Source organism: Rattus norvegicus, chromosome 2, assembly GCF_021556685.1.
Source record: "Rattus norvegicus strain SHRSP/BbbUtx chromosome 2, alternate assembly SHRSP_T2T, whole genome shotgun sequence".
Lineage (NCBI taxonomy): Eukaryota > Metazoa > Chordata > Mammalia > Rodentia > Muridae > Rattus > Rattus norvegicus.
In genome coordinates this window covers 175085445-175154215 of record NC_141535.1, presented here as the reverse complement: position 1 = coordinate 175154215, position 68771 = coordinate 175085445, and the positions used below count along the sequence as shown (strand labels likewise).

The 68771-nt window shown below is 47.4% G+C and overlaps 6 protein-coding genes and 1 long non-coding RNA gene across 26 annotated transcripts in view; 3 read left to right on the top strand and 4 right to left on the bottom strand.

Annotated features, from left to right (window-relative positions):
• The window catches only part of Crabp2 (cellular retinoic acid binding protein 2), a 4344-nt gene extending 3710 nt beyond the window's left edge, over positions 1-634 (bottom strand). Inside the window, exon 1 of the mRNA NM_017244.2 lies at positions 463-634. Within this exon, the coding sequence (NP_058940.1) occupies positions 463-532 (70 nt within the window). The 5' untranslated portion in view covers positions 533-634. The remainder of the gene's footprint in view (positions 1-462) is intronic.
• A 10747-nt stretch (positions 635-11381) lies between these two features.
• Isg20l2 (interferon stimulated exonuclease gene 20-like 2) lies at positions 11382-20925 on the bottom strand. Of its 2 annotated transcripts, none has more exons than XM_087627217.1 (4): positions 20628-20925; positions 18944-19780; positions 12077-12277; positions 11382-11622 (listed from the first exon to the last, which is right to left on the bottom strand). In XM_087627217.1, exons 2-4 carry the CDS (start codon positions 19736-19738, stop codon positions 11509-11511), a joined length of 1110 nt encoding a protein of 369 aa, XP_087483343.1. In that variant the 5' UTR covers positions 19739-19780; positions 20628-20925; the 3' UTR covers positions 11382-11508. The 2 variants fall into 2 exon arrangements, with proteins under 2 accessions (XP_087483343.1, NP_001007742.1); NM_001007741.1 differs by having other exon boundaries at positions 11384-11622; positions 18944-19892; positions 20628-20869.
• Positions 20673-31721, top strand: Mettl25b (methyltransferase like 25B). 11 transcript variants are annotated; one of them, XR_015665538.1, is made up of 10 exons: positions 20673-20788; positions 21251-21373; positions 23008-23055; positions 24775-24899; positions 25112-25264; positions 25717-25779; positions 25994-26137; positions 26755-27244; positions 27677-27861; positions 28670-29022. XR_015665538.1 is itself a non-coding variant. In XM_087627190.1 (9 exons), the coding sequence occupies exons 2-9, from the start codon at positions 21263-21265 to the stop codon at positions 28789-28791; spliced, it is 1428 nt and encodes a 475-aa protein (XP_087483316.1). In that variant the 5' UTR covers positions 20673-20788; positions 21251-21262; the 3' UTR covers positions 28792-31721.
• Positions 28401-34464, bottom strand: Mrpl24 (mitochondrial ribosomal protein L24). 6 transcript variants are annotated; one of them, NM_001439757.1, is given in 6 exon segments: positions 28401-29419; positions 29581-29711; positions 29971-30074; positions 30251-30346; positions 30424-30656; positions 34297-34450. In NM_001439757.1, coding segments are annotated over 5 exon segments (651 nt in total). In that variant the 5' UTR covers positions 30607-30656; positions 34297-34450; the 3' UTR covers positions 28401-29282.
• A 3429-nt stretch (positions 34465-37893) lies between these two features.
• On the bottom strand, positions 37894-47303 carry Hdgf (heparin binding growth factor). 4 transcript variants are annotated; one of them, XM_087614282.1, is made up of 7 exons: positions 46863-47303; positions 40843-40919; positions 40556-40694; positions 40098-40167; positions 39771-39956; positions 39319-39536; positions 37894-39113 (listed from the first exon to the last, which is right to left on the bottom strand). In XM_087614282.1, exons 3-7 carry the CDS (start codon positions 40660-40662, stop codon positions 39107-39109), a joined length of 588 nt encoding a protein of 195 aa, XP_087470408.1. In that variant the 5' UTR covers positions 40663-40694; positions 40843-40919; positions 46863-47303; the 3' UTR covers positions 37894-39106.
• Positions 42749-47994, top strand: LOC147996341 (uncharacterized). Its single transcript, XR_015676219.1, has 2 exons — positions 42749-42865; positions 45407-47994. It is a non-coding gene; the product is annotated as an uncharacterized LOC147996341 (long non-coding RNA).
• A 17842-nt stretch (positions 47995-65836) lies between these two features.
• The window catches only part of Prcc (proline rich mitotic checkpoint control factor), a 25641-nt gene continuing 22706 nt past the window's right edge, over positions 65837-68771 (top strand). The window contains 1 exon segment of the mRNA NM_001107700.2: positions 65837-66540. Coding sequence (NP_001101170.1) covers positions 66079-66540 — 462 coding nt within the window. The 5' untranslated portion in view covers positions 65837-66078.

The following is a 68771-nucleotide window of genomic DNA, read 5'->3' as shown; positions in this document are numbered from 1 at the left end:
GACCACCTGGTGGGCGGAGCCAAGCGTTGAGGGTAATGGACCTGTCGCCCGGATTGGGTTACTGTTAGGGTACGTGGAAAGAGCTTGGAATGTCTCCTAAGGGCTCCCTGCCTGAATACTGGATTCTCAAAGCTCAGAGCCAGGTGTCCTGGTCAGCAGGTCCAGGCGCCGAGGCTAGTCAAACCCTCCTGAGACTAACCTCGTGCTCTTGGTTTTTACTTGATTCACAGGCTCTGAGTCACCGTTGAAGCTGGCACCGGTGGGAGCCCAGCCTCAGAAAGTAGGATTTAAGTCTTGGGCCTAGTGCCCTAGGACCCAGGGTATCCGGCACGCCCCTTTTCTGGGATGCAGACTCCCAGGCACCCACTCCCTGATTCGGCCTCCTTTCGTTTATTCGGCCTCAGTTCTAAAGACCCCAGCGCCCTTTTTGCCCCCCTTCCCAACTCATGAAAACCTCCTTACCCAGAGCTTTTAGCATTTCTTCAAAGTTTTCCGATCGGATGATCTTCCAGTTGCCAGAAAAGTTAGGCATAGTGGCAGCAAGGTGGCTTTCTCTTTAGATCTTCAACTAGAATACTGGACGCCGAGTCCTTTAGCCTAAAGGTACCTTGCTGTCCCCTTTGCAGAACAGATCCTTCCACCTGGGGACCAAGCCGCGTGGAGGACAATTGCACAGCCGCTGGGCGCCAGAGCTCTAGGCTTTTATACCCAGCTGGTGCATGAGACGGCCCCGCCCCCGCCCCGCCTTCCGCACCACCTGGGGGCCCTGCTCTGTGACCACTTCACCCCCATCCTTTCCGGAATCCCGCCTGTTTCTAGAACTGTGGGTGGGTCCAGGGTTCTCTAAGGGCCAAGATACCCTTCTCCCGCATCAGTAGGCGGATGGGGAAGCATCAGAAGACAAGAACGAGGTTTGTGCCTCTGGCAAGCCCAGGGCACAGTTAGCCTGCCTGGGTCATGGTTGCTCCGGTCTCTCGGCCTGCAGGGCGAACACAGGTCCCATTTCACCAGCCCTCTACTAGTCCTCTACCAGACTCGGTGCTCTGAACAGCTCGGCGCCAGACATCTGGAGACCCCACTCATGCAAGAATTGGGGCCCCCGGCAACCAGCAGTCGAAATGGACCCAATGGAACAGCACGGAAGTCAAGCGTTCCTTTGGGTGACTGGGAGGTGTCGCTCTGTTCTCTACCCCTTGACTCAGCCCTGGGTTCGAGCAGTGCCTGGGGACGCCTGAAGTGAGCACAAGGCAACTCATTCATTCCTCTCCAAGCATTGGACGGACAATGAAGGGTTAAGCAGGAGCCCCCGGCTCGAGGCTAGAAGGGCAGAGGTCACAGCCAATCACTTGACAAGACTCTTTATTAAGGCGCTTTCTCGGTGGCTACGCTTCCCTGGGCCCCCTGGGCCACGAGGGGGGAAAAGACGCCAATCGCTCCCCGCCCCGCCCCCGCCCCCCCCCCCCCCCACTCCGCATGCCGCGGTGCCACTGGCGTTGGGGGAAGGCTGGCTGTGCAGGGAAGGGGTGGGTCTGAGATGTCCCGGTTCAGAGTTTAAAGTGCGGCGGGCCAGCCTCTCCGAGGGTGATTTTTTTTAAGTGGGTGAGACCCTAGTGGAAAGGCGGAGAGACAGGAGCAGAAAGGACAGGCGAGACCTCGGAGGCATGCCGGTAACCCAAAGCCAGAAACCACGCCGCCGCTCTATGCTGCAGCTAGAAGCGATTGCCCTTGCTTGGGCGTTTGCCCCCAGCCTCCCGGGGCCCTCCCTGTAGTCCCCTCAGGATCTCAAATAGGATCCCCGCCTAGCCCCTCCTTGTCTAGGTGGCCAAGGTTGGAGCAGGCAGCCCTGACCTGTGAATTGGGGACTGACAGGCTTTGGTGGAGGGTCGAACTGAGCTGAGGACAGGGCCTGGAGGATTAACCTCAACCAGAGGCCAGTGTCATGCGAATCAGGCCTACATCGAGGCAATCCCAACAATGGAGTGTGGAAAACTTGAAAGGATGAGGGAGGAAGGCTACCTCTCAGAAGGGCTTCTGGATCGCTGCTCTCCCCACCCCCTACCCTGCTACCAACACTCAGAAGGGAGTGGGACATGTCAGCCTGAGTCTGGGACTCTAGATTTTAAAGGAACGCTCATTTAGGGATGAGGGGGCGTAGCAGGCATAGGCTTCTGGAAGAGGCACACGGGTCTAGCAGTTTCATCGTTGCAAACTGATGCTTAGGTGGGGAGAAAGGAATCCTGGGAGTGGTGAGTACAGGTTACAACCCTCCCCGCTTCAGTGTAGCTTTACTGTGGGCACAATGAGATGATTTTAGGTTCTGACTGTGAAATCCGGCTTCTAGATCAAGAAATGAGGTGTGGCCTGGGGAAAGAACAAGTCAAAATACAGGAGCCTGCGTCTCCCCACCCCCACCCCCAGTGTCCCTACCTCCCATACTGGTCATTGTGTCCCACTTCCACTTCTCCAGACCCCTGGAGCCCATAGTCCGCTCTCCTACTCAGGTAGCATTTTCCCTCTCACAAGAGAAAAGGGCAGGGCAAGCTCGCGCTTTTCCAAGAGCCTTGAGAACTTTACCCATGGTCGTCAGGATGACAAGACAGCCTAGGAAGGTCTGGGATGGTAGTTGAGAGGAACACAGGCCAGGTGGAGAGTCCCACAGAGGCTAGAGCCTGGGAGGAAATTCCCTCAGGTGGCAGTAGGAGCCCTGGGCCCACTCCTTCCCTTTCTCCCCACCACCTCCCTCCTCTAGCAACTAGCTAGGATTTCCAGAGACAGAAAAGACAAAGGGAAGTAAGTGGGACTGGGCGGGGAATTCTTTCCAGATGTGTTTGTGGTTTGGCAGTTCAGGGCCAGAGCTCCAAGCACCCCGACTTTGCTGAAGGAACAAGGGGGGTATGCTGACTGGCTAGGGCTGGGATTTCCAGCCTCCGGCAACTCTTTTATTCCAAGGGAACAGCAGACATGAGCAGCTGGAAAGAGACACTGAGGGATGACTCCTAGGGAGGGCTAGCAGCAGTGGATGGGGTATCCAACTAACAAAGGGGCAGGGGCTAGCTAGGGCCTCAGAGCTGTTCAATGGGAGGAGCTGCCACCATTAAGAGCCTCAAGCTAAACTACTGGCTTTAATTTCCCACTGGGATCAATAAGGAAAGGAATTTCCCGGTGCCTCTGGTCTTTTAATTATAACCAAATCTGCTGCAGATATGCCCCAAGTGACCCCATTCCTGTGACCATATAATACTGCCCTTGGGGCCCCCTCTCCCGACAGGAGTTGCAGACACAATAGGGAAGCAGAGGCAAGCAGAGGATGGAGTGAGGAACAGACCAGCGAAGAGTGCTTTGCTCCATTGTGTGGCTGGGAGGAAGGTGGTCTCAGGCTTCCAGCAGAGGAAGAGAAATGAGCTGAGATGGCAGCAAGGAACAAGAGGGTAGACTGCTGTAGGGCTGCAGTATGGGGCTTGGATCACTAGGGTTGACTGGGGATAGGAAGAGCAGGAAAGTTACAGGATACCCACCTCACCCCCAACTAGAAATAGAGACTCTTCGAGGTCAGTACTGTTGGAGGGTTTTGCTGAGTGTGGTATTATTGTCTCTACTGGGTCAGTATTGACCTGGACTTCCAAAGTAAAAGCCAGTGAGTTTGGGTCTGACATTTCTACAGGAGGTGAAGGTAGTGTTCTGAGCCAGAAGAAAGGCTGGCTGTCATGCAGGAGAGTTGTGTCTCCTGAGCCCTTGCACCCTCAGGACTACCATAGAGAGCCTAGAGCTACAGCCTATCTTTCACTGAGGTCCTCCAAGCAAAAGGGACTCTTTCTTGTACTCTGGGTCAGAGACCCAGGCTTTGTCATTATAGCAGGATGAAGGGCAGTAGACCCCCAAAGCTGTAAGACAGGCTCAGGGACTAGAATGGAAGCACCCCACCTTCCAGAAACATTCGGGTACAGAAGGGAACTTTATGAGAACCAGGAAAGGAGGACAGAGGACCCTGAGAACCCTAAGTTTCCAACCAAAGGCAGAAGATGCTGTGACCTGCAAGGGCAGCCTGGGGTCTGGCAAAGGGAGGCAAATAGGACCGGGAAGACAGCACAGGAGGCTGAAAAGAAACAATAGGAAAGGCTGAGGCAGAAGGAGGGGCTACCACAGGCCAGAAGAGGGTCTGTGCAGCACCCAGGCGGGGCCTCTGTTGTTCTTGGCTCTACCATGCTTTTCCCAGCTCCAGCTGCCAGTGCTCTCCTCAGGGCTGGGCTGGGCTGGGCTGGCTGAGCCAGGAAGGCAGGAGGGTGGGGTAGGGATGCACTAGCTGAGGACGTGTCCAGACTTAGTCTCAGTCCCCTGCTGGGAGACTGACCTGCAGTTACACTCTGGTTGGCTCTATGGTCTGGTTCCTAGAACTGTACCCATCTGCCAGTGTCTTGCATTCAACCTTAGCAGCCAGGGCAGAAGTGATGGGGCTGTGGCCACCAGCAAGTTCAACAGGCAGGACAGATGGCACCTGAGGAAAGGGGACTGTTTTGAAAGACACATGGCTCTAGATAGCCCAGCCTCCAACTCTGCTGCTTTGCCCAGGGCACTGGGCCTGGGGAACCCGCAATCCAGTCACCTCCCTGGTGCTGCCTTTCTTGCCCTAAGAGTAGGAACAAAGAGTTGGGATCTGAAACCTTCCTCTGATTTCCCATGCCACTGAGATGCTGAGGTTCAGAAGAGGTAAAGGCAAGCAGCCCAGAATCTGGGGTCTTCCCCCAACCCTTGGCATCTTCAGTCAGCAGATAAACGGGTTACAAGATTTTACTTTAGGGGTGGAGGGGGCTCAGTGGTTAAGAACACTAGTGCTGGGCTGGAGAGATGGCTTAGTGGTTAAGAGCACTGACAGCTCTTCCAGAGGTCCTGAGTTCAAATCCCAGCAACCACATGGTGGCTTGCAACCATCTGTAATGAGATCTGATGTCCTCTTCTGGTGTGTCTGAAGGCAGCTACAGTGTACTTATATATAATAAATAAATAAATCTTAAAAAAAAAAAAAAAAACACTAGTGCTGTTCTTCCAGATGACCTGGGTTTGATTCCTAGCACCCACATGGTGACATGGTGGCTCACAACCTTTTATAACTCTAGTTCCAGGAGATCTGATGCGCTTTTCGGGCCTTCCTGGGTACCAGGCATGCATTCAGGGTACAATATACATGCAGTCAAGCACATGCACATAAATAATGCTATAGTTTTTAAGAAAAAAAAAAAAAAAGAGTTCAAGTATCTGGTGCCTTAATCAGTCCAAGGTGATCTTCACCTGACCTGGAGCAAAGCCAGAGGGTGGATGAATGAGCAGGGTGGGGGAGGAGAGGACGCCCCGCCCCACCCCACCCCCCACAACCCTCACACACTCACCTAGATCTAATACTATGCTCTGGGCAATATGAACAAAATGAGTGAAAGATGTATGAAGTGGCAATTTCTGATTTTCCTTCCTCTGGGCGCCAGTTCTGGAAAATGTTAGCTGTCAAAGCAAAACTAAATTGCTCCACAACCACTCCAAACCCCTACTTCGTCTGGTCTGTCAGGGTTCCAGGCTGCCTCACTCCCAGTGGGCACTGAACTTGTTAGCCTAGCAGAGTATGTATGCTATCCAAATGGTGTCCCTAACTCTCCTGCCTGCCACTCCTCTACTAACTTGAGCCAAGCCATCTAAGTAGGAGCTTTGGAATTGAGAATTAACAAGAACATTTCCCTGGGGAATCAAAGAGGCTCGTTTTTCCTGAATTTTATAGCTGCCAACCATGCTGTTACTGTCCGTCTTGGTCTCACACCTCCCAAGCCTTGAGCACACAGGTCTCCCAGTGATCTGGGTTGTCACTGGTAGCTGGCACAGAGCCAGAGATGTTCAAGGACAGGACTCCTAACAACACCTTCCTACCTACTCTTGCCAGCCAAGGGCAGCCAGGCTGGATTCTCTGGGTGCGGGCTCCCAGAGCCATGGCATAGCACTCCTGCCCTCTTCCTCTTGAGTTAGTCTAGGGTCTCTCAGACTCTTTAAGATAAGTAACCAACTGTGCAGGCTAATTTTATGTCATCCTGACACAGACTAGGGGTGTCTGAGAAAAATCTCAATTGAGAAAATGCCACCATAGGATTGGGCTGTAGGCAAGCCTGTAGAACCTTTTCTTAATTAATGATTGATGTGGGAGGGCCCAGCCCACTGTGGGTTGGGCCACCGCTGGGCAGGAGGTCCTGGGTTCTATATGAAAACAGGCTGAACAAGCTCTCGGGAGGAAGCCAGTAAGCAGCATCCTCCATGGCCTCTATGTCAGCTCCCACCTCCAGGTTGCTGCCATGATTGAGTTCCTGTCCTAACTTCCTTCAGAGATGGACAATAAATGTGGAAACATAAATCAAATGAACCCTTTCCTCCCCAATTTGTTCCTGTCAGTGATCTCATCATAGCAGTAACCCAAACCAAGTCACTTAGCTGAGCAGGATTCCACAGGGTGTAATCATTGGGCATGGCCCTTGGGGAACCAGCTGCTCTGGCACTCAGTGTACAGCTTGCTACTCAGAAAGCTCGGGCCAGGATCCCAAGCCCTGGCCTGAGAAACCTTACTCTAGGCTAACATTATACATACGTCTTCTGGTCAGTGCCATGGATCTGTCTACCCTAGAGTCTCGCTAAACACTACACTTCTATTCAGTTCGTGTGCATGAGTGTTCATGGTGCACATGTATGTGCCTGTGCAAACATGCGGAGGCCAGAGGTAGATAGTGGGTGTTTTGTTTGAGACAAGATAGCTTTGGCTATCCTGGAACTCACTATGTAGACCAGGCTGGCCTTGAACTCAGAGATCTGCCTGCCTCTGCTCCTGAGTACTGGGATTAAAGGCATGCAGCACCACACCCAGCTTCATATTAAGACAGGATCTCTCACTGAACCTGGCATTGCTTCAGCTAAGCAGTTTGGCTGGTCACTGAGCTCCAGGTAGCCTGTCTGCCAGTGCTGTTTTCAGGCATGTGCTGCCACACCTACCCTATACATCCATGCAGGGGATCCGAATAGCATGCACTTTACCAACTGGGCCATGTCCCTGGACCCCAGAATTCCTCACAATATCATTCATGTACATTCCCTGGAAATCCTGGGCATTCTTTGCCCCTTCTCAAAGGGGGATAGGGTTGATAATGTCCCTAGTAAGACTAGAAGTCATATATAAAAAGAGAAACTTGGAAGACCCCAGCATGGCTAAGTGATGGGAGATTAGGGGCTGAGGTTGCTGCAAACCCATGCAGAAGTTCTTCAGGCCTGGTTCACTATGGCAATGAGTCAGCACTCATGTAAAAGCTAAGCTTTTCCTGGCAGTGCCACTAGGTGCCACTTGCCCTGATAACTGCACAGAGGGCCTGCAGCCAGGCTCTATCCTGGACCACAGCTGCCTGGGTGCACCACTCTCTGGGCACAGACACCAGCTCAGAGTTCTTTGGCAGAACAGGTACAGGGGCCTGCAAAAGCCAGTAAGCCTGGGGATTAAATAGCTGCTTACCATTCTGAACAAGTACAACCACGTGCCTGAAGTAGAACTTATCCTCCCTCACAGCAGCTAGAGGCAATACTACACTGGTGTGCATCCTTTCTCTGCTCTAGATCCTACGGTGGTTTCCCATTCGATGCAGTGTATAACCTCAAATCCTTCTAACGTACAGCCAGGCCTGTTACCTGCCTATGTCTCCCTTCCCTTCTGACCTCACCTACCCTTTCCTTCCTGACTTACTCTGCTCCAGCCATGCAGACCCTCTTGCCTGTTCCTTAAACACACAAGCACACTTCTGCTCCAAGGCCTCTGCAGCTGCCATGTAGCTGGCGGTCTTCCTCTGGATATTTACACAATTTGCTTCCTCTTACCTTTCAGTTCTCTGCAGAAATGCTGCCATATCAAAGAGCGCCTCCTAAGGCAGGCATACGCACCATTGTGTGTAATGCACACACACGCACACACACCCCTTCTTCGTACCATTTATCACCTTCAACTGCAAGCACCTCAGCATCTCCTGACTCAAACAAGATCCATGCACTCACCTTGACTGCAGTCTTGGGTTTCTCTCCTTCCTCTCCCCTCTAGCTCATTCTCTGTAGCCAGGCAGACCCTGAACACCAGGAACTACAGGTCTCTGTCAACACAGCACAGCTCAGTATCTGCCATGTTCTCAGTCTGAGTACTACAGACGCCGCTCAAAGCAGGTTACCAAATTGCTACAGTGAGATGTCACTTCCTCCCTGTGTTCATTTGTATGTGTGCACGCATGTGTGCAGGTGCCAGATACTCTACAGCTAGTTCCTGAGGGCTGTGAGCTGTCTGATAGGTGCTGGGACCATCTTACAGCCACCCCCACCCCCGAATAAATCAGTCTTTTTTAAAAATCACAACAGGACCTCACTATTCAACCCTGGGCTAGCCTGTAACTATGTAGAGAATGCTGGTCTTGAACTCACAGGGATCTGCCTGCCTCTGCCCTCAAGTGCTAAGATTGTATGTGTACATGCATGTGCATATGTACATGTAAAAGATGAGGAAGCAAGTTATGTAAAAAACCAAAGGAAGATTGCCAGACAAGTGATAGATGCAGGCCTCAGAACAGATCTGTGCTTGTGTGTTTAAGAACAAGGCATGGCTTTTTTTTTTTTTTTTTTAAATAGATTCACTTTTGGGCTAGCTCCACTTGGGAGGCAGAGACAGGGAGATCTCAGAGATCAAGGCAAGTCTGATCTACAAAGTGAGTTTCAGGACAGCCAGAGCTGTCACACAGACAAACCTTGTCTCAAAAAAAAAAGAAAAAAAGATGTATTTTTGGAAAGCCAAGAGCCTTTAATCCTAGTGGAGGCAGAGTAAGACTCTTGGGTCTGAGACCAGCTATGTCTACATAGTGAGTTCTTAGTCAGCTGGGGACTACATCGTGAGACCATTTCAAAACCCCAAATCTGCTAAACTGGCTACCTACAGTTGCTCAGGGAGCCAGGGCCTACCCACCTTATCTTTCTGAAACCCTCTTTGTTGGCGAATCCTCCACTGAACTTTGTTCAGAAGTATTCAACACATCTGTCCTTCTCTTGTCCCAACCTCCAGGTTCTGCTAATGCCACCTACTGCAATACTCACATTCTCCTCCCACTCCACAGATGGCTCATTTCTTGGCCCTTCCCCAATGCAGATTCCCTACAGCAGACAGCATTGTCTTACAGAAATACACACCTGCTCATCTTATTAACCAGCATTAAATCTTGGCTCTAGACAGCAAATGCGTGGCTCAGAGAGGTTTCCTAGCTTTACTTCAGGGCCAAAGACAATACCATTTCCAGTGTCTTGAACACCGCCCAGTACAGAACAGAGGCTGGTTGTAGAACCTCGTATCCTGCCAGATGCTACTCAGATGCCAACAGCAAGGCAGGGAATTTAGGCCTACTCACCAAATCTGATTGCCAGTGTAACCTCTACCTCCTTGGCCTGGGAAAGACCAATCTCAACTGTTAGAATACCACCTTGAGGGGCTGGAGAAATGGCCCAGTGGTTAAGAGCACTGGCTGCTTTTGCAAGAGGACCTGGGTTTGATTTCCAGGACCCAAGTGAGAATTCACAGGTGTTTGTAAAACCAGTTCCAGGGGATCTGATGAACTCCAGTGGCCTCCATTGGCACCAGGCACCCAAGTAGTACAGTCAACACACGTAGGCAAAACTCTCATACACATAAGCAAAAAACCCAGCCTAAAGTGACATGCTGTACCTCAAAGGCCCAGCAAGGTGTCATGAAGGATGGCAGTCTTACCATCCCCCCTACCATAATCAAATACTACCCATAAAAACCAAGGTCAGAACTCAGGATTTGATATTAAAACTCCAAGAATAAAATAACGAAATGAAAGCATGAAGGGATGGAGACATGGCAGTGTTGCAGACTTGTGACTCACCTTTAGGAGACAAGGGTGTGCACCACTGAGGAAGTGCTGCCAGGCTTTGTCACCAAGCACCCTTCCCCTGTGTCCCTCCCGAATGCCCATGACTTCACTCCACCACACTCCCCTGGTCACATGCCCCCTGTATGTGCCTGAATAGCTTAGGTGTCTCTTCAGGTATGATAGGAAAGATAAGACGAAGACTTACCAGAGCTTCAAATCATCTAGCAAATACGGGCTCCAGTGACCCATCCAGAGAGCCTAGAGATCCTCTTACAGCACCACACAGCCCTCCATACTCTGAGATGTTATTTAATATAAAGCCAAAAAGAACCCACTACATGAGCTGGAGAGATGGCTCTTTCCAGAGGATCTCAGCTTCATTTCCAGCACCCACTTTCCAGAAACTCACAATGGCCTGTCACTTAAGTTCTGAAGGATCTGACACCCTCTCCTGGACCCTGAAAGCACACACATACACATAAATAAAATAAAAAATACATCTTTTTATGTAAAAAAAAAAAAAAAAAAAAAAAAACCACCAGTATTCTATTATAAAAATTCATAAGAATTATATGAATTAAGAGGCTGCATTTGCAAGGTAAAAGAGTGAAAGACTATTAAAACTATATAAATTCTTTTTAAACTAAGTGGAACCTAAATTAAAATTCAGCAAGCAACCACACAATCCTTTCCTTCTCTTTTTCTACTTCTATGAACCAGAGCTTTTCTATGTACTCAGACTGGTCTTAAACTCTTGATCTTCCTGTCTTGGCCTCAAAATCCTGAGATTACAGACCATCACACCTAGCTCCAATCAGGACTCGTCTGAAAATGAAAAGATACTGTTAAGTATTTTAGAACAAAAAAACCTCATAAATTAACAGAACCAGGCACAGCGGTGAACACACACCTGTAGTCCCAGCTACTTGTGGGGCTGAGGAAGAAGTCATTTAAGGCCAAGTGTTTGAGGTCAACCTTGGCAACTCAGCTACTCCTTTACCCCACTCCCCACAAAAGGAGACAGATCTATGATATGTATCCTGTAGATAAGGTAGGTGGGAAACTGTATTCCCTGGTGTGCCTTGCTCCCTCAAAGTCAAGGCTGACTAGCACAAGCACTGTGACATGTGGTTAGCACCACTAAAGAAGTAAACAGTTGCGGTCCCATTCCTTCTACTATCCCCCACCCCACACTGGAGACTGTATCTAGTGGTTTATGTGCTAGGTAAGTGTTCTAGCACCGGGCTTTACTCCTGGCCCTCTTCTTATGTTAGGACAGGGTCTCACTGGCCTAGAACTAATTCTGTAGTCCAGGCAGACCTTAAATCTATAACCTGTCTAGGCCTCCCAAGTATCTGAGATTACAAGCCTGGGCGTTCTGCCTGACCTAGAGGTGGATTTTAACATGAAGGCTTTCCCCTTCCATGAGACACTTAACACACAGTGACCACAATAGCTGAGATGAAATTTCAATGGGTATTAAGTCTCTGGTCAAGCTCCTCTCCCCAATGATTCCAGCTTCTACAGGTGAGAAGCTGGCAGAACTGTGGGTTGGTTTACTGCATGTGTCTCCCTGGGACTGCTAATTTTCTGGAGGATTCTGGGCCAGATGCTGTTCCCATTCAACTTCAACCAACTTGTACAGCTCCAATGTGGCCTGGGCATCTTCCACCGAGGAATGTCCACTTAGTCCAGTCTAAAGGGGAAAAGAACATGAAGACCAAAACTATTTCTTTTCCTAGACAACTCTGGACCCCCTGTAGCCTGCTAGTCATCCATCCTTTATCTTTTACAGTTTATGAATTTTATCAGGAGTCTACTGGGGACCTCCTAGCACATCGCTGAGTTCCCCTCCCGGAAAGCCAATTCACTCCTATGACAGTGCTTGTGTCATATTAAGTTCAGCAGAGCAGGACATTTCAGACAAGCCTTCTGAGTCTTCTTCCTTAAATGCTCTCTGTGTGACATGTACCCACAGCTCCACATTCTGTGGCCACTGTCCTGACTGCTAAGCAAGTTAAATGTTTGAGCGGCCTTCTTTTCCCACTGTATCATCTGGTACAGTCCATAAAGTACTCAGGAATTATTTCTCCTTACAGACAGGGAGACTACTGGGTGACGGTTGGTGGGGGCACTTGGAGAGAAGTTACCTGGATGTCCCGACTCAGCAGCTTCTTGGTGAGATGCTTCAGTGACAAAGTGACATTTTCTGGGCAGTCAGCCTTCCGGTTGAGGAGCGGTATTTGGGAAGTGTCTCGAGTGAGGGACTTGGGATGAAAGTACTGTAGGGCTTTGTAGTCATTGTGAATGGCATGTCCTACCACTACCTTCCCTGAGAGTATCTTCAAGATCTGGAATGGGCACATAATGAGGTAATGAGAAGCCATTCTCAAAGGTGGAGCTCCTTATATCCTGAAGGCCCAACACAGCTATCACCAACATATCACCCCACCACCTCCACCCTCACCTGTCTTGAAATGCCCTCTCCTTTCCCTAGAGAACTGCTATATAATCCTGTTTAGATTTATATCACCAGAGGTTCCTTACATGTTTATTAATTTCCATCCCAACAATAGTTATCAGTATTCTCCCTCTGGCCCATCATCCCCAAAGAACCCGAGGCCTTGTATATGCCAGGCAAATACCCTACCACTGGCCATTATCCCTAGCTGCTTCCTTCAGTCTCCTACGGAACATAAAGTTGCTGATCATGGGGCTAAAGAGATGACTCAGTAGTTAAGAGTATGTACTCTTCAAGAGGACTAGAGCTCAGCTCCTGGCACCTACATAGGGGGACTCAACCACCTGTGACCCCAGTTTGAGAGGATCTAACACCCTCTCAGGGTCTCCAAAGGTACTGCACACACATGTGAAAACACACAATTAAAAATAAATCTTTACAAAAAAGTTAATTACTAGACAAGGTTATATAAACCTACAATCCCAGCATAAGAAAGCTGAGGCAGGCAGACTGTAAGTTACAGCATAGTCTGAGCTACACGAGACCTTGTCTCAAAAACAGGGTTGGTGGGATTGGAGAGATGCTCAGCAATTAAGAGCACTGACTGCTCTTCCAGAGGTCCTGAGTTCAATTCCCAGCAACCACATGGTGGCTCACAACCATCTGTAATGGGATCCGATGCCCTCTTCTGGCAAATAAATCTTAAAACAAAGACAAACAACACCCAAACAGGGTTGGATCTGGGAATGTGCTCAGAGTGCTTGCTTAGCACATGTGAAACCCTGGGTTCTAGCACTGCAATACCTGGGCACGTTGGCACAGGCCCAATCCCTATATTTGTGAGGTCAAAGTAGGAAGAACTCCAGTTAAAAGTCACTTTTTGCTCCACAGAAAGTCTGAGGCTAGCCTGGGACACATGACACCTGCCTCAAGGGGGGAAAGGTAGCAAGATGGACTCTGAACGTAAAGATTCTTGTCACCAAGTTTGATGATCTGCATTTGATCCCTGAGCCGTGCATGAGAGGAGAGAACCAACTTCCACAAGCTATCCTCTAACTCTACCCTCAGCTCACGACACACCCCATCTTCACAAAATAAACGAGGGGAAAGCCAAGAAAGCAAACAAGCGATAGGAGTAGAGCTGCAGGTGGGGTGTTCTGGATACTTGTCTTGAGTCCAACTAACTTCTCAGAATTTAAAATCTTACAGGCTCTGCAGGCCATACTCAAAATGGGTTTGTGAAAACAGCAACAGTCCTGCACAGCTTTTAGGGGACCCACTTAGTAATGCATCTGGGCTCATCTAAGAGTCACAACCCCAGCTTAAGGAAGGTGCAATGCTTCGTGATGAAAACCACATAGTGTGTCTTCGCCCGAGAAGGTTCAATCAACAAGCATTTGCTTGCTGTCTGTGCTATTCCAGTCTCCTACCCAGCACCATCTTCATCTCATCCGGCCCTCGTCTGCCCTTACCGAAGTGACCTCTCGCACACATCTGCTCAACTGTAAACCTCACTGTGTAGTCCTGGCTGGCCTCAAGTTTAAAGCTCTACCTGCCCCTGCCTCATCAGTACTGGGACTAAAAGCGTGCACCACCATGCCTGGTACTTCCTGACTTTTTAAAAACACCTAGCTACTTCATCTCTAATAAACCTCCTTCATCCGAGGGGCTGGAGACGTGGCTCAGCTGGTGCATGCATTCGGCCTTGGGCTGTATCCCCAACTCTGTGTGAACTAGGTGTGGTGGCACATGCCTATAATCATAGCACTCAGGAGATAGATACAAAATAGTCAGAAGATCAAAATCATCCTTAGCTACAAAGCCAGTCTGAGGCCAGTCTGGGCTACACGAATCCCTGAAAGTGTGTCTGGAAATAGAAAAGAGCAAGGACCTCAATTGCAAAGCAGACCAATGGCGCCCTCTGGTGGCTTCCCAGGACCAGCAGGCTCTCATGTCCTTCACAGCTCTTACCCTACCTCCACTCCTTTATTATTAGCAGTGAGGAAAGATAATCCCGCTACAAACCTTGTGTCTTTTATGTCTTACTACAGGCCACCCAGATCTCACCAACCAATATAATTAATGCTTCAATTCAGCTTTTTAAAAAAAGTTTGACTTTATATGCATGTGCACCTCATGTGTGACTGATGCCCAAGGAGGCCAGAAGAGCATCTCTGGAACTGGGATTACAGATGGTTGAAGATGAATCTCCACATAGGTACTGGGAACTGAACTCAGGTCCTCCTAGAAGCAATAGGGGCTTCTAACTGCTGAGCCATCTTTCCAGGGTGCTTTGACTTTTACCGTTCCTATGGTGGTTAATCTCGTCAACTTGACAAGATCTAGAATCAGGTAAAGACAAACTTCTAGAGGTGTCTGTGAGGGAGTGTCTAGACTGAGTTAACTAAGGTAGAAGACCTACCCTAAACGTTGGTAGTAACCAGCTGCCTCACACTCCTGCTGCCATGGTGAACTGAAGTATAAAGCTATTAGCCAGAATAAACCCTTTATTCCTTAAACTATTTTTATCACAACAATAAGTAATATAGAGAAATAGTAGCGAGGGGTGAGGCTATTGCTGTGATAAAGCTGACTATGGCCAACATGTGCTCATGTATTTAAGTGCTCAGCCCCCAGTCTGTGACTTATTCAGGAATTATTAGGTGTGGTCTTGGCAGAGAGATGTCACTGGGGGTGGGCTTTGAGGTTTCAGAAGTCCATATCAAACCCAATGTCTGTCTCTCTTTGCCTGTCATCTGTGGGTCAGGATGTTAATCTCTCAGTTACTGCTCCAGCCATGCTGGTCTACTTCCTGCCATGACAATCACAGACAGATGAACCCTCTGAAACTGTGAGTAAGCCAAGTAAACACCTTCTCTTTTTTAGAGTTGACTTAGCCATGGTCTCCTCATAGCAGTAGAACAGTTAGACTCTGATCATGTGGTTCTTAGACCTTTGGAACTGGTTTTGGGGAGGGAATGTAGCAGTTTAGAGCTATAGGTTAGAAAAGAACTAGAGTAATGGGACTAATTTAGCAGAAGATACTTCTACACAGGGTATACTGTTCAAGGCTATGCAAAGGCAACTGCTCACTCTTATCCACATCCACAGGGAGAGGGAGCAAGTAGGATATTAAAATACGGGGGAAAAATAGTTTGGTGGGGAAAGGACTATATGCCGTACATTCAAAGTTACAGGGTGTGAAAAGTGATACCACCATTCCATTGGGATAAGGGGGAAAGTGCATAGGCTAAGACCCCGCCCACAGATTCACTTCATTTAAATGGAGAATGCCAAATAGCACTTAGGAAAAAGTTTTCAATTAATCTTTAACCAAAGCAAACAGAGGTCCTTACAACTTTAGTTTAAGTGGACCAGGCTACATTTTGAACTGGAAGCAAAACTCTGCAACACATGGCACTGATTTTTTAGGGCATAAAAAAAAAAATTCAAAAATAAGGGAGTCATGGGGGCTTACATGAAGGCCATTTAAGGGCCAGGCCATGTGTGACAGGATTGGTGCCTTTTCAAGGAGGCTCCTGCACAAAGCTGTGAAAGTGAAACCTAAGTTACAATGGAGAATCTGGAATTTTGGAAATTCTAGAACCACAGTACATTTGTCAAGAAAACTACAGGTACAAAGTGAAGCTAGCCCAACAGAGGGGCTCTGTGTGCCACAGACAGTAGAGGTGCAAGGGCCAGCCTACCTGTGGACCTGGCAGTCCAAATAATATGACAAGTGCAGGAAGCTGGACATGGAACTGGAGGCTCTGGTGTTTGCCCTGCTGTCTTTCCCTGCTATGCCCATGGGCAGCTAAGCCACAAAACCTATGGTCCTGGGTGCTATAAGCAAGCCAGGTGGGAGCAAGGAAGTAAGCAATTCCAAGACCTTCTGTTTCTGCCTCCAGGTTTCTGCCTTGAATTCCTGTTCTGACTTCCCTTCTTAGACTACACTTGCAAGGTAAAAGAAATCCTTTCCATCCCCAAATGCTCTTTGTCATGGTGTTTTATCACAGCAGTAGAAACGCTAAGAAAGAAATTGGTACTAGGTTGTCAAGTACTGCTGATATAACACTAACCATGTGTTTTAGGGAGGACTGAGAAAGGACTCTGGAATTTGGTACTGGAAAAAACATTAAGTGTTGTCTAAGCTAATGAGCTGTTGTGAGAACTTAGGATAATGCTGAGATCAGTGCAGAGGATGAAGGCCTGGCTTGTCAAGTTTCAGAGAGAAGGTTAAAAGTTCCCTAAAATTCTATTAAAGGGGCTGGAGAGATGGCTCAGTGGTTAAGAGCACTGACTGCTCTTCCAGAGGTCCTGAGTTCAAGTCCCAGCAATCACATGGTGGCTTACAATCATCTGTAATGGGATCTGATGTCCCCTTCTGGTGTGTCTGAAGACTGCAACAGTGTGCTCATACATATGGATAAAGTAAATCTTAAAAAAAAAATCTATTAAGGCCCAAGCATAGCAGTGCACACTTTCATTCTCAGCACTTGGGAAGCAGAGGCAGAAGAGTCTGTGAGTTCATGGCCAGCCTGGTAAAAATGGTGAGTTATAAGATAGAACTACATAATGAGTCTTGAAAAAACGAAAATAACAAAACAAACAAAAAAAACATCACTTAGGTGAAATCTTCTAGCACACAGAACCTCTGTTCCAGAGTGGGACAAGGCTGCATCCCATGCTGGCAGTCAAAACTGCTAACACGTAAGAGTCGCCAGTCTGGTGCTGCTTTTGAAGTCATCATTGGATCATGGAGAGGGACTGGTGATGTGCAGCCCTGGTTGCAGTAGAAGGCCCACTTCTACTAGGAATCACACAGTCCCTGAGGAAAGCCCAGGAGAGGCTATTGGTAAAGGGGCCTTGTTGCAGTGGAGACCCCATCACCACTGGATGACCACCAAGGACTGCGACAACTTTAGAGTGGAGCTAGCCTGAGCCTAGAAAAAAAGGCTGTGTGTACCATGCAAGCCCTTCAGATCCTAGAAGATTGTGCGTCTCAGAATGTGACACTTAAACTTCATAATGTTGGACTTCAGTTTAATTTCCTTTGACTGTATGTTGGGTCTTTCCTCTTGAAATAAAACATTTAACCTGTCTTTGATTTTACAAGAACCCATAGTTATGAGACCTTAGAGAAATTTGGAATTCTAAAGACTTTAGATATTTATAAGACTTTAAACTTTTTAAGTGTTTGAATTCTTAAAGACTATGAGACTTTTAAAGTCTGGAGTATGTTTTATATTGTGATGTTGATATTAATATGACATCTTGGGAACAACAAAAAAGGAAAGTTATGATTTAAAATGTTTGTTAAGCTGACAGGGGTCAACTCCTTTGTCAATTTGAGACATTTACCTGAGAAGAGGGGATCTTACTTGAGATAGTGCTTCCACAAGACTGGTCAATAGACAACAAGTCTGTGGTGCCTTCTCTTTTGATGGTGGTTGATATGGGTTGTGCCACCCCCAGGCAGGTTATTACAAGAAAGCAAGCTAAACAAGCCAGGAAGGAGCAAGCTAGTAGCAGCATCCCTCCATGGCCTCTGCCATGGAGTTCCTGCCTTGAGTACCCACTCTACCTTTCCTCATGCAGGATTATAACTCTAAGTTGAAATAAACCCTTTCTTTGTTCTTAAGGTTGATTTTAGTCATGTTTTCTCACAGCAATAGAAACCCTAAGACAGCTGGGTTCTATGGGTTCTGGATTCAGTCATTATGCGTGTGCTGTAAGCACTTTACCTAAGGAGGCATCTCTAAACTTGTTTTTGAGGCAGGGTCTCACCATGTAACTGTAGCTGACCTGGAACTCAGAGATGCCTATCTCTGCCTCCCAAGGATGGGTTTAAAGGTGTGCTCCACCACATGCAGCCTTTGTTTTCTGATGTGATGGCGCTCTCAGTTAAGAGTCTGCCTAAGTTTCAGAGACTCAGTTTAGACTGTTAGAAACTATGAAAACTTTTGCAATTGAACTAAATCCAGTTTGTATTTCTGGATGGCTATGAGCTTATGAGGACCAAGGATGGAAGGTTTGGCTAAAAGTATCATGTTTAGTCATAAGTTGACAGGGGTGGACTTGTGATAGTACTGTCTACTTGACAGAATTATCTAGAAGACAAATTTGAGCATGTCTGTGAGCTTTGGATTGCATTAGCTGAAGTGGGAAGAGCCGTGTAAAAAAACTAAAACAAAACAAAATAACCTATTCATTCCATTGGCCGGAGTCCTAGGCTGAATAAAAAAAGAACAGGAGTCAGTATTTACTTCTCTCTGCTTCCTGACTCCTCAGTAGCTACATCCTGCTCTTGTTGCCACAATGTCTGCATTGTGATGGAAAAAAATCCTTAAACTCCGAGCCCAAATAAATCCATTCAATTCCTTTGCTGAGTATTTTGTCATGGCATCCACAAAAACAATTCCTTACTCCAACAGGAAGCCTTCTTGATCATGTGACATTATTCTCCCTCCCTTTACCATCCTTTGACGCCTCCCCAGAATATTACTTATTCAAAGTCCTCTCTGGACCTCTCTCCGTCTTGTCCCATGCTCCTCACCTGACTCCGAGCAGTCTTAAAGGGGGTAGCATTAACCATGTGGCACTTCCGGATGCCACTCCACCTGGTCCGGTAGTCCACGATATAGCAGGGGGGGCGGATGTACTCATCATAAAGCACATCTCCATTGTAATTCACGATGCTGCAGCGAGCCAAGGAACTCACACGCCCCTTGGGTCCCGTGCCCACCATTTCACAGTCTATTGCCACCATCTTCCTTGGCAAGCTTTGAGGGACTTTAGGGCACTTATCCTCTGGTTGAGCTTGGGTGGAGTTCTGTACAGCATTTTTCTTCAAGGGCTTCTTGTTGGAGCCTTTATCCTTTGACTGAGTTTGGGTGGAGTTTTCTGTAGCAATTTTCTTTTTCAAGGGCTTCTTAGAGCCCTTCTTCTGGGTGCGTCTCTTAGGCTTTGGAAGGGCACTCTGAAACTCCCCAAGCAAATCTATTTTAGCCACAACAGAATCAGTCTTCTTTGAAGGAGCAGGGGTCAGCCATGACAATGATGCTTTCTTGTCTTTGGACTGTTCTGAGTCCCTCTTGGAGGCAGCTGCCTCTTTCTTCTTCTTTAGGCATGAAAGGATCTTCGAAATGCTATCTACTCTTGAAGTTTCCCCTTTCTTTGGAGGTTCTGAGTTTAATTTAGACACCTTGCTAGGGGGTTGGTTCTTTTTACTCAGAAATCCTTTCTGTTCCAAGAACCTTCGCTTCTTGACAAAACGTTGATGTTTGGCATTTCCTCCAAATGCCTTTTTCGAAGGTTCCCCAAAGTCCAAATTCAGGAGTATGGTAGACATGAGGTCAGTGGATGGTGGGAGAAAGCTGGGAAGAGTGGCTCACTGATGGAAAAAGGATGAGAGTCTCATTCTCTGTGGAATCCCATAGTTCAACATGAGGAGATCTGCAATTAGCCTTGGGGGCAAAAGTAATCCTGATACTTGCACCATAGGCCTGAGAGAAAAAGAAGACCAATTCTGGAAGACTTAAGTGACCAATTCTGCAAGCCCAAAGCCTGGATAACTAACGAAGCCCCCACAACTCACCCTTAGGTTGATCTTAAAAGGGTTGTTTCCCCTCTCCAGATCTGTGTCATTCTAAAAACTAAAGATGCTGGGGCTGGAGAGATGACTTAGTAGTTATAACCTGTTGGTCTTGCAGAGATGTGAAGTTCGGTTCCCAGCACCCACATGGTAGTAGTAATTCACAGCATCTGTATCTCCAGTTTCAGAAAAATTAGATGCTTTCTGATCTCTGTAGGCCCCAGGCAATTAAACGATACACATATATAAATACAAACAAAACACTCACACAAAGAAAACCAATAACATAAAGTGAGGATGCTAAGGCTGGAGATAAAAGGGTGTGGGGTCCACAAAGATCGAACTCTATCGTAGTCAAAACAAATGCGTACTGAAACAGCAGAGAAATGAAACTTCTAAGAACATTTGCCAGTCCTGAGATGTCCTCCGGATCACCCAGGAATCCTCAACGTGCTACAAAATGAAGAGCAAATCCAGGTATCGCTCTCCCTAGGCTCCACGTGGAGGAGCGATCTACCTTGCCTGGCCCCAACATAAGAACCTGTGACACCACACAGCAGAGGAGCTAAGTGGAGGAGGATCCAGACAGGACACCTCCGCCACTGTTGACGGTCCCCCAACCATCCCCGAACACCTATATACCTACCTCCAAGTTAGGTCCCACTAAAATCGCAAGCGTCCGGAGCCGGATGCAGGCGCGCGTCGACGTATGCCCGGACGGCAAGAACGCGGGCGGCAACGGGAAGGCGGCCGGCGCACACGCGCCCGCAGCGCCCCCACCTCAGGCAGCGAGGCCAGGGACTCGGAGTGAGTGAGCAGTGGCAACGGTGGTGGCGGCGGTGGCGGCGTGGGTGGGGGCGGGGGCGGGATGCGCTCCCCGGCCCCTCGGGCCCCGTGGAGGTACAACTCGAAGGTGGTGGGCCGCGGAAAGCGGAACAGAGCGCGCCGGAACGGTGATCCCACTTCCGGGAGGGAGGGCGGGACCTGCAGTTGACCGCCTCGCAGTAAGCTGGTGCTGGGCGCGCTTCTGTGACGTCATCGAGACCCTGCGTCTGCGCAAATGGCTTTGCCCAGTGGAAACCGTGACGTTTGCCAAATGCGCTTCGTTATTTAGACTTGTAATTGGACGCGATTGCCGAGGAAGTGTTGTCGGGAGGGTTTGGAGTTCTTGCTTTGCGTTGACCCTGCAGAATTGAGCCCGACTTGGGTTGCATGCTTTCGTGGTACCGACCTTGTGTCTCCTCACCTCTTCCCTCCTTGCACCGACAGTCAAGCCACAGGATGCCGGGCGTCTCAGCCCATGGCCTCTCGTGTGAGGAGAGAAGGCAACTGGCTGTGGACCTCACCCGCGTCCTAGCTCTCTACCGTTCCATCCTGGACGCCTACATTATCGTGAGGCCACTGGGCTGAGGGCGGGGTGCTTCTTATGGTGGGGTTGATTAGGAGCCCACTGCAAAGCTTTTATCTCTTCCTTATGAGAAAAGCTGAAAACTAGAATAATTCCTACCCAGCCTTCTGTCTCTAATACTTAAATTTTAGTTGGTTATTTGTAATCCCCGAGATTTTCCAGAGCATAACCTCCACTAAAAGGCAATAAAGAGTGGTCTGGTGAAGAGGAAGTACTTGACCAAATGTGGTGTACACTTGTAATCCTGGCACCTGAGAGCTAGATGCAGGAGAATCGGGAATTCAAGGTTCACCTGGGCTCCAAAACAAGTTCCAGAGCAGCCTGGACTGGACTATGTTACCTTAAAAGGGGGTGGGGGTGGGGGACAAAACAGGGCAGACATACATAAAGTTACCTTCTTGTAATCTTTACCCCTCAGAAGAATTCTTTACTGAGGCAGAAGAATTGTCTTGATTTGCAGCCAGCTCAGATGAATGTTGAGACTCGTCTCATATTCCCCAATCCCTCATACACATAGAAAAGCACTACAAGGCTTGGGGGTGGAGTGGTTCTCAACCTTCCTAATCCTGCAACCCTTTAATACAGTTCCTCATGTTGTGATCTCCAACTATAAAATTATCTTTTGTTGCTACTTTGTAGTTTTGCTACTGTTATGAATCGTAATACCTGATAGGCAGGATATCTGAAATGTAAACCCCCAAAGAGGTCCCAACCTACAGGTTGAGGACCGCTGTTCTGGAGTAAATGCTTGTCTAGGGCTATCGAGATGTCTATGTAGTTATAAGCATTTCTTGCTTTTTCAGAGGACCAGTTCTGTCCCCAGCACTCACACAACTGGTAACTCACAGCCATCTGTAACTCTAGTTCCTCTGGCTTCCATGGGCACCTGCAAACAACACATACACATAATAATCAAAATGCATTTTAAAAGTTTTGTCTTGCTTGTATGAGACCCTGGGTTAAATCTCATAAGTATCACTAAAATATTTTAAACGTTGAATTGGGACATGGTAATGTACCACTTTAATTCCAGCACTTGGATTGCAGAGACAAGCAGTCTCCTTCGTTCTAAGCCAGCAACAACTACATATTAAGACCCTGTCTCAAAAAAAAAAAAAACAAAACCCAAACTTGTTTTTTTTTTTTTTTTAAGATTTATTCATTTATTATATATAAGTACACTGTAGCTGTCTTCGGATACACCAGAAGAGGGCATCAGATCTCTTTACAGATGGTTGTGAGCCACCATGTGATTGCTGGGAATTGAACTCATGACCTCTGGAAGAGCAGTCAGGTGCTCTTAACAGCTGAGCCATCTCTCCAGCCCCCCCCAAAAACTTGTTTTAAGTGTTTTCAGAATAGTAAAAATATATGTGTGTGAGTGTTTACTTCTTTTTTTTTAAAGATTGATTTATTTATTATATATAAGTACATTGTAGCTGTCTTCAGACACACCAGAAGAGGACATCTGATCCCATTACAGATGGTTGTGAGCCACCATGTGGTTGCTGGGAATTGAACTCAGGACCTCTGGAAGAGAGCAGTTGGTGCTCTTAACCACTGAGCCATCTCTCCAGCCCAAGTATTTTCTTCTGCTTGTATTTTCTTTACATGACAGCTCTGAACCGGTGTCAACTCAATTTTCTTTTCTCTATGGAGTATTGAGGTAGTTCTCCACTAAGCTCTTTGTTAGTGTTTTATTGCATGTGCTATTTATGTTAAAATCGTTATTTGCATTAGCTTACAATGCTGGAAATGGAACCCAAGACCTTGTGCATGCTCACCAAGCACTCATTAACACTGACTTATACCTCCACTGTTAAATTCTTGTGTTTGGTTTTTCAAGACTGAGTTTCCCCGTATAGCCTTAGCTATCCTGGAACTCACTCTGTACCTCAAGCTGGCCTCAAACTCAGAGATCTAAATGCCTCTGCCTCCCAAATGCTGGGATTAAAGGTGTGCACCACCACACCCAACCTTGCCAACTGTTTTTTACAAAGTAAACTCTGCAGGAACAAGACTCTTGTCTCCAAGTTTACAATAGATTTTGCTGTTAAATAAGGCACCAGATTTCTCCCCCCACTTTGAGGTGGGTTCTATGTAACTTTGGCTGTTCTGGAACAGATCAGGTTGATCTTTAAACTCACAGAAACCCTCCTGCCTCTGCCTCCTGAGTGCTGGGAAATGTGTGTGCTACTTTGCTCAGCTGGAAGCCATTGACCAGGTGACAGAACAGGTGGTCTTGCCATTCAGGGTTGTGGAGACCAGAGTCTGATTCACTAGCCCCTAGTAAGGCTTTTTAATTAGTTGATTATTTTCAGATGGGGTCTCACTATTCTGGACTACCTGAATGCTGGGATCCTTTAATAATAGACACCACACCTGGCCCCCACAGCCCCAGAATTTTAAAAGAACAAATGAATGACTCAGAATACATAGCTGTCTGGACCATAAAATAGCAGGTTACTAATGGTTACCTGTTAATGCTGTAGTCAGTCATTGATCATGTTAGTGATACATGACTTAAAAAAAAAAAAGTGGTCAAGCTGGAGAGATAGCTCAGTGGTTAAGAGTACTGACTGCTCTTCCTGAGGTCCTGAACTCAAATCCCAGCAACCACATGTGGCTCAACTGTCTTTAACTTCTGTACCAGGGGATCTGACACCCTCATCCAGACATATATGTATTCAAAAACCAGTGTATATAAAATAAAAATAAATACATTTTTAAAAATTGGTCAAGCCAGGTATTGTGGTGTGTGCCTTAGGGCAGAGGCAGACAGATCTCTGTGGGTTCCAGGCTAGCCTTTTACCCAGTGAGTTCCAGGACAGCCAGGGCTACATAGAGAGACCCTGTCTACAAACAAACAAACAACAAACAAACAAAGCCATGATGGCACACACGTCCAGAGAGACAGAGGCATAGGCCAACCTGGTCTGCAGAGCAAGTTCCAGGACACCCAGGGCTACACAGAGAAACCCTGTCTTGAAAAAACCAACCAACCAACAAACCAAACAAGAAACTAAATGGAGAAAGACACAAATAAGTGGGGCATTAATGAGAGGTGTGTGCAGAGTGCAGTCTACCACATGGGCACCTTGGAGGTGGGGCCACTTGGTACAGATGAGCAGGAGACTCAGGCATCTTGTCCTCTTCCGCACTGGTGCCAAAAAAAAGGGCAGGTGATGAGGTGCAGCGTTGAGATGGGGCTGAGAAAATGGGAATGGTCATGGAGTCCTTCCAACTGCTTGGCTCTTGGGGCTGGGGATTTAGCTCAGTGGTAGAGCGCTTACCTAGGAAGCACAAGGCCCTGGGTTCGGTCCCCAGCTCCGAAAAAAAAAAAAAAAAAAAAAAAAAAGAACCAACTGCTTGGCTCCTCTTGCAGGAATTTTTCACGGACAGCCTGTGGGGCACACTCCCCCACGCATGGCAAGAAGTGCTGGACGGACTGAACCCACCAGAGCTGGCCACCCTGTTGCTGGGGATGCCCAGGGAAGGGGAGGAGATCAGGTATGTGTAAGCCAGAGGGTGGAGCCCTGCGCTGGGAGCGAGAGCACCGAGCCTTGAATTGAGCCTTGTGTAGATGTCTCATTGCATCTTCCTGGGCAGCCACGTCATAAGCTGGTGCACTCAGGTTGTGATTGTGGGCTATTCACTAGCAGCCTGGGCTGGACTATCTCAGGTACAGGTCTGTGTGGCCACTCACCCTGCTGGCCCTGAAGTCCACAGCTTGTGCCCTCGCCTTTACCCGGACACCTGGCTTTCACACTCCATCAGAGTTCCTGGAGAACCCCAGCCAGAGCTCCCGGCTAACAGCTCCTTTTCGGAAACATGTCAAGCCCAAGAAGCAGCATGAGATCCGGAGGCTGGGAGAGGTGAGGAGACTGCTGGAGGTTAGACTGTGAGAGCCTAGTACTCCTAAAGCCTATGGGTTATGAAGATGTTTGACCCATACTGCAGATACGAACTGGTATTTCAGAAGCCCTTCCTTAGCAAACATGCTAGAACCCTCTGTGTTGGTGCTAGGAGGCTTTCCTGTCCTTTTTCTGGGTTGATTGGTAGGTTTGTGTGGGTGCCTCCTACTCCCGTTCACTGCAGTCAATTTTTGGTTTTATAGGCTACAGGGCTTTTGCTTTTGAGTCATTGACTTAAGGGGCAAGCAGACACTAAACACCTACCATTCTCCTCAATTCTGATTTCATATCTCTTATTGATGTGGAACCCTCAATGTTTCCCTACCATCTAGGCTCCTACCATCCTTCTGAGTATTTGCTTCAGGAGTCAGGAGCCAATGCCAAGAAGAGACTTTTCTTTCTTCTTCTTTCAGTTGGTGAAGAAGCTTAGTGATCTTACTGGCTGCACCCAAGTTGTGGATGTGGGCTCAGGCCAGGTGAGCCAGTCTCCAGGGAAGGAGATTAGCAGGCGGAGTGCCTGTGGAAGCAGGTGGAGTGCCTGTGGAAGCAGGTGCTGACAAGTGGGAGGCCGTGGCTGGGGGAGTAGAATATTAAGCCTTTGGTGGAGCCCAGGACCTGTTTGTCCACACCATTGATAGGGTGACAAGTCAGTAGGGCACTGAACAATGCTGTCCTCCCTTGTGACTCCAGGGCCACCTCTCTCGCTTCATGTCTCTGGGGCTTGGGCTGATGGTGAAGAGCCTTGAAGGAAATAAGAGGCTAGTAGCGAGAGCTCAGCGTCTAGACCAGGAGCTCCTGCAGGCTCTGGACAAAATGGAGAAGAGGCACCCAAAGGTAAGCTGTTCTTCTTGCAGCCTGCACTAAAGGAGCAGGGTGCTTGGCTGGACCTTTGTGTTAAGACTCATTTTCTACTTCCAAATTTCTCCTACGTACTTCTGTTGGTTTTTTTATTCCTTCCCTAAAGGATCCACACAGCTCAAAGGCACTCCCTGGTTTGTGTAATTTTCATACCAGTGTGTGCTCATAGTAAACTATGATATGGCCAGATATTATTTGCTGTGCTAGGGATGAAGTCACCACCATTGAGCTATATCCCTACAGACTCATTACCTATAAGGAAACCAAAGGGAAGCTGAGTTAGGTATGGTGGTACCCGTAATTCCAGCACTGGGAAGGCATAGATAGGATCTGTACAGATTTGCCTGCTTGGGTAACATTGAACTCCAGGTCAGAAAGGGCTGCAAAGACCTTGTCTCACACCTATGCTACCCAAAAGACAAAGAAAAATGACATGGAAAATGAAAAGGTCTACAGTCTGTGACAAAGATCTCATCCCCTGTTCAGAGTCTAACTCTTGTGCTCAGCTTGTTATCTATATAACTCCCAGGACCCCCTGCAGTTTGAGGACAGCCTTCCAATTTTGCATCTGCCTGTTTTTCCTTTCTCCATAGATGGTGCAAAGAAGCCCTCGCCACCGCCCCCACCACGTGGTTCAGTGGGTCAGCCCCACAACTCTGTGTGAGGAGCTTCTGCTTCCTCTGGAGATGCCAGGCCAGAGTAGTACCCGTCTGCTACTCACAGGCCTTCATGCCTGTGGGGATCTTAGTGTTGCCTTACTGAGACACTTCTGCTGCTGTCCTGAAGTGGTGGCCCTGGCTTCGGTGGGCTGCTGCTACATGAAACTCAGTGACCCTGGCAGCTACCCACTAAGTCAGTGGGTAGCTGGGCTGCCTGGCCATGAACTACCCTACAGGCTCCGGGAGGGTGCCTGCCATGCTCTAGAGGACTATGCGGAGAGATTACAGAAAGCAGGGCCTGGCCTACAAACACATTGCTTCCGTGCAGCGCTGGAGGCAGTCATCCGACAAGTCTGCCCTGAGCTTCGGAGGCCTGGTGTGCAAGGAATTCCCAGGGTCCATGAACTCAAGATTGAAGAGTGAGGTCTGGGGAGGCTCCCCACCTATCTCCACTTATTACTATAGCCAAAGAACATGTGTGCCAGAGGAATGGGCATTTTATTTTGAGGGCAGACTGGGGTACATAAGTGAGACTGTCTCAGAAACACAAAACAGGGAGACCTAGTGGCACATGCCTTTAATCCCAGCACCTGGGAGTCAGATCAGCCTGGACTTCAAGATGAATTCCAGAGCCCATAGAGATACTCTATCTCAAACACACAAACCACAAATGTTAGACTAGGCTGTAGTCTGCCTCGGAGGCTAAGCTAGGAAGACTACTTGTACTCAGTGTGGGGCAAGGCAAAAATTACTTTAAAATGACTAAGTAAATCACAGTAGGAATCAACTTCTAGACAAAAATTTAAGTGGGAGGTAAAAGTTTCTAGAACTAACTGATTTATGGCTGGTCCCACAGATATGTGCAACAAGGGTTACAGCGAGTGGGTCTGGACCCCCAGCTGCCATTGGATCAGGCTGCCCTCCAGGCCCACCAGGCCCAAGAGAATCGTGTGGTGGCCTTCTTCAGCTTGGCCCTCTTGCTGGCCCCACTGGTAGAGACATTGATTCTGCTGGACCGGATGCTCTATCTTCAAGAGCAAGGTGAGGTTTTGGGGTTCCCTTGAGTCCTTGGAGTCTGCTGGGCATGGCTACCACCTGATAGGTGAGGCATTTGTCAACAAATGTAGATTCTTAAAAGCAGCACCTCCCGAGACAGGTTTTGGTTTTAAAATGTGTAGTACACATGCCCCTTACTTTTGGATGTCCCAGCCCCTGGAGCTGCTGCTGTAGTAGTTACGAGCCACCGGATGTGGGTCCGGGAGCCAAGCTTGAGGATGCTGAAAGAACAAGCATTCTTAACCCAGGCCTCTTCTGCACCAACGAGGAGAACTTTTTTCTTTTTTTTTTTTTTAAAGATTTATTTATTATATATAAGTACACTGTTATTTATTATATATAAGTACACTGCAGCTGTCTTCAGACACACCAGAAGAGGGCATCAGATCTCATTACAGATGGTTGTGAGCCACCATGTGGTTGCTGGGAATTGAACTCAGGACCTCTGGAAGAGCAGTCAGTGCCCTTAACCACTGAGCCATCTCTCCAGCCCCCAATGAGGTGGATTTTTTTTTTTCTTTTTCTTTTTTTTTTTTTTTTTGGAGCTGAGGACTGAACCTAGGGCCTTGTGATTGCTAGGCAAGCGCTCTACCACTGAGCTAAATCCCCAACCCCTAATGAGATGGATTTTAAGCAAGCATCCCAGGGATTGGGAAAGCACATTGATTGCCTCTCAAGCTAGTGGTTCTGGAGTCTTCTTACTTTGGAATAAGGAACTGTGTTACAGGACAGGCAGAGAAAGCCTGGGTGGGACTCCTGTTCCTTTCTAATTAGCCCTCACATTTTCTCCTAGGCTTCTATGCTGAGCTGTTGCCCATCTTCAGCCCTGAACTGTCTCCCAGAAATCTGGTTCTGGTGGCAACCAAGACGCCCCTGGGTCAGGCCTTCTCCATTCTTGAGACTGAAGACAGCTGACAGTCTGAAGCCACCAGGTGTCAGTATGGCTAGCTGCCGTCCTTGTCACCCTTTAGAGTGCCCTGTATCCTGCTGGGATTCTGGCTCTTTGCAGACTTCAGATTTGTACCCTTTCTTTCCCTTCACTTGGAAAGTAATACTGTGGAATTTTTATTTATAAAACTTTTAAGACTTAGCTCCTTTTCCTATAAATACCATGTAATTTTATTTATTAAAACTCTTAAGACTTAACTCCTGTTTCTGTAAATAGGAAAAGAACAGAGGGTCTTCTTGCTTCCATCCCCAAACACACAGGACCTGTCCCTGGAAAGGCTAGCACCCACCCAGTCTATCCTGACAAGCAGAAGAGCTGCACCAAGCCTAAGCTCCCCAAAATGCAAGCCCTTGGGAAAGGAAGAGGGGAGGTGTGGACAGCAGCAGCACCCAAGGCTTCTTTATTGGTGTTTTAGAAAGAAAGGGTGGACTTCAGGGTGAAGCAGTACTCTTAAGGCTCAATACCAATAGATTTTCTTGAATCTTCGCGTCTCCTGGATCCCCATGGCCTCCATCACATCTTCTTCTAATGTCTTTAGCCGGGGCACGTAAGTTCTTTCTAAAGCATCTTCCACTGATGTGTCCTTGGGGCCATCTGTTGAGTCAGAAGAAGAGTTTGCCAACTCTATTCCTAGGAGTGTTGGGCTTAAGCACGCAAGGTAAGCACCCTACCACCAAGGTACATTCCTAGCCCCAGCAACTTTGTTTTTCCTCTCAAACCTCACATCCCTAACTTCTTCCTGCCCATCAACTTACCAGTCCATGTTTCAGGGACAATGCCATCTGCTCTAGGAAATTCAGGTTTGGGGATAATTCTCCCAGATCTTGTAGAGACACGAACACGCTCTCCTGCCTCAGTAAATCTCCACTGGATCTCAGTAGGTTTCCTAGTGGGTAAGAAAAAAAATGAATCTAGCTTGGGGCCTGTGTCATCCTCCAACCCAAAAGTGAAAGCAGTGGTTAAGGACCTCTGGGTTACCACCTTTGTTTTTGTCTGCATCAGGGTCACTGACAGATTGTGTACGAGAAACAGATCCCTGAGTTCCAGCATATCCAACACACTATTCTCATTGGTAAATGGGTATACCCAGCACCTGTGTGAACTCAAGAGTTAGAAGCACCTGGACCAGGGGCCCCTGTGCTTGCCTGTCCACAGGATCCACTAGCTTGACTTGGTGATGAAGCAAGGGGGCTTCGCTAGGGATCATGGTCCCTCGGTGATCCTTGGTTCTGCCAATGTAGCGGTAATGCTGTCCAAGAGAAGGCAGATCAGAAAACAAGTGTGTGATGGGGATTTGCCCACTAATGCTTAATGGGTACAGCCCAAGTTCAGTTGTACAACCTGCTCCTCAGCCAGTTTTCTGCCTACCCATGCTGCTCTTAAGGAAAAAGGGACAGACGGAAAAAAAGACTTCTCAAAACTCACCGTGTTCAATCCCTCCAGGACAACCCAGTTCCGCTGCCGAACAACTTGGACTACTTTGCCCTGCTTCCCAGCATCCTTGCCTTCTAAGATTTCCACCTGTAGGACGATTTGAGGACAAGGGCAGGAAGTTGTTTCCCACTGGCCTTCCTGTCCCTCTGTCTTGAGGTCCTTACCATGTCTCCACAGAATAGGTGCCAGTCTTCATCAGAGATGGGCTCTACCACTACTGGGCGCCGCCTGCTCCAGGGAGGATTCTTCCTTTTGTCTGCTATGGAACCTGGACGGCTCATTCCATAGCGGTAGTGGGGGGAGAGAGTGGCTTTGGATGCCAAGGCCAGCAAGGCTGAAAGCCTCATAACTGGATTTGAGAAATCTCACCAGTGAAAGACTCAAAAACTTCCTTTGCCTGCTGAGTCAAGAAAAACAGGATGAAGATTTGAACGAGAAAGGAGCTTTTGTTTTCTGAGACAGGGTCTCACTATGCATCTTTGGCTGACCTAGAACTCAGTGTAGACCAGGCTGACCGTGAACTTCACATCCATCTGCTTCGTCTCCCTAGTGCCAGAACTAAAGGTGTGCAGCACCACATCAGCCCCAGGACAGTCACGAAAGCTATGTGTCTCTTGCATAGAAGACTTCATCTCACTGACACTCCTCACAGGCTATCCTTACACAGGAGAAGACAAGAAGTTCTGTAACTTTCATCAATGGGGACATCAGTATTCAACACCCAGGGGCTCCACTATCTAGCTCTTGGATTGCTATCTCAGGAGCGCTTGGCACTAAAGCACTCCACAGTTATTACGTGAAGACATGAACATTAGAGCAGGAGGAAAGCAGGTAATGGAAGAAAGCTAGGACAAAGCCTGAAGGCAAGCAGTCGTGAGACATCAGGGAAAAACAGCTTACAGAGCTGGAGAGAGAGAAGGCTCAGTGGTAAGGAGCACTGACTGCTCTTCCAGAGGTCCCGAGTTCATTTCCCAGCAACCACATGGTGACTCACAACCATCTGTAATGAGATCTGATGCCCTCTTCTGGTGTGTCTGAGGACAACTACAGTGTACTCACATAAAATAAATTTTAAGAAAATCTTAAGGGGTTGGGGATTTAGCTCAGTGGTAGAGCGCTTGCCTAGGAAGCGCAAGGCCCTGGGTTCGGTCCCCAGCTCCAAAAAAAAAACCAAAAAAAAAAATCTTAAAAACAAAAAACAACATCAAAAGTTGTATTTAAAATAAAAGTAAATGAACTGTGATTTAATAAAGCTATTTAAGGGCTGGAGAGATGGCTCAGTGGTTAAGAGCACTGACTGCTCTTCCAGAGGTCATGAGTTCAATTCCCAGCAACCACATGGTGGCTCACAACCATCTGTAATGAGATCTGGTGCCCTCTTCTGGCCCGCAGTCACATATGCAGGCAGAATGCTGTACATAAAATAAATAAATCTTTAAAATAAAGCTATTTAAAAAAAAAACAGCTTACACTGTCCCTATGTAATAGGCCCAGATCTTAGCAACAACTCAGCATGTACATAGCACCACCATCCAAAGTGAAAACAAAGACCTAATCCATTGAAGTCCACACCTCTGGGAACATCTCTAATGTACTAACCTTGCCTTTTGCCGTCTGTAGTTTTGCTTCTCACTATTCTTGTTCATTGAAGTATGTCAACCAAAAATAATGATTTTTGTACTTAAAAACTAACCTTGAGAAATGCTTGGGTTAACAGCACTGACTACTCTTCCAGAACTTCCGAGTTCAATTCCCAACAACCACATGGTGGCTCACAACCATCTGTAATGGGATCCAATGCCCTCTTCTGAGGACAGCTATGGTGTCCTCATATATATACATTTTTTTTAAAAAAGGGGGAGAGAAAAATGCTTGGAACTACACTGGGATCCCAAACACTCAATGTAGTCACTGTCTGGCTAATAAAGACTTCCTATTAGCTTGAACCCCTGTCGGAACAGTCCTCTCTGGTCGACACCCCACAACACATATCCCACTTCTATCCACTCCTTCCTAAGCATAGCTTTTTCTTTAAGACTTAGGGACTCCAAGCCTACACACACACACACACACACACACACACACACTCAAAAGGTTGTTGACTCCTAAGTTTTCTATTTAAGCATGTGCTAACAGACTCCAAAATTTGGATAGCAGACTAAATTAATGGATTACTAAATGGTTAAAAAAAAAAAAAAGTGCTTTAAGCCAGGCTTTCCAGATACTTGGGAGGCTGGGGTAGAAGGTTCACAAATTCAAGACCTGCTTGGACAACTTTGTGAGGACCTGGATTTGAATCCCAGCGCACACAACCATCTGTAACTCCAGTTCCAGGGGATAACACCTTCTGGCCTCCACAGGCATCAAGGCATGCAAACAATGCATATGCACACATACATGTGGGCAAGTACATTTTAAGTGGATAATTTTTCAAAAGGTAAGATGTGGTAGTGCGCTGCTGTAATACCAGCACTTGGTACATTAGAACGAAAAGACTCTACCTTTGCGGCTTGAGGCTTTGCTCTTGCAGAGGCCCATCCATTACTCCAATTCCATACCCTACTTTGGCCTTTACGGGTAACAGGAACATTCATGGTGTACATAAATATATGCAGACAAACACTCCTACACATAAAAGGCCAATGATGAACTCAGTAAGGCATGCTTTTCATCCCAGCACATGGACAGTAGACCTCAGCTCTGGGCCAACAAGACTACATAGTAAGACCCTGTCTCAAAACACACACACACACACACACAAAACCAGTAAACGAGTAAAGTAAAGTGTTAAATGTGCTGAATCAGTCCTTGGGAGTCAGCAGCATGATTACTGAGAGTTCAAGGCTAGCATAGTCTACACAGTAACCTACAGAATAGTCTGTGTTGTCATTTCTTCTACGCTCTGCCCAACAGTTACCTAGCAACAGCCAGGTAGGCCTGCCTGGCTTGCTATAAAAGGGATTGTTTGGCCTCTCAGACTCTTTGACCTCTTTCTCTCCATCTCCCCTAAAGGAGTTCCTGGCCGGCCACTTCTCTTCTCTTTCTCCGACTCTACTTCCTTCTCAACTCCCTTCCCATGCCCCCAAGCAAAATCTGTTCCAAACTAGACCCGTCTTATGGCTGCTATGGAAGGGAGAGATGCCTCAGCATGAGGTACCACCTCCCACCACACCTTACAGAGCTCTTGCTCTTTATAAAAACATATCAGTCTGAGCTACAATGGGAGAACTATCTGAACGAAAACAACAAAGTAAAGAGGCTCAATGTAGACTGCTAGCCTAGCAGGCAGTAAGCTTTCTAAACAGTTGCTACTGGTGTGGTTCCATGCTAAATAGCATCTCACAGAAGCCTAACAACAGCGAAGAGATTGCCCATAATCTCGTCACTTTTTTGTGCTTTGTATGTGTGTGTGGTGCTGGTGATCAAACTTGAGAACTCACATATGACAGGCAGGCATTTTGTGTAAGTGAACAACTACTCCTCCCTTTTTTTTTTTTTCTTTTTTTTTTTTTTCGGAGCTGGGGACCGAACCCAGGGCCTTGCGCTTGCTAGGCAAGCGCTCTACCACTGAGCTAAATCCCCAACCCCTACTCCTCCCCTTTTTATACATTTCAGGATAAGAGATGGGAGAAAGCCTAGTGTTACCATGATGCTAGAGAAACACAGAGACTATTTCTATCTAGATCCAATACATTGACTACTAAGCACTAACGACAAGTCGAAAACTGAGAACCCAGGAAGGAATGCAAACATCAAGATCCAGGAAAACCTTTTTGTCCTGTCCTAGTTCATGCAGCATCACAAGTGTGTGTGTTGGGGGGAGGGGGAGGGCTGTCTTGCTTGCTTACTTGCTTACTTGCTTGTTTTACTTGTTTTAAAAACTCCTTTAGTCCCCGGACACGCCCCCACTCCATCTTCCCCTTTGGTTCCCTACACAACCTAGATCCTAATGTCACTTCCGTGATGGGGCTGGCTTTCCTCTCAGTACAAGCCCTCACTCAGGTCATAGCCTCAAGCAATTCCTTTGTCAGACTCACCCAGATCTGAGGATAGCTCCAACTTCCTAGTAAAGAGAAGCCCAAGCCCCAGTTTAAGACTAGGAAAAGGAAGTATCCACCTTCAGATGTCCCCAGTCACCGAGCAGCCTCACCTTCCACCAACTTTCTTTCCACGTGCGCTATCTACGCCGGCAGTCCCCACCCACCGGATTTCTGGGAGATGTAGTCTAATTTGAGGAAGCTCGAAACAAAACAAAACCGAAACGAGCCTCCCAGCGTCTGGGAACTGTAGTCCGTAGTTACAAACTGCGCTGGAAACAGGAAATTTAGCCAACTCTAGGAAATCCGAACTGGGAGAGGCATGCCGGGAATTGAAGGCGAAAGATATGCTAATTTGTTGCGTATGTTCGTACGTGCTCTACGTGGAGGCCACTGGGAGTTGTAGTTCACAGAGAACATGGCTCCATTTTCTTGGTAATTATGGCTTTCTAGTCAAAGCAAAGGGTATCCATTTCTAAGTGAGATCACCTTTATGTCCTGGCTCTTCTCTGCTTGGGGGACCATGACACGGCATATTAAAAAACAGCCCCGCCTTTGCAGAGAAAAGAATGATTATTGGTCCCTCCAATATAGAATTAGCAATCACTCTTGTGTGGAGCATACAGGGGAGATTTCGACTGTGTCCACTGCCCATCTGTCCTCTCACCATCCGTGGACTGGCAGGCATTCCTAGCAAAATTTAGCAGAGACTAGATCTCTTTTATCAGCTTGCTATTTGACTCCACATACCTTCCTGCTTTGATTAGATTTTCTTTTCATTCTTGAGTCTGCTGATAACTGATAACTTTGAAGCGGCTTTCCCCTATAATCCGTCCAGTTTGTAATGTTAAAAATCTCATTAGTGGGCAAACTCACCAGTCACTAGAATAGCCTGAAAAAATTACCTTTATTCTTAGGATGTGTACGACTACTAAAGAATTCCAGAAGTCATCAGCATCAGATGTGTCATTGATCTCATACCTCCACTTGTGAGAAAGCACTACAACTGTTTGACTGTTCTAGCCCTGAGCCTTAGGGAGAAGGCAAGCCCCCACCTGGCCTATCCTAAACCAGCAACCCAGTAAGATGGACTTGGAATAAGAGTCCTCCATCTTCTCAGATGCTTTTGTTTTCTGAAAGTGGCTCATTTAGCTCAAGCTCAACTCAAACTTGTTAGTTGGCTTCTGCCGTTCATTCTTCTCAGGTGCTGGGCTAATCATATGGTGCTCCAGACTGAACCCAGTCCTAGAGCTTACTATAGGGACAGTAGGCACCTATCTTAAGTCATAATTCTTCCCTAAAAGCATTTTCCTTTTTAGACAGGTTCTATGTAACTGGCTGGCCTGGAGCTGATTCCCCACCTGCCTCCAATGCTGCAACAGAAGATGTGCACCATTCATTACCCCTGCCTCACACCTTGTCTTTGGACTTAGAAGTTGCTAACTAGCATTAAATGGTAACCTCTGCTCCCTAAACTTTGACTTGCTCCTGAAGGTCTCACTTTTCTAGAACCAGACCCACAGTTCTTCCCAACACTTTTAAGAGTCTAAGGCAAAAAGTCTGAGACCAATAGGAAGACCCTACTTCAAAAACAAAAGAAAAACACCTACCCGGAATGGCTACACAGAACTAGAATCTCAGCACTTGAAGAGTCAGTTTAAAGTTATCCTCAGGGCTGGAGAGATGGCTCAGCAGTTAAGAGCACTGACTGCTCTTCCAGAGGTTCTGAGTTCAAATCCCAGCAACCACATGGTGGCTCACAACCATCTGTAATGGGATCTGGTGCCCTCTTCTGGTGTGTCTGAAGACACCTGCAGTGTACTCATATATAATAAATAAATAAATCTTTTAAAGTTATCCTCAGCTAGTTACTATGTGTCCTGGGCTACATGTGACCCTGTCTTAGACAAAAGTCATGTATTTTCCATGACTATACTCCACTTCTCTTTTCTGAAGTACTGGGGATTGAACCTTTGACCAACCCTGATATATATCTGTCCTGTCTCATGTATACCCCAGGCCACACCAGGGCTTGCTGTATATCTACAGATGACTTTAATGAATTTTTTTAAAGTTTCTTGGGATGGGCAGACAGCTCAGTAGAGGATCCTACCTGCCAGACCTGGGTTCATTCAATCCTAAATTTATTTGCACGTGGTGGGAAGACAAACTGATTCTTGCCAAATGTCCCAGGCACACTCTCACAAAGTTAAATACAATAAAATTTTAGACTTGTATTTTGCTTGCATATGTGTATTACATATGTGCTAAGGGAGGTCAAAATATGTTTGATTCCCTAGAACTGAGGTTATGCATGATTGTGAGCCACTGTGTAGGTGCTGGCAACTGAACCCAGGTCTTCTGCAAGAACAAGTGCTCTTAACTGTACAGTGAACTCTCCAACTGCTTTATAGTTTGGATTTGTGACTTTTTTTTTCCTTTTCTTTTTTTTTCGGAGCTGGGGACCGAACCCAGAGCCTAGCAAGCGCTCTACCACTGAGCTAAATCCCCAAACCCGATTTGTGACTTTTTGAAAGACTTTTTACTTGTTTGGACCAGCACATGCCCCTGGTTTCAGTCCTCATCTCTGAAAGAGGAGTCTTCTTTTCAAATGTGCTCGAGGGCAGACACCTGTGCCACCACACACCTGTGGAGGTTACAAGGCGTCCAGGAACCAGGTCTCTCCTTCCACTCTATGAGTCCTGTCTGCATTCCAACTAGCCTAGTAGCTACTCGTAGCTGGTAGCCCAAGCTGTTTGTTTCTGAATAGAACTCAGATAATCTGACTTGTGTGTCAAGCACAAGTAATCCTCTAGCTTCCATCTCCCGAATGTTGGGAACTATAAGCATATATGCATCACACCCGATTTTATGCTGTTAGGAGATCAAATCTAGGGTTTCTGATTTGTGCACACTTGGCAATCACTGTGTGTGTGTGTGTGTGTGTGCGTACATGGCTGGAGTGAGGGTAAGTTGTTCAGACGTGGTGTTTTTGTAGAGGCCACGAAGGCTTGTGATCCTCCTGCCTTCCCACCTAAAGTATAGATTTGTGCTACCATACCTGGCTTAAAATGTTAAGACTATGGGGTTGGGGATTTAGCTCCGCAGTAGAGCGCTTGCCTAGCAAACGCAAGGCCCTGGGTTCGGTCCCCAGCTCCGAGAAAAAAAAAAAAAGGAAAAAAAAATGTTAGACTATGGCTGAACAATTAAAGAAGGCTCAACAGTTAAAGCAGTTGCTGCTCTTGCAGGGCTTGGGTTTGACTACTAAAACCCACACAGGGACCCAAAACCATTCTTAGTTCCAGGGGACCTAATGGCCTCTTCTGACCTCCTCTGGTACCAGGCTTGCATGTGGTGCACATGTATGTGGGCAAAACACCCATAAAATAAAATATAGCTTAAAATGTATAAAATGTTTTAGAAGCTCCTAGGTGCTTGCAAGGGTAGAGACTAGATTGTGTGGGTTCTGTAGGGCTGGTGTGGGAATGGAGGCTAAGGTCCGCCCCGCCCCACCCCCCAATCTGAGAAAGACATCTAGAGATGTTTCTCTTTCCCTTTCTTCAGTTAACCCAGACACTTGAAAAGAATTAGTCAGAATCAGGATAGTAATCAACGGCTTTATTTTCCTAGAACTCAAATTGTCTATTGTTCTCAGAGCTACACTTCCAAAGCTACAGTCAGCAATTTTTCTTCAGAGCCCAGAGGAGGGATGGGAGTAAAAGACAAGAGAAGGAAGAGGGGCAGAAGACACCACTAGAAGGCTGGAGGACACGTTTCCCTGTATTCTCAGTGGACTACGAATGGGGTGTGTGACACACCAGAGACCAAGTCTGGGGAACATCAAAGCCCCAGCTCCAAAGAAGAGAGCCAACCCCCTGGTACACCTCACAAATGGGTCAGTAGTGGGGAGAAAGGAGCAGAAAAGGGAGCACACGAAGGGGCAGGTTAACTTTTTTCTTTTTTTTTTTTTTGTGGGTTTTTTTTTTTGGGTAATTTTCTTTTATTAAAAACATTTCCTTAAAAAATGTGTCTTTTCCTTTATGTCTGGGTGACATATCTGACTACAGGCCGGCCTTGAGAACAGGGAATGAATGGGACAAAGGCAGCAGCGTCTCCCCAGGTTATCATCTCTGCCCTGAGATCTACAGAGACATTTCCTCAATGCCAATCAGTTGATCCTTCGACTCTCAGCTCTCTTCAGGTCCTGGCCCAAATAACTTGGAAAATCCAAAGTCTCCATGTTAATCTATAATTCCTTGAACCCTGGGGTAAGGGGAAAGTGTTCCCAAAAAATCACCAAGGATTTATGTATGGATGCATGGTAGCCTCTCCCACAGTGTCCATTTCTTGAATGTTGGCAGATGGGAAAATAGGTGTGGGGGCTGGAGATAGCTCAGGTAGGCGATGCCGCCCGTGAACCCACACTCACTTATATTCCTTCACCTCCACTCCTGCCCCAACCCACCCCCGAAAGGTCTAGAATGCCTGCAGCAGGGCAGAGGTGTCACGAGGTGTCAAGCAGCCCAGACCCCAAAAGAGACCCTAGGAAACAAATGTGAGGAGATACAAAGGCCTCATCTCATCCTGGGGCACATGGCCCTGACTCAGGCCACAGATTATATAGGAAGGGAGCTGGAGGTGAGGGCCAAGACAATCTCCAGGAGTGGACTTAAAGAGGAGAGAGTGAGTGAAGGAATAGGGTGAGTTGGGTGGAAAAGGGGTTCCCAGTTTGCAGGCCATGGCCAGTTTCCCCAGTAGCACCCAGACAGCAGCAGGAACGGGGCAGGGGCTCCTCTTGAAACATTGGTGGCTACAGGCTGCAGGGGAGGGTGGGAGGGGAGAAGGGTTAATGGTGTGACCCTGGCCTGGCCTTACCCCAGCCAGTGCAGGTCTCTAGGGAGAGCCCACCCAGCCTCCAATAAGGCTGACCACTACTGCAGGCCATTCTCCACGTCCTCTTCACCTCCTCCTCCTCCTGTTAGTGGCTAGGCTCCCCACCCACTGCCAGGGTAGCTCACTCACCTCTCATGATCTCTGACGCCCTGGGCTTCAGCCTCTTCCTTGGCAGCCTCTTCCTCCCCCTCTTCTTCCTCTGGAGGAGGTCCCTGGCCAGAGTCTGGCTCAGAGGGGGTGCTGTTCTTCTCCATCTCTACAGGTAGGGGCCTCTCACCCTCCAGGGCAGCTATCTCCTTTTCCTCCTCTTCATGGTCTCCTGACTCCTTGGGACGTTTAGGGGAGTCCTAGGAAGATATCAGAGGACATGAACTGAGGCTAGAGAAAGCCAACACCTCATCTCCCTGTGCCTCCGCTCCTCCTCGGGGTCTCTGGGTGACATTCACTGCCCTACTACCCTCTTCTATTCTCCACTCTCAGTTGGATTCCCAGGGACTAGGAACTGGATTACACCTCAGATTGGGCTGTAAGACAGAAGCCACAAAGTGCCAAGAGCACATGGCTGGCTGGCTGGCAGGTACCTCCAGCATGTCCCCTGCTCTCCTCTTCAGCATGCCCTTTTCATTCTTCTCCTTGGCTGGCTCATCGATGACCAGTTTCCCTTCTTCGTCGCTGCTACCCTCTGCATTGCCCTTCTTGTCACCGTCACCCTCGTGGGCTTCAGGCTCCACTTCGGGCTCTTCTGCGCAGCTCTTTTTCTGGGAGGACTGTGTTGGAGACATCAGAGGCTGAGCGGTACCAGAGACCAGCCCCTCCCAACCACCCCCTCCGACACTCACTCCTTCTTTTGCCCGCCTCGCCCCCACCCCCACCCAGGTGCCCAGTCTCACAAGTGATTTGAGACCCACCTCTGTTGGATTAGCCCTGGGGTTAACCCACAGGCCGGGCAGGCAGGGCTCTGTGCAGGAGGGGGGAGGGCTGGAGCAGGAGGCAAAACCTCGGGTCAACTTCTCCCAAAGGGATCTGGGGACCCATTCCCCACGACCCCCGCTCCCCCTGCCCTCCCGCCTTGTCCTGCCCGGCTCACAAGAACCTCCTCTTGAAAGGCTGTGTCCTCTTACTAATGATGGGCCCAACAAAGGCCTGTCCCACTTACCGCCTCCATCCTATTCTTGCCCTCAATAGCCATGACAGTGGCCCCTAACTACAAGTCACCCCACCCCCCCAGCCCCTCTTGCAGAAGTTCCATCTCTACCACCCCAAAGGCCCTGATATTCTGAAGACTAAGCATTGCCTCTGGGCAAGGCTCCTGGAGCCCACAACACACCTGCTTTCCAGGGGGTTGAGGAGGCAACCAATTGCTCACCTGGTAGCCCGAGGCCTTGACTGTAGGGTTGTTCTCGATCTCCCACAGCCCCTCGCTGAACCCTTTCCTCTTGTTGGGCTTGCCAAACTTCTCCTTGGATTCCTCATAAGGGAAGAGGTCTTTGGGGCCCAGGAATGCCCTGGTAAGAGATAGGAGACTGTGCTTTCAAACCCCAAGATGCCACCAAGCTAAGCAGCCAAACATGAACAGGTGACATCATCATCCCCTTTCACCACACTGGTGTTCCTATAGTGTCCCACTTGCACCCCACTGGCCCCCTCACTCACGTCTCGTGGGTCCCAAAAAAAAAGACTTGGTATTTGTTGGCTGTTGATTTCACTGCAGCCTCAGGCATCTCATCAATCTGTGTCAAGAAAGTGAGAACAAATGTGAGCTAGAGTCCCAGGCTCTTCAATCTGGAGCAGGGTGACCACCTATACATTGTATAGAGCCACACAGGACAGGCTCCAGAGACTACCCAACTTGTAAAATATTTCTAGTAGTACAATTTGTCTAAATTAGATAGAAAAGTTCGACAAACCCAGGGCCATTCCTCTCCTTTTTACCAGAGTATATTTTCTCCAATGCCATATCTCTGCCACTCCCAACACCAATGCTGTCACTTCTTTATATACTGAGACAATACCATGCTATGATATGAAGCCCAGGCTGGTCTCCAACTCAAGATCCTCCTGCCTCAGCCTTCTAACTACAAACCCATGCCAACACACCCATCTCCAATTATGAAATGTCAATCAAAGCACTTCAAGTCTTTCAACGCCTCCTCATGATCAGAGTCCACCTCTTCTCAATGATCCAACTGGCCAATCTCAACCCTACCATCATGCTGCCCAGAAAGCGTCATCTCTGACCCAACACCCCCACACACAAACACACACTGATAATATCTCTCCTTAACAGTTTCATTTTTTTTCTTTTGGAGACAAAGTTTCTCTGTGTAGCCCTAGTTGTCCTAGAGCTAGCTCCTTTGAACTTAGATCCATTTTCTGCCTCCCAAATGCTGGGATTAAAGGCATGCCCAACTACAGTTCCAATTTTACAAATGCATCCTATTACTTGCTTGATGCTAATGTGTACTATTGTGTGTGTGGTGGGGAGGTCTTCATCATACAGTTCAGGCTGGTAGAACTCAATCTGTGGTCTAGAGCAGTACCCCGCCACACACGCACAGCTTAGTTCTGTTTTCATCTTCAACACCCAGAAGATGCACATACAGTATTTGCTGAATGAGCCAGGCCTCATGGGAAAGGTCTGAAATCTTAACAGGCAATGTGGTGCATGCCTTTTTAGTCTCAGCACTTGGGAGGCAGGTCCCTGTGAGTTCAAGGCCAGTCTGGTATACTTAGAAAATCAGGACAGCCAGAACTACAAATCGAGACCCTGTCTCCAACAAACTACCAAACCACCCCCTTACCAAAATAGATAAATATGAAATCTTAAGTAATATGAAGGCTGAGGGAGGAGGCTCACAATTCAGTCAGCCTGGTTAACTAGGCAAGACTTCACAGAAAAAAGAATATTGAATCTATGGACCCTAAAAGATTGCTCTGACTTAAGTGACTTAGGTGACAGGGAGCCTAAACAAACCCCACTTTGTTGGCCACTTCTGTGAAACACAATGAAATGAAAGCCACTAAAATCAGTCAATTCATTTTACAGGAGACTGAGTCCTGACATGCTTTTCCCAAAATAACATGACACATTATAAGGACCAGATTACAGATTTCTCTCAAGAAAAAAAAAAGTGGGGGTGTATTTTTATGTGTTGTATGGATGTTTTCCCAGCATTATTTCTGTACACCTCATGAGTGCCGAGGAAGCCAGAAGAAGAAGGTCTTGGATCCCCTGGGACCGGAGTTACAAATGGTTGTGAGTTGCCATCTAGGTGCTGGGAATAGACCATCCCAGGTCCTCTGCAAGACTGGCCAGTACTCTTAACCACTGAGGCATCTTTTCAATCTAGGCCTACTTTCTTGAGGCAATCCCTTGCCCCATATGACCCAGGAGGAATTCTGCAGTAAAGGTAGCAAGTGCTGAGATCTAAGGTCAAGTATGAAATCAAGAGAGAACAGCTGGCCAGCTTCAAATTAAGTCCTGGAAGTTCAGGCCATGCCAAGCCGTTAGGGTGAGAACTACAACTCCCAACAATCCTTGCAACAGCCCCAGATGCCCGCCCTCCTCCCAGAGGCCAAGTAGCCATGTTGACTGGGGCTGCAGACCCAAGTCTAAGAGAAAGACCAAAGCAATGATTAGAGATAAAGGGTGCAACTAGGAGTACTGGGGAAACAGGTAGGCTGAGTGAGTAGAATGAGCTAAGTGGGCATGACTCGGAAGGCCATTTTGCCCCAGACTTGGGAGGTCTTTAGGCTTCTGAGTCCCTCCCCCTTGCCCCGTGGCCTCTGGGGACTTCAGTCCAGCCCCGCCCCCTCAGAAGGCACAACTCAACTAGGCCCAGCCCAACAATCAGGAGATGCTGGGGTGTGGGAACCTGGTGGAAAGGCACGCAGTTCCCCCACAAACGTGATCCCCATCACTATGACAACTCAACCCCGCCCCCGGGTCCACTCAGCAACTAGGAATGTGACCACCCCTCCCCCAGGCCTTCCATCCAGGATTGGGGAGGAGGGGACACTAAACACCGCACCCCACCCCCAGGCCCGTAGTCTGGCATGCAGGTCCTGGGCTGTATTTGAAACTAAGCTAGGACAGGAAGGCGGGTGGGGGTGGGGGCATGCTCTAAGGGGTGGGGACAGGGAGGAGCTGGACAAGATACCTGGCTCCAGTTATCAGCTAGCCTCTTCTCAGAGGGCCGCAGAAAAAACAAAAGGAGGACCTCCAGGGCCTAAGAGATCCCAGGAGAGGTGGTTAAAAAGACTCTCCTGTAGGCCTCTCTGGGGTGAAAGGCCTGACACCTACTAGGCTCGGAAGGGGGGGGGGGGGGAGCGGGTCCGGGCTCAAGCTAAAGCGCATAAGTGCCCATATCCCAGATACACAAGCTAGAGTATTACTGTACTTTTAATCTGGTAATTAAAGAGGTGACTACAAAAGAAAAGGGGTGGGGGCAGGGTTAGGCTTGAGGCTCTCTCCAAGAACACAGGCTGCAACAACAAGATATCCCAAGGTCCCATGGAGAGCAAACAACAAACAGAATCTAAACTGTGAGGCAGGAGACCCAGGAGGCCTCTAGCTGCCCAGTCCCAGAAACTGGGTGTAATGAGACTTCCAACTCCATCTGTCCTGCCAACTTCCTAGTACAGAAAGGGTGGGTGTGGAGTAACCAGGGCAGAGGAGTTTCCTCCAGAAGAACTGAAGAGGCTTATTCCCTAACTATCCTGACCCTACCCATCTTACAATAGGTGCATCAGGTAGGGTTCGGGGATGGGAGTGCCTTCCAACAGCATTTCCAGCCCCTCCCCCACAAAACAGGAAAAGTCAATTCTGTGGCAGTATCCCCACCCCTCAAGCTACAAAGGAACTCTTTGCTGGCACTTGTCTGTGAAGAGCAGTTCTTCTAAGGTGAGGCTAGTAAGTCTCAAAGAAGCTCTCTCTGTACCTGAATCTGTCTCCTAGGTGGTGCCCTTTCTCTATATCCACAGTTACTAAACTCAAATGAGTCAAAGGACAGTGAGTCAGATTGGGGCCAGATGTGCTAGGGACCCTACCACACTTCCTCCTCTAGACAACAGGAGGGAGATTCTGACACTTAAACATTTGGGCTCACTCCTCTGCTTTTGCCTGCCTCCATCAGATAGGCTTCAAGCACTAGAAATCCCACCCTGTTAGTAGAGTCCTTTGAAGCCATCTGCAGTATTTAGAGAAGCAGGGAGAACTGAGCACCAGGCCCACAGCACTCAGAGCCCAAACAGGTCTAAGATCAGGCATTTATGAAGGCTGAGGAAAGCTAAGAATGTACTAACTGACCACCATACCTAGGGGAGACTGATTTGACCTAGGGAACCGGAATGTCCAGGATAGCAGGCAGCTCAGGGATCTGGGCTAGGAGCGTGGCAAGCCCAAGGGCAGAAAAGGTGAGGGGGCAAAGGAAAGAAGGAAGGCTCTAGGCTGCTCAGGAACTTCTCAGGACTGGGGGGAGAGGGAGAGGAATGAGGAAGGAGAGTCTCAGGGCTTGGCTGCTCACTGTTAATTGCCTAGAGATCCTCCAGGAGGTTAGAGGAAGAAGAGGGAAGCAGATGGAGTCATAATACATTCTTCCAGTCAAGTCCCGCCATCACGTAGCCCGGTGACTTCGATTTCCATCTCCAACTCTGGGCCCTTGGAGTCTTTTCCCTGTCACCCATGCTCCCAAGGAGCAGATAGGTCCAAGTGGTTGGCTTGCATAGCGGCTGGGGATTCTGGTTACACCCTGGAGCAGCCAGCTGGCCACCAGGCTTCTCTCTCCAACTCAGCAAGAGCTCAGAAAGGTTCTAAGGAATCCGGGGTGGGGAAGACCACAACTCAGTTTTGTCCTTTTCAGAGTCCAGGGGAATGCATTAGAGATGATAGTCCAGTGTACCCCTCTTAAGTGTCACAACCAAGCCAAGTATTGGGTTGCCTCTTTGAGACCCATTCACAACTTCATCTCAAAGGTTCAGGCTTCAATAGAGAAATTGCCTCTCTGTCCCACCCTTCTGCCCTAGACACTCATAAGGAAAAGTAATTGATGGGACACCTACTCCAAGGGCTGTCCTCTAGCCAAAGGCCACCAAAAATCAGAAAGGCTTGTTCATAGGGCCCCAAACCTCAGACAAACCAGAAGGTTCCATAAATGGACATTCCATAACTACTCCTTCCTCAGGCACAGCTTACCTCTGAACTTTGTCTCACCCCCAGCAGGAAGAAGCAGTAGAGACCTGGGTCCAGTTCTTGCCCTGCCCACCAGTGCCTTGGCATCTGGGCCAAGAAGCCAATGGATCAGAGGGTGCAAGGTAAAGTGAGTGAGTGTTTATATGACTTACACACATAAAGACTGCCTAGCTCCAGTCAGGCCCCTGAGGCCCTTCTAAAGTTCTGGGGAAGTCTGGCTTCTCTCTGCACTTCACTCGTAGGCCAGAGCCAGGCCTTATTTGACCCATTTTAAAGTTTCATCGAGCAAGGAGCTGAGGCAAGTGGGACTGGACATACTCCTTGGAAGGGAGGGAGAATGTGAAGGGGCACTTGAGTTTTCTCAAAGATCAAGGCGGCCTGATACCCTGAACAGGAACCAAGACAGCATGGAGCCTCAGAGCAGTACTGAACCAGATGGAAGAACAGTCAGCCATACAGAAAAATGCACAAGGCAATCCTGCCTGGGACCTCTCCCACCAGGCTTTTCTGCCCTAGGATTTCACTTTACACAAGTCCCACACCCTAAGGGGCTGAGTCATGCCCTCACCCAATACCAAGGGCCCCTTCTACACTCGTTTTGAAAGATGCCCAGAAGCAACCCCTCACCTCCCCCACCCTCCCCCTAACACACACACTTAACCTTTTCCTCGGAGGAAAGGTGATAAAACAGCAGGCTTTCCTGCCCCACCCTCCCACCTGGCCAGATGCTGGAATGGGGAAGGACCTTCTCTTGGCGGGTTGAAACAACCACATGGCTGACACTGGCCTCCCTGGCTGGAGACACTCACTAGTGGGAAGTGGAGGAAACTCCAGCTTCCCACAGTCTCCCACCTCACTAGGTTGTCTGTACTGGATTTCCCAAGCACATGGGGCCCTGCTGCCTACAGTTCCAAGTCTGAGATGGAGGCATATGGAAGGAGGGATGTTCTTGTAGAGCTGAGGGATAAAACCGGTTATGGCAGAGTTACCCAGCCAGGCAGACCATTTAAGTAAATCGTCCCCAAGTATTCCACGACCCTCCCAACTTCAGAGTTCCTACAAAATGCTCAAAGAAAGTTTGTTAGTCGCCAACTCTACACCCACCTAACCCTCTGTGGACTGAGACCCTTCGCAACGGTTTGCCCAGCCAGAAACCTGAACTGGAGGCAACTACCAATGGAGACTCAGGGCTCGTGCGGGGCTTCCCGAAGGGGTTGGGGATCGCGGCACACCAGCGGGCCGCTCCCCCACCGTGAGCCCGAAGCCTCGGCCGCTATGAGGGAGGGTTGAGGGCGAACTGAGCACGCGGCGTTGCCCGCCAGGTGCCGGCCCTCCGTCGCCTCCGTTATGTAAGTGGTGGTGGGCTCCCGCCAGAGAGAGCAGGCCTGGAACCCCTGCCCCTCCGCCCGCACTGCGCTCGGCTACCGTGCCCTCCCGAGCGTTATGCAACCGCACCAGGGCCCGCGACGGCCGCGCTACTCACCCGGGCCGGCCAATGTGGGTATCCCTTCATCTTCGCGAACACCAGGTCCCCGCACTTGTACTCTTTCTGCCGGTTGGATCGCGACATGGCGGGGCCGCGGGCGCCCCGGGCTCCGCGCCGAGCCGGGAAGCGCGAGCCCAAGTTTGCGCGTGCGGCGGTTGCGGCGCCGCTGCGCTCCGGCCCTCGCGCGGCCCCCGCCTCGATGCTGGCCCCCGACGCGAGCTCCGGAGCAGCCACGGCGTCTGCGCCCGCGTGCCGCTCGGACCGGGCGGGCGCGGTGGGCAACGCTCGGCTCGGGGAGTGCTCGTGCGGTTGTTTGTGTTTGAAATTCAATTGCTCCCTCCTCAGCGCGAGGCCGCTTCCTCCACCCCCCGCGGCCCACTCCTCCCCTCACGCTCCCGCCCGCGGCGGTTCGATGCGCGCAGCCACTGGACGCCTACTGCCTGCCCGGACCACACGCCCAACCTGGAAGCCGCCAAGCGGAGCTCAGAGACACAGGCCTGACGAGCCGAACGCCGAGCGCGCCGAGCGGGCTTTGTGTGCGGGCGGGTGGTGGGTGCCAACCCAAAAGGAGCTGGCGCCTGCTGGACAAGCTGCACGTGCCCCTCCCCTGGCTCCGCTGGGCGCCCTGGCCAGGCGGGGCCTACTGTGGCCTTCCTTGAGCTCTGTCCCCCTACCACGTGTCTGGTCGGTCCCAACCTACGTACCTACTCTGCGCCTCTGACTTCTAACTAGTTAGACGGCCAAGGCCAGAGGTGTAGCCCTCCCCAGCCCACCCCCGGGCTTCCACGTACGTCTCTTGCGGGCAGTGTAAGAGTTCGAGTCCTACTATTTTAACCTACTATGTAGAGAAAAGGCTCGAAATTAGCAACAGTGTCTAGACTTCCACCAGTTAGCCTCACTAGAATGAGGAGGTCCTAAATGGTAAAGACAGTTGGATACCACTAAGTATAGTTTGGAGATTTATAGTCCTATTAATTCGAGAGGACTTTACCAAAGTGAAGTCTTTGAGAATGTGTGCGACCTTGCCAAATTCTGAAAGACTGTATTTGGCCTGGGTTATATTCTAAGGAATGATGTGCCCAAAACTTGATCTCAGATGTCAAACCAAACAAGATTTTTGTTGTAATTACATCTTTGTTTTTGTGTAGTGGGGTTTTTTTGTTGTTGTTGTTGTTTACATGTTTTTGTTTTTTATCTTTATTGAGACAGTCTTACTATGTAACCCTGGCTGATCTGGATGGAACTCACAGAGGTCCACACATACTCTCCTTTTAAAGATTTCAAGTTTTTATTTGTGTTTGTGAATGTATGCTACATGTGTGCAGAAGAGGGTGTCGGCTCACCTGAAGCTGGAGTTGCAAGCTATTGTGAGCTCAGTAACATGGGTTCAGGGAACTGAACTTGGGTCTTGTGGAAAAGCAGCAACTGACCACCTCTCCAGCCCTAATCACAAGTTCTTAAAGAAATTTCATGAGTTTCCTGTGTTCTATAAGTTTGAAGTTTTACATGGTTTTAACTCAAATCATGTACATTCCAATTCAGTTAAAACTGAGGGTCCTGGGGTTGGGGATTTAGCTCAGCGGTAGAGCACTTGCCTAGGAAGCAAGCACAAGGCCCTGGGTTCGGTCCCCAGCTCCGGAAAAAAAAAAGAAAAAAAAAAAAAAACAAAACTGAGGGTCCTGCCCTTTTCTCCACTTGGTTGAAAGGTATCAATAAGACTTCTAAATTTTTTATTTTATTTTATTTATCTTTCTAGTTTATAATAGAGTCTTTTTAGGGCATAGGGAGGGGAGTTGAAGGGGTAGTAGAGATAGAGAAAGGCAGAGAGAGTAGAGGCTGGCCATGGACACTCAGCAGGGGATGGGGAGTGGGGAGGGAAGAAGGAAAGAGAGGAAGAGCAAGAGTGGCTTCTAAGTTTTTGATGGGGCTGAGAATGAGACTCCGTGGTAGAGTAGGAAAGAGGCCCTGGGTTTGTTCCCCAGCTTCACACACACACACACACACACACACACACACACACACACACACACACACACACACACAAAGAAAAATTTTTGCTGGCAGCAGCCCTCTTGGCCCCTCCCTCAACGGCCCATGCAGACAGCATGCCACAAGCAGTGTTCCTTTTGTTGCCCTAACCTTTCTGGCTTTGGTTGCAATTTAATATCCCTGTTCTTACATCAACTCCCCCAGCTGCCCTAACCCAAGCCAAGAACCTCAGAAGTTCAGTTACAGCGTGAGCAGAGGCCTGGACCCTTAGGGAGTCCGCCTTCCCTTTGTTCTTTGAGACTGGGAATTTTCTTAAAGAGTGGATTTTCATTTGTCAGGTTTGGGGTGGTGTGCACTTCTAACAAGCTGCAAGGCAGAGCCGCACCTGCAAACTGCCATTATAGGCTCAGTCAGGCCTTAAGAAAGGGTGACTGGCCCTTTGGTTTCTCTAGTCTTCAGTTAAGACCCCATCTACAAATAAACAAACCCGTGACAAAGCAGGTATGAAAAAAAAAAAAAAAAAAAAACCCTCGCACACTAATTCTAACTGTATAGTGTCCTATTGACAGTTCTTAACCGTACAGTGTCCTGTTCACAGTCTCCTTAAAGTGCCAGCATGTCCCAAGTCTGTGATCACTTAAAAGGAAAATGAACATTTATCTAAGTAATAAAACTTTATTGATTCTCCTTTTTTAATATATTTTGTAGAAAAGTAGAAAAGGGCTGGGGATGTGGTTCTGTCGGTAGAGGGCTTGCCTAGCGTCCCTGAGACCCTGGGTTTGGTGCCCAGCACCTCGTAAACCTGCAATAGTGTAGAATATCCAAGGTAGGATCAGAAGCTCCAGGCTGTCCTCAGAGCAGAGCAGGTTTGAGACCATCCTGAGATCCATAAGGCCCTGACTTAAAGAAGAAAAGATAAGGGCTGGAAAATAGGACTCGGACATTATGAACCTGCTTGGCTGTTGGAGAGGACTGGAGTTCAGGTCCCAACACCCGTGCTCTCTTCTGGCTTCTGCAGATACAGCAATTACATGTGTACACACATTCACACATACCCACAGCACATACATATAAATAAAAACTAAATCCTAAACACAGGGCCAGAGAGATGACTCAGCAGTAAAGACCATTGGCTGCTTGCTCTTCCAGAGGACCTGGATTTAATTTCCAGCACCCATATGGCACCTCCCAATTGTCTGTAACTTGAGTTTCCAGAGATCTGACACCCTTACACAGACACACATGCAACCAATGCTACAATGCACAGAAAAATAAATTAATTGTTAAAAATCCTAAAAATAAAACAAAACAAAACAAAAGTATCAGAAAAAAATGAAATGACAATATAAACGAGGGAGATATGAGCTTTGGGAAACTAATGTATCAATATCTGCTCCAGGGGCAAAGGTGCACTTCTCAGTGAGCCCTCAGAATGTGCACCCACCATTTCATGTCTCTAAGAAGATAGACCCTAGAAAAGTCTAATAAAGGGCTGGCGCGATGACTCTTCCAGATGACCAGAGTTCAGTTCCCATATAGCAACTCATGACCGAGGGAATCTGAAGCCCTCTTCTGGACTCCTGGGTCACTGTGCAGACAAAAACACCACATAGATTTTTGCTGGGGTTTTTTTGTTTGTTTGTTTGTTTGTTTGGGGTTTTTTTTTTTTGTTTTTTTGGTTTTTTTTTTCTTTTTTTGTTTTTTTGAGTTTCTCTGTGCAGTCCTGGCTGTCCTGGAACTAACTCAGTAGAGCTTTGTATAGGCCCGGCCTCTAAGTTAGAGATCCACCTGCCTCTGTTTCCCCAGTGCTGGGATAAAAGGCTCACCTCACACATTAAAAAACAACCAAACAAACAAACAAAAACTTATTTTAAAAGAAAGTTATGGTAGAGAAATATGGAATCTTTTGGTTGAGCCAGGCTGTAGCTCTGTGCATCTGATTTGAAACCAGGCAGGAAACTCATTTATATTAAGTGAATATGAAGTGTAAATATGCGAAATGTTGATTACTTTCCCAGAAATGTGTTTTCAAATGAATGTGTCAAATAAGAAAGCAAGGCTACCTGTTCTTCGCTCTTTGCAAGATTATGCTTAGACACACCCAGGATTGTTTGCCATAACATAAGCTTTCTGGTGTCGTTGGGAGGGTGAAACGAAATGCCATGTTGAATAGTTGACTTTCGCTGTAGACACACATATTTAACTTACTTAAATGAGCTTCTGGATGCACTAAAAAATACTAAGTCTATACCTGTTCTCATTTTCAAGTTCTGGCCCCCCAAAAGTTTTAATATTTTTACCTTGATAGCATACCCTAGATCCCCAAATCTTTTCCACATATGACCTGGGGTTGTAGCCATCTTCTGAAAACCAAGTGACATCACCATAGTCACACGAATAATTTCAAGGAATCCTTGGCTTAGGTGATGATTTCATTCTTGGTCCAAGTGGGCAGCAATACCTTTAATCCCGGCACTAGGAAGGTAAAGGCAAGTGGATTTCTGTGAGTTCAAGACTGTTCTGGTTTATAGAGCAAGTTCCAGATCAGCCAGAGCTGTGAGACCCTGTCTCAAATAAATTAAATTTAAATACATTAATTAATTAGTTAATTAATTTATTAAAAAGGCTTTGGGCATTGTGGAATTCTGTCTCGCTGGCAGTTTGCATGATGGCAGTTTCCACTTATTTCTTTTTTAAGACTTACCATGTTACCACAAGCACAAGTACCATCTGACGGTGCCAGTTCTATCCTTGTGCACTCTACCAACTAAGCTACAACCCCAGGCGTGTGATGCTCACTGATTTCATCTAGTACTCTTCTGTGGTAGCCTTGCTAAATGCAAAGATGTGTGTGTGTGTGTGTGTGTGTGTGTGTGTGTGTGTATTTCTTTTGTGTGAATTTTACCACAGCACACTCATTACATTCTTTTTAGCAGTGCACATAAGATTCCTTCCTGTGAAGGTGTGATGGCCACCTGTTCTCTGCTGTAGATTGTTCCCGGCCCCATGACTGGGATTGAGCAGTTTACTGTCTTTGGTTAACATCAATAACGTGAGTGTGAATAATACCATACATACATCTCCTTTCCCACAAGAGTGAGACCCCTGCCACTACTCTCTGTACTTCAAAGCTAGAAAAAAAAAAAAAAAAGGGTTGAGGTCTGTGCCAGCAAAACTGCGTCCAGGAGCTTGCTGACAATGGTCCACAGAGGGCGTTCCCTGGCTCTCCTTGTAATCCCTGGAGACTAAAGTACTGATGTTTGGAGCTAGAGACAGTCAGTTGGCTTTGACATCTGGTTACACCCTTCACCTCTCCATGCTAGGGTGGTGCTGCAGAGATACTGAAGACAGGAAGTGAGGGGGGTCTGTGTCTCCACTTCTGGACTGATAAGATTGTTAAGCCCTGGTGGGCTCTCTGCCTCCTCCTCAGGGATGATAACCTCTTCTGTTGTCAGACCGAAAGTCTGGCACTGCTGCAGAAGGCTGATTGTAGTTTCTGTTGAGGACAGATGGCAGCAGTGGGTACAGAAAGGCCATTTCTGCTACCACATTTTGCCTGTGGGCTCAAGGGCTTGGTTCCTTTGCTTGGGCATTCTTTCCTCCCACATCTCTCTTGGCTGCTGGAGGGCAGACCTTGGATCAGAGCTGGGGTTTGGGAGGAACGCAGGGTGTGGTAGTGCACACCTTTAATACCCGCACTTGGGAGGCAGCAGAAGGGAGATCTTTTCGAATTCCAGGTCAGCCTGGTCTGTAATGTGAGTTTCAGGCCAGCCAGGACTGCATAATGAGAACTTTGTCTCAAACAGACAAACAAATAGGAGGAAGCAGATGGTTGGTTGCAGGAACTGTAATAAGCATGAAGAGACTGCTCTTCAGCTCCGTTCTCCGGGTCACCTGGACACATCCTGTCCTCGCCCTGCCCCCAGTGGGCCAGTGTGGAAGCTTACATTATTATTATTGTATTTTTATTTATCATGCCACCAGATTCTTTCTTGTTTGTTTGTTTTTGGATTTTTTGTTTTTTGTTGTTGTTGTTGTTGTTGTTTAAAGAAATAGGAAACTGGGGGCTGGAGAGATGGCTCAGGGGTTAAGAGCACTGACTGCTCTTCCAGAGGTCCTGAGTTCAATTCCCAGCAACCACATGGTGGCTCACAACCATCTGTAATGGGATCAGATGCCCTCTTCTGGTGTGTCTGAAGACAGCGGCAGTGTACTCATATATAATAAATAAATCTTTAAAAAAGAAAAGAAAAAAAGAAGAAAGAAATGGGTATCACATCCCCTGGAGCAGGAGTTACAGTGGTTAGAGGTCATGTGGATTCAGGAAACCCTGGGCCTCCCTGAAAGAGCAGTCAGTACCCTTGACCACTGAGCCATCTCTCTGGTTCCAGAACCCAGGTTCTAACAATGCTGAGGAAGTGCTCTGTCATTGAGGTAGCCCCGTCTGGCATTTTTATAATAAGGATGCCCACAGTGAGGCATGGTGTCCCAAACCTCTAATGCCAACTCTAGGGGCTGAGGCTGGAAGATCACAAGTTCATGAACAGCATGGGCTACACATCAAGACCTTTTCTCAACAACACCGGCAACAGCAAAGATAAAGGCAGAGATGCGTGTGCTTTCGGGAAGCACAGTCCCATGAAACTGTAATCCAAATTCCTCTCTTTCCTCTTTCCAGAGACAACATTCGCATTCAAAGTATTAGAAAAGTCTTCTCAGTGACTTACCGCCATCTCACTCAGCAGTGTGCTTTTGTGGCTGTTCTTTGAGTTGGCCGATCCTAGGCATCAGCTGTGGGCTACACCTGCGGGAGATTGCTGGCTGGTTTTTGTCAACTTGAGACAAGCTGGAGTCGGTTGGGAAGAGGGCATCTCAGCTGAGAAAATGCTCCCACCAAATTGACCTGTGGCCAAGCCTGTGTACATTGTCTTGATGTGGAGGACCTTGTTCACTATGGGTGGTGCCACCCCTGGGCTGGTGGTCCTGGATGTGGTATGAGTAAGCCATAGGGGGAGCAAGACAGAAACCAGTGTTCCTCCATGGTCTCTGCTTCAGTTCTTGAACTCTTGCCCTAAGTTCCTGCCTTGAATTCAATTGACAACAGTTATGTAGAACTGTAAGCTGAAATAAACCATTTTCTCCCCGTTTCTACTGGTCACAGTGTTTTATCACAACAATAGAAACACTAAAAAAAGACAGAAATCTACCTTCTATATAGCTGAGAATCATGAACGCTTCCTACCTCCAAACTCACATTTTCCCAATAGGGCTATGATAATTTTGTTTTGTCTTGAGTACAGGGTGTCAACTTGGCTGCCCAGCCTGGTCTTGAACTCATGGTTTTCCTGTCTCAAGTCTCCTGAGGGTGCTGCCATGCCTGGTCTTATTTTCCCTTTATATGCGTTCTGTTTTCCCAGAACCTTTTGTTTTCTGTTGCTCACTTTCCCAGGCTGTGATCCACGAGGCATGAACTTCCCATTTCAGTCTGAAAGCTCTTAGACAGACCAGATACCCGCCTACTTCATTTCTTGCAGCTATCCCTCCCCAAGCCCCTGATGTATTTTGACTGGTGACCTTTTGCATTTGGACTGGCTCTCTTCCAGTCCTCCTCCACACTGCCCTGGGCATTTCCTTTGACCTCATTATAGCAGGCCAGACTCTTCCTTCCCTTGCCTCTTTCTTTCTTCCTTTTCTTTTCTTCAAGGTAGGGTTCCTCTGTGTAACCTTGGCTGTCTTAGAATTTGCTCTATAAACCAGGCTGGCCCCTAACTCAGTGATCCACCTGCCTCTTCTTCATGAGTACTGGGATTAAAATGGTGCCATCTTCTTTTTAAAGATTAATTGATTGATTGACCTATAATACACTGTTGCTGTCCTCAGACACATCAGAAGAGGGCATCAGACCTCATTACAGATGGTTGTAAGCCACCATTTGGTTGCTGCGATTTGAACTCAGGACCTCTAGGTCAGTCAGTGCTCTTAACCACTGAGCCATCTCTCCAGCCCAATATTGGGATTAAAGTTGTATGCTACTACTGTATTTTCTAAATCCTAAATTTTTCTCTTTCATGGTTCAACCCTTTTTTTTCTTTTTCAGTGTCTATATGGAGGTGAGAGCAGGCACAAGATAAGGCAAGGCCTTTGATCAGACAGTGAAAAAGTAAGGTGGGCACAGAGTTTTGGAGAGAGGGAAAGAGGAGAAAGAGGAAAAGAACCAAGATGGAGACGAATAACCAAGATCTATGTGACCTTAAAGGGCCACAGGTAGTTATAAATATTTCATAAGGGATGGATTTTTTTTGTTTGTTTTATTTTTTGTTTTTTTCCCGGAGCTGGGGACTGAACCCAGGGCCTTGTGCTTGCTAGGTAAGCGCTCTACCACTGAGCTAAATCCCCAACCAAGGGATGGATTTTTATAGGACAATTTGTCTTATCTAGGTGGTCAGATTATATTAATTGGTTGTGAGTTTATTGTGTGGACGTTTTGTGGGGTGAGAATTTACTGATATAAATCTGATTGACTAATTACAAGCTATTGAATTTTGATTTTAATGGGTTACTGGGAGTTGTGACTATAACCACAGGGGGGAACGTGAGCAAAGTTCTTAGCAAGAGAGTCAGTCACAAGAGGCCGGTTGTTGCTGGGCTCAGAGAGTTGCTCAGAGAGTCGCCAGTGGCAGTGTGGGATGGAGATTGGGAACTTGGTGAGTTGGGTTGAGATGCTCTGCTGATTAAGATGAGAAGCCCCCGAAGATGCCATGTGGCCCGCTGGAGCTGGCACTAGCATGGGATGGTAGATTCTTTTTGTAATATTTACCGCTACTGGGCTACATCCTAGGATCTCCCATAAATTGGACACTGGATCTGATGCTAAATGCCATCCCATCCTGGAACTTAGTTCTTTTCTAAGTACATCCATTGCTTCCTTTTTTTAAAAAGATTTATTTATTTATTCTATATAAATACACTGTAGCTGTCTTCAGACACACCAGAAGAGGGCATCAGATCTTATTACAGATGGTTGTGAGCCACCATGTGCTTGCTGGGATTTGACCTCAGGACCTCTGGAAGAGCAGTCAGTGCTTTTAACCACTGAGCCATCTCTCCAGCCCCCCTCCTTTTTTTTTCTTTTAAAGATTTATTTATTATATATACATCCATTGTTTCTTTAAAAAATGATGCTGAGCCCTGGGCATCATGCCTTTAATCCCAGCTCTTGGGAGGCCAAGACAGGCAGAGCTGGGTGATTCCCACGTCATTGAGTTCCATGACAACCACGACCATATAGTGAGTACTTGTCTCCAATTATCAAACAAACAAACAACAATGCTTAGAGGCTGGAAAAAGGTTCTTTTTTTTCTTTTTTTTTTCGGAGCTGGGGACCGAACCCAGGGCCTTGCGCTTCCTAGGCAAGCGCTCTACCACTGAGCTAAATCCCCAACCCCGAGGCTGGAAAAAGGGCTTCCTGGTTAAGAGGATAGCTGCTCCTGAACAGGACTGAGACTTGGTTCTCAGAACTCACACTGGATAGTTTACAAGCATACAAAACTCCACTTCCAGAGGATCTGATGCCCTCTTCTGGTCTTCTCCTTGAGCTCTCCAAGCGTATGATGCACATGCAGACACACACACAGACACACAGACACACAGACACACAGACACACATATACACACATGCACACACATGCACACACAGACACACACAGACACACACACTGACACACATACACACACATATACACGCACAGACACACACACACAAATACACACACAGAGACACACAGACACACAGACACACAGACACACACACACACACACACACACACACACACACACAAGTGAAAAGCTGGGAGTGGCTCAGGGTACAGGAGGCCTTGGAGCCATAACCCAGCACTACATAACTGCATGTTCTTGTGTCCACCTGAAATTCTGCTCTTAGGAGGTGGGATCAGGAGGATCAGACATTTACAGTTGGTGCTGGAAAAAATGGCTCAACGGTGAAGAACACTCCCTGTTCTTGCAGAGGACCCGAGTTCGGTTCCCAGTGCCCACATGGCAGCTTACAACCATTTGTAACTCCAAGGGATCTAATACCTTCTTTGGGTCTCTGCAGCCACCCAGCATGGGCATGGTGCCATGCAGGAAGGAAAAGAAAACATAAAGTAAAAATAAATTAATATAAAAGAAACTTCAAGATCATCCTCAACTATATAGCAAGTTTGAGGCCAGCCTGGGCTACATGAGACACAGTCTGAAAGAGAAAAAAAAAGGATGCATAGCATTATAAGGGTTTGAAGGAACTCACAGGTCTAGAGATTTCTGTTTTATCCTCAGGGCTATCAGATCCTTGGCTCTCCCTTTATCTAGTTTCTGTTGCTATAACAGAATACTTCAGGCGGGGTACTTTATAAAGAATTAAGGTTTTCAGCTCATGGTCTTAAGTCTTAAATGTCAAGGGGCATGAGCTGGTGCAGGCCTTCATCCTGGTGATTCCAAAGAATCTCAAGATAAAGCAGGTCATCCTACCTAAAAAAAAAGTATTCAAGAGTCGGCTCTAAAACAGTGTGCGTGTGCGTGTGCGTGTGCGTGTGTGTGTGTGTGTGTGTGTGTGCGTACATTTGGTGACTTTCTCTATAGCTCCATACTTAGTTGTTTGTTTTTATTATTAAGTTTATTTATTTTATTAGGTATGTGAAGGTGTTGCCAGGTGCAGCATCCACATGTTTGGTGCCCATGAAGTTCTGAAGAGGCTACTGGATCCCTTGAAACCGCCAGGTGAGGCTGTGAACCACTGGGTGGACGATGGGAACGTAGCCTGAATCCTCCTGTGCCTCATGAATCATCCCAGCCTCCTGCACCTTTGCTTGCTGGTCGATAGGGTTCCTGTGGGTAGCCTCGGCTGTCCTGGAACTCATTATGTAGATCAGGCTGGCCTTGAACTCACAGAGATCCACCTTTCTCTGCCTCCCAAGTGCTGGGATTAAAGGTGTGTACCACCACCTGCTTGGTTTTTGAATGTTTGATTATTTTATTTTATTTAGTGTTTATTGTTTTGCCTTGGGAAACAGGTTTAGAGACAGTTGTGACATGTGAAATGTGACATGGTGACACAGAACCTCTGGAAAAGCAGTGCTTTTTTTTTTTTTTTTTTTTGGTTCTTTTTTTCCGGAGCTGGGGACCGAACCCAGGGCCTTGCGCTTCCTAAGTAAGCGCTCTACCACTGAGCTAAATCCCCAGCCCTTTTTTTTTTTTTTTTTTTTTTTCTGTTGAGCCTTGTCTTCAACTCTCCACCTTAAGACAGGGGTTTACGGGGTTGGGGATTTAGCTCAGTGGTAGAGTGCTTGCCTAGCAAGCGCAAGGCCCTGAGTTCGGTCCCCAGCTTTGAAAAAAAGAAAAAAGAAAAAAAAAAAAAAAAGACAGGGGTTTACACTGAACCTGAAATTTAGTATTTCTACTAGGCTGGTTGGCTATAGGGATTTTTTTTTTTTTTTTCGGAGCTGGGGACCGAACCCAGGGCCTTGCGCTTCCTAGGCAAGTGCTCTACCGCTGAGCTAAATCCCCAACCCCGGCTATAGGTCTCCACCTACCAATTATGTATTTTGTACATACAAGTACACTGTCTGTCTTCAGACACACCAGAAGAGGGCATCAGATCCCATTACAGATGGTTGTGAGCCACCATGTGGTTGCTGGGAATTGAACTCAGGACCTCTGGAAGAGCAGTCACTGCTCATAACCACTGAGCCATCTCTTCAGCACAAACTAATCACATCTTAAAAGATCTTTTTTTTTTTTTTTCTTTTTCTTTTTTTTTTCGGAGGTGGGGACCGAACCCAGGGCCTTGCTAGGGCCTTGCTCCTGCTAGGCAAGCGCTCTACCACTGAGCTAAATCCCCAACCACATCTTAAAAGATCTTCCGGGGCTGGAGAGACCTTTGTTTCCATGATAGGGTTTCTCTGTGTAGCCCTGGCTGCCCCGGAACTCACTCTGCAGACCAGGCTGGCCTCAGATTCATAGAGATCCTCCTGCCTTTGCCTGCTGAGTGCTGAGATTAAGGTCTGCAGCAGCACCACCACCCAGCTTCTCTCTCAGTTTTCAACCAACACTTTTGTTTCCCTCTGATTTCCTTTTAGAGCCACTGGATGCTCCCATCCTGAGCATCTGAATGTTTCTACAGTGTTGAGGTGATCTTTCTCCACACATTGTATCAAATGGCTTGTAGGTATGTTCCTGTATTTTATACAATTTTTAATCGCTGGCTGTGTCTGGCAGGGAGCTAAATGTTTGCAGAATATCTGGTATTGTCCATTACTAGCTTTCTATATGTAAATGTCCTTCATCACCTACACAAAAGATGATTCTCTGAAATCATCACATTAAAAGGTGGGGGGCAGGATGGAGAGATGGCTCAGCACTGACTTCTCTTCCAGAGGTCCCGAGTTCAAATCCCAAAAAGCACATGGTAGCTCACAACCATCTGTAATGAGATCTGATGCCCTCTTCTGGTGTGTCAGAAGACAGCTACAGTGTACTCATATAAAATAAATAAATCTTTAGAAAAAAAAAAAAAAGCAAACTGACCTGAAGGAGGTCACATAGCCCTCAGCTAGGCCAAGGGCCACTCAAGGAGATTGGGCGTTGTCCTGCTTCTGATTGGTTCAAACTGGAATGTGGCTCTTTGGAGAATAAAGGTCTGGAGATTAAGCTGGGGGCAGGGGTGATACAGATCAACCAACTAGAGGACTAGAGGAGACATTAGATTGGAGGGGAAGCAACATGTTAGGGTTGCAATGTCTGGGAAGTCAGGTTAAGTTACACTGTAACTGAGAGTCTGCCCAGCAAAAGGCCAGCAGCCTTACACTATACAAATGTCTCTGCCTCTCTATTATTAAATCTTGAGTGGGTTTTCCGAAAAGCCCCTCAATACTGCAGTGTTGTCCCAAGTGCATTCCCTGAAACCGGCATAGCTTTCTCGTTATATTCCACTCAGTCAACTCCCAACTCAGCCTGATGTTTCGGTGTCTGCTTTTCATAATGTCTCCTCTTCTTAGAGCCTCTTTGCAGGTTTAAATCTTTCCAAAACTATTTTAAGTGCTGGAGAGATGTCTCAGTATTTAAGAGGACATATTTTTGCAGAGGACTAAGTTCAAGTCTCAGAACCTACATTAGGCAGCTGGAAATTGGCTGTAACTCTGAAAGAGCGTACCCCAAAACGGGGAGCCGCGTCTCTCGCTCCGATCGCAGGGTGGGGTGCCCCCAGGAATCACGAGGAGCCATTCTTGATGTAACAGCAAGAGGTAGCTTTATTAACGAGATCCCGGGTCTTAGCGGGATCCCGGGTCGACACGTATCTCACACAGGAGACAGAGGAATCGACCCCGAGCTTCCAAACTCGGGGGTTTTTATAGGGGAGGTAAGGGGCATTCGCGCGGTTACACATGATTGGTCAATTCAAAAGGTGCACGGTTACTTTCGGCGCGAAATGACATCAGCAAGGAGTATGTGTTATCTAGCAGCTCGGCAGGCAGGTAGGGTGGCTCATCTCACTCAGGGGGGTGAAGGAAGAGGAGGGTGTCCTTGGGGAAGGAGGGATGGTCAGTGTCCTTGGGGCTGATAGCTGGTTTGGCAAGTCCTATCTCTGGCTCTCCCTCAGGCACGTCCCGCCCTGCACATCTGGACTCTGACAATGAGCAACCTTATGAAACTCTAGTTCTACAACTCCAGCTCAAGGTGACCCTTTTGTACACACACACACACACACACACACACACACACACACACACACTTTTAAAAAGTTGAAGCAGATATGGTGACACATGCCTTTAATCCCAACACTTAGGAGAAAAGGGAGGAAGAGCTCTGTGAGTTCAAGGCCAGCCTAGTCTACATAGTGAGTTCTGGGATTCGGCTACAGAGAGAGAGAGAGAGAGAGAGAGAGAGAGAGAGAGAGAGAGAGAGAGCACGCAAGCGAGCATCTCAAAACAAAATAAAAACACCCACAAACAAACAAAAGCGAACACTCCAAAAAACTGATTTCCCTTTTTTTTTAAAAGATTTTATTTATTTGTTTTTTATATATAAGTACATTGTAGCTGTCTTCAGACACACCAGAAGAGGGCCTCGGATCCCACTGCAGATGGTTGTGAGCCACCATGTGGTTGCTGGGAATTGAACTCAGGACCTCTGGAAGAGCAGTCAATGCCCTTAACCTCTGAGCCATCTCTCCAGCCCCTGATTTTCCTTTTTAAAAACATTTTTTTTCTTTTCTTTTCTTTTTTTCCGGAGCTGGGGACCGAAGCGCTCTACCACTGAGCTAAATCCCCAACCCCTTAAAAACATATTCTTACTGATTCACCTGGTACAGTGGTTGTCTGACATGTATGAAGCTCTGGATTCAATATCTAGTATGTGCCTGTAATTCCAGCACTTGGAAGTGGAGGAGAATCATTGAAAGTTTAAAGTTAGCCTAGGCTACATAGTGAGACCCTGTTTCTTTTCTTTTGTCCTCTGGATTTTTGAGACAGGGTTTCTCTGAGTAGCATTGACTGCCTCTGCTTCCAGAGTGCTGAGATTAAAGGGATTGGTCCCACTGCCCACAGAGACTCTGTTTGAAACAAAGAAACAGACAAAAACCAACAAAACAAAACAAAAGGAAGAAAGGGAGACTGAGAGGTGAGGCCTCAGCCCAGGTCCCCAGGGAGCAGACTGAAGAGCCTGGATTCCAAAGCAGGTCTTAGAAATCAGCATTGTGCAATCCTCATCAGTTGAGAGGCAGGACTCGATGGTCTAGTTTCTCAGTATAATTTCCTGTGTGCCTGCTTTGAATACTGAGGGATTTCGTAAAGAGACAGACTTTTGGGATCCACCCCACCTCTCACCTCTTAGGCCAGAATACAAGTATTTACTTTTTAAAAAAGTATTTACTTATTTTCTCTGGATATGCCTGTGCCATGGCACAAGTGTGAGTCTCAGAAAATAAGTTAGTCTTTCCTTTCACTCTGTGGTGCCTAGCTATGGAACTCAAGTCATAAGGACCCTCAACAAGTGCCTTTACCCACTGATTCACCTTGTCAGCCCAATCCTTTTCTTTCCCCCCTTCCCCCCTTTTCTTGCCAGTGTCTCACTCCATAGTCCCAAAACCTAGTATGTAGCCCAGGCTAGTCACTAACTCATGAATGATCCTCTTATTTGGCCTCCCCAGTGCTGACGTTACAAACATTGTTAGGGCCCAAAAATCGCTGAAGAAAGATCCCAGACTCAAATAGTATGCAAGAACACAGATCTCTTATTCTGCAGAAACAACCAGCGTGCCAGGGTTACCACTGCTTTAAAATGGTGAGCCAGACAGACATTCAAGTCCCTCTTATAACGGAACTGCTTAATTACTCCTGAGCTAACAACAGACTTCTAAAACCTAGAGCACATTCCATGGGGTTATAAAAACCATTAATTGAAGGTCCTAAAGAAGGAGCTAAGGAGATACACTACAGGTGCAGGGACAAGAGATACAAGATTGACTGTGTTTATCTATATAAAACTTCAAGGGCAACTTAGTTATGTTTAACTCTCCATGAACCTGTAAGCTAGTAACAAATGATGACTGTTTAGCCAGATAATTATTCCTAGTGGATATGCATATAGACGTTCTCTGTTATAAATCTCTTATTCAACTTATGACCTGAATTTATGCTCAAACTTGTAGTTAACTTTTTACACACTCTGAAAGTCTTACCAGTGCTGAGAACAAAGAGTAAAGACAGGCCTTTCTCCCCTTTTCTTCCTTAGAGCCTTGCAAGTCCTGCAGAGATGGAACAGAAGCCACTTTATCTAGCCTCACACTGTTTTACTATGTTTTACTATGTTTTACTTCTCACCTCAGAGCAACCCAGACAGACAGATCAGCTGTAGAAGCAAAGAACCTTAGACTTAGGATGGGTAGCAAACAGTTTACGGCCTAGTTTCTGAGGGGACACAAAAATGGGATTAAAAAAAGGACCCTTCATGGGGCTGGGGATTTAGCTCAGTGGTAGAGCGCTTACCTAGGAAGCGCAAGGCCCTGGGTTCAGTCCCCAGCTCCGGAAAAAGAAAAAAAGAAAAAAAAAAAAAAAAGGACCCTTCCACTGGCAGAATTGATGCTTCCCAAGACTTCAATTTAGAGCTGTGCAATTCCTGCCAAGATAGAACAAAGGCAACTTTACCTAACCTCCCTCTGTTTCCCTATGAGGTGCTAAACCCAAGCTGCAGCTTCTCATCTCAGAGCAACCCAGTTAGGCAGATCCGCTTCAGAGGCAAAATACCTTACACTTAGGATGGGTAGCAAATGGTTTATGGCCTAGTTTCTGAGTGGACAAAATGGGATAAAAAGAACCCTTTAGTAGGAGCCACCATAATCAGCTCTGTGTGTGTGTGTGTGTGTGTGTGTGTGTGTGTGTGTGTGTGTGTGTGTGTGTGAGAGAGAGAGAGAGAGAGAGAGAGAGAGAGAGAGAGAGAGAGAGAGACCACATGACCACATGTGCCTGTTGCCCAAGAGGTCAGAAAGGGGGTTTTGAAGTCCCGGCGATTAGAATTACAAATGGTTGTAAGGAACTGAACCAGGACCTCTGGAATAGCAGCAAGTGCTCTTAAACAACTAACTGAGCCATCTTTCCCACCCTCTACCTTGCTTTTTGAAACAGAGTCTCTCACTGTAGCCTGGTCCTCACCCAGGCTAGGCTGCTTGGCAATTAAACCACTGGGGTCTCCACATGAGAGGTCTCTTCTCCACTCCCTTGTGCTGGGATTACAAGCACTTTGCTTGGTCTTTTTGTGTAGGTGCTGGGGATTGAATTTAGGTCTTCATGCTTGAGCAGCAAGCTCTCTAGTGACTGGGTTGTCTCTCCAGCTCCTGTTTGTTTATGAGACAGGTCTCATTTAGGTCAGGATTGCTTCAAATTGGCCTTGTAGACAACTCCTGATCCTGATCTTACCACATCCTCCCAAAATGTTGGTATTAGAGGCATGTGCCACTATGCCCAGCAATGATTTTTAGTTTTCTGAAATTTTCCTAGGGTTTTCTGAATTTTTGTCCTTATACACATTAAAATTTGTTTTTGGGGGCTGGAGAGATAGCTCAGTGAGTAAGAGCACTGACTGCTCTTCCAGAGGTCCTGAGTTCAATTCCCAGCAGCCACATGGTGGCTCACAATTGTCTGTAATGGGGTCTGATGCCTGCTTCTGTTGAGTCTGAAGATAGCTGCAGTGTACTCACATAAAATAAATAAGTCTTTTTTTTTTCTTTTTTCTTTTTTTCGAAGCTGAGGACCAAACCCAGGGCCTTGCGCTTGCTAGGCAAGTGCTCTACCACTGAGCTAAATCCCCAATCCCGTAATAAATAAGTCTTTAAAAAATTTTTTTTGTTGTTGTTTTGGGACAGGTACCATTGGGGTATCAAATTCTGGACCACATGCATGCTAGGTAAGCACTTAATATTGAGCTGCCTAAACTCAGTATAGTTTAAACACAGGTGTACACAAAAGTTATTCTGGGGGATCTAAGCAGATGTCTAAAGAAGGTGGTATAAATTTGTCCTTAAAGCCAAATGTTTAGACATATGGTGAGGATGGTGGTGAGGAAGAGCCACATCCTTTCCCTCTGTCTTTACTGTTCTCACTTTTCTCTCAAAGCACCTCTCCATGTTCTTCAGCCTCCTTGCCAAACTTGAACAACTTTTTCATTGTTGGCTAACCTCACAGGTTTTCTGCTCTTAGGAACAGGGAGGTAGTACCCAGAGAGAGATGGATTTGCATATAAAGGACAGGCAAGTAGAGGGCACTCAGTTACAGGATGACAGAAAGTGATCCAGAATACAGGGAAACAGGGAAGAGCAGGTGCAAAACACATCACCATAGACAGTATGTGAAAAAGCCTACTGTAAAAGTGGTGGATATGAGGGTCGGATACAAAGGCAAAGCAGACAGCATACCCAACCATTAAATGAATGCCAAAGATACACACAGTAGGGCAGGCACAGGTGGTTCTTCGGAACTTTGCTTTTTATTTTTTTTTTAAATTTATTTAATGTATATGAGTACACTGTAGCTGTCTTAGACACACCAGAAAATGGCATCAGATCTCATTACAGATGGTTGTGAGCCACCATGTGGTTGCTGGGATTTGAACTCAGGACCTCTGGAAGAGCAGTCAGTACTCTTAACCCCTGAACCATCTCTCCAGCCCCTCCTCGGAACTTTAAAGTGTACTACTAGGCCATAGTCTATCTCTTTACTGAGGTAAAGTGATGAATCTCGGATATGTCTCCCTAGTTTCCCGCGCTTCTCACTAGTTGCTGCGGAAGGAGTCCAAGTTTCACACTCCATTGGAGGTAGGTTTCATGGGAGGTGTGTACTGGTCCTAGATGTATACTGGTGTACTCAGTGGTTACCACCATTGCCCTGCTCTTAGGTGCCTGTGGCCTCGTTTTCTTTCAGGTTTTGCAATATTTTTCATACATATCCTCTGGAGCCTTGGCTTTTCTTGGGGTGCTTTGTTCTAACTCCCAGGTCGACTTGAAAGTTATCACCATTTTATTTAGATAACTTTCCCTTTAAGCTATTTACTCGTCCACTTTCCCAGACATCATCACTTTCCCGACAACACTTGCAGTTTCTAAGTGTACCACAGCTCCCATAAACCTTAGGTGCTCTGAGGAAATTCTAGTACCGAAATGCTCTAAATGCTTCCGTGCTACCGCGCTGATCCATGGGGCTTGTAGTAACAGAGGACTTGAAAGGCCGCAACAACAAACAAACTACGAATCCCAGGAATCCCTGCGTCAGAGGAAGATTTCTCAGTCTTTCTGCGCACCCTTTACTCCACCTTCAGACTTCAATTCCCGCAATGCTTTGCACTGAGTTCCCTGAGGTAGAGAATAGGGTTGTTGCTAAAGTGTTCTCTGGGAATTGTAGTTCTTAAGTCTGTGAGGCTACTAGTAGGCGGAGTGACTCGGCGGCCATTAGCTGTGTGTAGTTGCTTGGTGCTAGGAGCTTAAGTGTAGCGGGAATTCTTATTCGGTGGAAATCAACCCTGGCCATGGGTTCCTGCCAGGGATAGTTCTAGAGCACGGAGCAAGGAGCGCTTTTCGGTTCCCCGCCTTGCCCGCTGGTAGGGCCTACTAGGCTGCCGGGGCATCCCGGGTCTCAAGTAGGCCTAGTCTGCCAGCAAGGGCGTCCCAAAGGCGGGAGGCGCCATGTCTCTGGTTGCTTATGCCAGCAGCGACGATAGTGAGCCGGATGAGCCGGAGCCGGAGCCGGAGGAAGAGGATGTGGCGGCTCCTATGTCCGGGCCCACTTTAGGAGGCCTGTTCGCTTCTCTTCCCGCACCCAAAGGTCCGGCCTTGCTGCACCCGCCCCCCCAGATGCTGGCCCCAGCCTTTCCCCCGCCGCTTTTGTTGCCCCCGCCCACCGGAGACCCCAGGCTGCAGCCGCCTCCACCTTTGCCCTTTGGCCTGGGCGGCTTCCCGCCACCTGCAGGAGTGAGCCCTGCCGAAGCTGCAGGAGTTGGGGAGGGGCTGGGGCTGCCATCGCCTCAAGGCCCTGGTCTCAGCCTGCCCCCAGCTGTGGGCAGTGTCGGACCCCCCTTGGGGCTTCCCAAGCCAAAGAAGAGAACCGAGCCGGTTAGGATAGCGGCGCCGGAGCTGCATAAGGGCGATGTGAGTATCTGGGGAGGGGGGGCACCTCAAGTCCCATTGGGTTTGAGTTTAGGGGTAGGAGGGACTTGTAGCCATAATGGAGCTCAACAAACTCATCCGTTGACTCAGGGCCGCTAGAATCCTCTTAGAAGGCGGTTAAATTCAGCTGAACTTGTCTGCTATGGGGAGTTAGGGAATTGGCCATGAGGCATTCTGGAACCTGGGGCTTGCTTGCAGAAAGGGATGCATGGTATCCTCGGTACTGACAGACTAAGACGCGTGCCTAGAGACACTCCTTTTCCTTTTAGCATCTTCAACTCGGTTGGCTTGGTTGGCTTCTCTTCGCACATTGAGGTCAGGTGCTCTTAGCGGCACCTGATGTGACTGACAGCTGATAGGACTAATACTCCCGTTGAACATCCAGGACCACCTTATCCTTGCCCCCTCTCTAAACTAAGCAGGCCTGAAGGGTAAAGGACATGAGTGGTGTTAGAAGAAATGGAATATTTATTTCTTTTGAGATGGCCCTAGTATTGTAGCCCAAGCTATCCTTGAATCACTGTGTAGCTCAGCTTGTGCTTCACGTTGTGATCCTCTTGCCTCAAGAGAATCCTAGTGCTGGATTAAAAAGTATATAGCCTCACACATACTAGGTAGACAAATGCTCTTCCACTGGGCTACAAAACCCAGCCCCATTTCCTTTGTTTGAGAAACAGCTTTTCTAGATTGTCTAGGCTGACTTGAATTTTAGCTTGTTCTGCTTCAGTCTCCTCTGTAACTGGGATTATAACCTACACAGCCAAGGCTTGGTAGCCCAGGCTGGCTTGAAATTTAGTAGCTAAGATTGGCCTTAAACTCCATATCCCCCCCTTCATCTACTTTCCTGAGAACTGGGATTACAGCTGAAACACCATGCCTGCTTTATGTAGTTTACCTTCATGTCTAGGGCTTTGTGCATGCTAGGCAAACATTCTTCTCAAATGAGCGATATCCTCAGCCCTAACATACTATTTACAGATATGAACTGGATTCCAGTATGCAAGATCTTATTAGAGATTGACAACGGGATCTGTGTAAATCTTAGTTTCACCACCTAGATATTGTCAAGGCTATGTGAGCATTAGGATATAATTTCTAGAAGAGGCAGCTAAGATTATATTGCTTTCTTGTTTATTTGTTTGTTTATTTGATGGTCTCTATGTAGTCCTAGATGCCCTACAACTTGCTCTATAGACCAGGCTGGCCTTGAACTCAGAGATCCTCTAGCCTCTGCCTCTTGGGTTCTGGGATTAAAGATTTGTGCCACCATGCCTGACTTACGTTGTTTTCAGCTAGATGTTTAAGCAAGAAAGGCCAAGATCTCTTCCATGAGGACTTCTGGGATAAAGGAGGCAACATGTGACAGTTCTCTGCTTTCTGTCTTTTAGTAAATGAATTGGTCCATCCTGGGCTCCTTTGCTAACTCTGCTCTTCTTTAGTTTTCCCAAGCTACCAAGGCCATCTTTATCTTCGAGTCTCTCAGTTTCCCTCAGTAGCTGTCTTGTTCTTTTCATCACGCTCTGTCAAGTCTTGACAGGAGCGTTCTCAGCACCCCGGCCTGCCTGGTTACACTGTCCTTTGGAGACAGGGTCTTACTGTGCAGCCCTATCTGGCCTAGAACTTGCTACATAGATCAGGTTTGGCCTTAAACTCATGGAGATCCTCCTGCCGCTGCATTGTGAGTGCTGGATCAAAGGTGTTAGCCACCATACCTGGCCTTGCTTTTTCTCTGTAGTTTAACCAACCACCTTATTACCTTATATTATATATTTAGCTTTTCTCCCTTTTCTGGTATAGAAACTCCATGAAGGCAGAAGTTACTTAGGACCCTACATTTTTTTTTTACTTACTTTTGAAATTATAATTATGATATAATTACATCATTTTCCTTTTATACTTCCTTTCGTTTTCTTTTAAATTTATGTTAACATGCATGGGTGTGTGTGTTTTGTATGTATAGATGTATTTGTACATATATAACCTGCTCAGACCATATGTTGTTCTGTATGTTTTCAGGGATGGTCATTCGGTATTGAACAACCATGTGGGGAAGACGTTTCTCTACTCTAGGCATTTGTTAGTTGCCTGTAGTTTTTTATGTAGGGTTGAGGCTGTTGTCCTTGTCAGCTCATGTCAAGGCAGTCATGTTGGGGAAACTCGGTGGGTGTAGTTTCTGATGTTACTAGGAGACACAATGTCATAGCAAACTGCAG

Coding starts and splice junctions, on each gene's coding strand:
- Isg20l2 (XM_087627217.1), bottom strand. CDS start 19,738: ATGTCTACCATACTCCTGAATTTGGACTTTGGGGAACCTTCGAAAAAG. Junction 12,278..18,943: donor TTAAGACTGCTCGGAGTCAG/GTGAGGAGCATG, acceptor TGCCCATTCCAG/ATCTTGAAGATACTCTCAGG. Junction 11,623..12,076: donor TGCTGAGTCGGGACATCCAG/GTAACTTCTCTC, acceptor TTTCCCCTTTAG/ACTGGACTAAGTGGACATTC.
- Mettl25b (XM_087627190.1), top strand. CDS start 21,263: ATGCCGGGCGTCTCAGCCCATGGCCTCTCGTGTGAGGAGAGAAGGCAA. Junction 25,265..25,716: donor AGATCCGGAGGCTGGGAGAG/GTGAGGAGACTG, acceptor TTCTTCTTTCAG/TTGGTGAAGAAGCTTAGTGA. Junction 27,862..28,669: donor GCTCTATCTTCAAGAGCAAG/GTGAGGTTTTGG, acceptor ATTTTCTCCTAG/GCTTCTATGCTGAGCTGTTG.
- Mrpl24 (XM_087619610.1), bottom strand. CDS start 30,606: ATGAGGCTTTCAGCCTTGCTGGCCTTGGCATCCAAAGCCACTCTCTCC. Junction 30,075..30,250: donor TCCTGGAGGGATTGAACACG/GTGAGTTTTGAG, acceptor TCTCTTGGACAG/CATTACCGCTACATTGGCAG. Junction 29,420..29,580: donor TGTCCCTGAAACATGGACTG/GTAAGTTGATGG, acceptor CTGACTCAACAG/ATGGCCCCAAGGACACATCA.
- Hdgf (XM_087614279.1), bottom strand. CDS start 40,910: ATGCCTGAGGCTGCAGTGAAATCAACAGCCAACAAATACCAAGTCTTT. Junction 40,695..40,842: donor TTTTTTGGGACCCACGAGAC/GTGAGTGAGGGG, acceptor ATCTCTTACCAG/GGCATTCCTGGGCCCCAAAG. Junction 39,537..39,770: donor GAGCAGGGGACATGCTGGAG/GTACCTGCCAGC, acceptor ATATCTTCCTAG/GACTCCCCTAAACGTCCCAA.